Source organism: Manis pentadactyla, chromosome 13 (genome assembly GCF_030020395.1).
Source record: "Manis pentadactyla isolate mManPen7 chromosome 13, mManPen7.hap1, whole genome shotgun sequence".
NCBI classification, from domain to species: domain Eukaryota; kingdom Metazoa; phylum Chordata; class Mammalia; order Pholidota; family Manidae; genus Manis; species Manis pentadactyla.
Window position 1 is genome coordinate 97,461,975 of NC_080031.1, and position 54,675 is coordinate 97,516,649.

The window sequence follows — 54,675 nt, forward strand, 5'->3', positions numbered from 1 at the left end:
GGGAAGTCTTGATAAGTGAGATGCCTGTCCTGGCTCCCGCCTGTTTGAGATGGGGGGAAAAGGTCTTTCCTTGCTGGGAGTCTGTGGGTTCCCTAGAACAGATAAGCTGAGGGCCTGGCCCTGCTTCCAACTGTATCAGGGGTGCCTGATGTCTGGGGTGTGGGCAGCAGAAGGGGCAGGGTGCCTGCCACAGAAGGACTAGGCAGGGCATCAGGATTCAGGTTTGACTGTACCTGGTGGTACAGCCGATGGCCCAGGCGACCTGTGACCCCACCCATGGCTGAAGGCAACACCAGCTGGAAAGACTGTGTCTGGGTCAGCAAGAAGCTCTGGGATTAGGGACCTACAGGAAGGGGTGCCACCAACTCCTGCCATCAGGACCTCCTTCTCTTGGCAGCCTTCAGGAAGATGCGCCAGGCTGGGACCTGCAGCAGATTGGAGCTGAGGTCCTGGGTGGGCAGCTGGAAGCCTGGCTTCCACCGCAGGGCATTAGTCCTGGCCCCGCATGGACAGGCACCCTCTTCACCTCCCTCCCCAGAGACCAGGCCAAGCCTGCAAATCCCGTCTTCTAGACAAAACTCTAGCCCTTGACTGGGCCCCTTGCAGCTGGGTCAGGCCTCCACAGACCCGGTTTCCACGGGCACAAATCCGGAAGTCACTTCTGGAGTTAACGGGAAGGTGGGGCGGGAGAGACGTCCTTCTGATAGCATTCGCTCTCATGGTCCCTCCCCCCACCCGTACTAAGGTGTTGGCAAGGGTTTCCACCCTTGATTAGAAGGAGGAAGGAAAACCCAAGTTTACAAAATAAGGGAGCGTATTCTTCCAGGGTTTGAAATTGTTTTTTTTCCTCTCCCAGGACTTTGAAAGACAAAACAGAACGACTGGATTTCTCTCCTATAAAACTCCTAGGGACCCCACTGATCTTAATTTTGGATAAATCCCTCCTTACAGTCAGTCACCTCTGCTCCCAACCTTCCCCTCGACCAGTGTCTGGGGAACAGCTCCCATTCCTTTCCTGTCCTTCCTGCACCTCTGCTACCGGCTGGTGCCATCTTCACCCCCAGGGCAGTGGGTGGGGGCAGAGCTGCTGAGGTCCTGGGCAGAGCGAATGTGGATGTGGGGTTGGGGCAGAGAAAGGCCGCCACCCAAAGCAGGGGCACACTGGTCATGAAGAAATGTGAGAGAATATCCTCTTTGCCCTGTCAGTTCCCGACAGGGAGGGAGGCACAAATATGCCCACGGTCTGATTCACGAGAATATGCGATTATTTAAAAAAAGGTTTAAGTGAGAGAACTGAAGCTGTCCTTTAAGTGGCATTTTAAAACCTAAACTGGAAACTACATTAGCACTGGCATTTGTGTGCTGAGGCAACAGAAATTTAACCTGCTCCTCCCCTCGGGTTGGGTCTCCAGGTCAGAAATTAGGGTGTCTCCCTCCTGGAAGGTCTCCTTGGGGGTGGCACGTGAGGTCCTGCACCCCATTGCTGCTGGAGAAGGGGCTTCTCCCGCCACTGCTTAAGGAGGCTGCCCGATGCTCTGTGGACGGAAGACGTGGGCTGGATAACTTGGAATCATCTGGTTCTTCTTTGAGAGAGCCTTTAAGATGACACTCCCCCAGAAATGGTATTGAGTGGATATTCTCAACATCTCAACTGGAGCCACATATGGAAAGTAAGAAGATGCTTGGGGGTGTCAAGGGCATTTCAGGTATGACCACCCATCACCCAGCCCCGCCAGGCCTGAATCTGCCCACCTAGGCAACAACAGGGAGCTGGGGGCTGTGGGGCCTCCTCTTCCCCAACCCCTTCGGAGTCGCCTGGGGTGTTTGCAAATTCAGATTCTGGCCCGAGCTCCGAAGACTGGAGTGCGTGGGTGTGGGTGTGGGTGTGTGTGACCTGGCCAGGCCTCTCCTGACATCTGTGATTCTTCTTGGCAGGCCAACGGCAGTCAGACTGCCCTACATTAACCACCTCAGGGAAGGGATGACAGGGTAGGACTCAAGGAACAGAGGAGTCAAATTGTTGGCTTTTCAGTTTCAAAAGTCTAGGTCTGGGTCTAAAGTTTGGAACCAGACATGATGAAAAGGACGGGCTGTGGCTGCCATACGTAGCATCCTTGGGTGAATTATATAAGGGTGTCTTTCACTTCGGCAGGGTCCGGGTAGACTTGAGCCTCCTGTTGTAGCCTCCCCCCTTAGCAGGGCACCTTTGTGCAGTGCACACACCACCCAAACTTACAGGGTCGCCCTGTGTAAGGGTAAATTTTGCCATTCCTCAAATGAGAAGAGATCTCCCTGGTCTCAGGCAGGGTAAATGGGCGGTGAGGAGAGGAAAGTTGGTGAAGAGACAAGGAAACCGTAGATGTTGGTGCATCTGTGAGAAGGCACAGAGGGGCTCTCTCTACCCTGGGAGGCATGGCAGACCCTGGATAGTTTTGGGGGACCAGGGTACAGAGGCAGATAATACTTTTCTTGGGTAGAGCCCCAGGGAGACAGAAGCCCTTACAGGATGGCTGGCTCCCCCAGGCTCCTCGATGTGAGGTGGTGTAGTCATTCCTGCAGGCCTACCGAAGCATGCGTGGGGTGCTGCGGTGCCACAGACGCAGCTAGCTTCCCCCAGCTTCAAACCGGTTTGGGACAGAAGGAGGGCCTCTGGGCCAGCGCCTCAAGAAGGACATGCAAGCAGTAAGGAGGGGTCTGGGGACATCTGCTGGGTGAGAATGAGGGCCCATGTAGCAGCGCCTTTCAGGACTGACCTTTAGGAAGCAGACAGGACAGCAGGAGCTTGGCTGATGCTGCGAGGATCACTGGGACGAGAGCCCACCCACCTGCAGCCCGCAGGAGTTAGCACCGTGCCAGGAGGGTGGGTGTGGGCGCTTGCAGAGACTGCAACCACGTCAGGGGGCAGTGGGGAGGGCTCCTCCCAGAGAGTAACTCGTGGAGAAATAGCGTGACATTCCTTGTCCACTTGAGTTTGAGGATTAAGGTGGATATAAATATGCAGAGGAAACCACAGATAAATAGCTTCTAATAATGATCTCTGTGCAGTGGGATTAAGGGCAATTTTCATTTTCTTCCTTTTGAGTGCTGAGGTGTTTGAAACTGTCCCCAGTGACCATGGCTTACTTTTGTAATAAGAATAATAATTTCTTAAAACAGTATAAAACAAAATAGCAGAAGTCATTTGCTGTTTTATTTTTCTCCACTCTCTGGGGCGCTGGTTGCTTCCGCGCCTCATCCATCATGCTCCCTGCAGCTCCTCCAGGGCGCCTTCCTGCCCGGGCCTGCCAGGCATCGGCTCAAGGTAGGAGTGGGCCCATCTGGAGTCCCAGAGCCACAGGCCCCCATTCCCGGTGACGCCGACAGTAATGTCACCAAGGACACATTTCCTCTCCTAGGGCACCCACCTGAGAGGACAGCCCTGGTGGAAGACTCATTCGTCATTTTTGGCTTTGGGGAGGTGGTCCCTCTGCCTGCCAGGTGGGAGAGCCTGGCTGGGCCCTGCTGAGCCAGAGGGTGAGTAGGCTGGGCCTTTCCACTGACCGAGCTCCCAAAATAGTGTCGTTTCTCAGAATCCACTCTTCTGGCCCCTCAGGGCCTCGCTCTGAATCACAAGGAGGAAAACGGCCACCCTTGGGGACTGTTAGGGACATTTGGAAGAAACCGAAACGCTGACAAATCAGCTGGGCCCCTTTAAGGAATCCCCACCTGGGAGGGGAGAGGCTGAAAAAAGAACAGAGGCAGGAGGGGAAGGCTTAGTGAGCTGGAAGGAGAAACATGCTCATCATTAAAGAGCGAGTTACCTGGGTTCAATTAGGAGCGCACTTAAACAGCACATTTCCTGCGGATACAGATCAGAAGTGGCTCGGATTCCATCACACAGAGTAGAAAAGAGTGACAGAGATTAAAGGTGGGTCCCAAATGTGAGAAGGCAGCCTGTGTCTCTTCCCCTTCTCCTTGCACCCCCTGTTAGTTGTGGTGGGAAGAGGAGAGGATGCCCCCACTCCCAACTTGCTCAGCCTGGAGGGAGTTTGCTCCCGGCCAGATGGGCTCACCTGCGCCTATGGGGGGATGAGTGGCCCCACCCCCACAGGTGCTCTAATGCCAGAATGCCCAGGAAGCATGCTGTCCCCCCAGGGGCAGGTTGTCCTCTCAGGGCTTTGCTTTCTGACTTCAGATGAGCCCCAAGATCTCAGGACGGAGCAGGCGGTGCCCCTGCTCAGGCCCCAGTGCAAGAATGACATTTCCTCACCTCTGGGAAACTGGAGACAAAATCCAAATCAGGTCAGCCCTGGAGAATGTTATCCCAAACCTTTGTTTTTGCTTTGCTGGGTTGTTCTTTTAATTAAATAAGATAAGGGATATGGAAAAGCTCTACCAGCTATAACGCTGGAAATCTTAGGGAGTATTAGCATTGTCCATTTGGCAGCGATTCACTGATTGCCTTGTGACATCCTCTATGTTGTCCACCACTCTGATTAAAATCTTTTAAATTGACCTAACTATTCCCAGTTTTGCCTCTTTTCTCTACAGTGAGCCTGTAGACTCCTCAGAACTGGGAGTCCTTAGCATCCTTTCAATCCTTTGCACACTGCAGCGGAGGAGCCGGGGGGATGGCTGTATTGACTTGCTGCATTCAGCCTGCTCACCAAAGTGTGCATCCTTCTGCCAGATGGCCAGAGCTGTTTTGGGGGTGATCTATTAGTGGTCAGAAAGAGGGTCTCTTTCTAGGTGGGGCAAAGCTGGCCTCGGTAGCTGGGAGCCCTGACTATGGCTTCAGTGATGCCAGCTGACCTGCATTCCCAGGGACTGGTGATTGACGCACTAGGAGTCCATCATTCTCTTGGGGTAAATGGGCGAGAGTCCCCTCCTGTAACTAGGCTGAGTATGGTGTGAAAAGTTCCTGGACCTTCCATCCCTAGGTCCCTTGGTTTGAGTCATCTATTGCTTGGGTAACTGGTCACCTCAACAGTTAAGTGGCTTAAAACAGCCCTTGATTATTTCATTATCTCCCAGGATTCTGTAATTGACAGACCTCAGTTGGAGGTTCGCCTCCCTGACTCACTCAGGGCTGCCCTCAGCGGGGAGCGTGGCTAGACTGGAAAGGACAAAGGACAGGAGGCCTTTGGGCTTCCAAGGTTTCCCTCCACGTGGCCTCTCCACGTCCAGGGGTCTAGCCGAGTGTCCCCGCACCACAGCGGCCGGCCTGTGATGCAGGGAACAAGCTATCCATGCCCCACTCACTCACGCGACGCAGCGTGGAGGTGGGAGAGGACCGAGCAAGGGCAGGAGGAGTCGGGCGCGTTCCCTGGGGCCCCTGAGGACAATCCACCACACCACGGCTGTATTTTCCTTCCTGTCTTGGGAAGTCATCCAAACACCCGATAGACCGGGGCTGCGACCACGCCCGGGTCTGCGTTCACCTGCTGCCCTCCCACCGGCTCCTGTGCTGCGCACCTGCCGCCTCCCGGGCGTGCAGGGGGCCTGTGGCGGCGGGACTGGGGCAGGTCCCTCGGGCCCAGGCTGCTCTGCTCCACGACAAAGCTGGCGTCTCTCTTGGGGTGACCCCGGACTGTAGGAAGGGACTCAGAGTCATGGCCGGTAAGCAGTGTAGCGCGGCTTCACACAGGGCCTGCCTCAGGGGCGCTGGTTCTGGCCCTCTCTTTCTGGGGTGGCCTCCGGCTCCTAGAAGCCGTGAACGTCGCCCTCCATACCTGCTCGGGTTGCCTCCGGTCTCTGCCGCCAGGGGGATACATGAGGAAGCCTGTGCGGGGCGCCCCCTCTCCCCTCTTGCCGGGTCTCTGGGCGCTTGGGCCCAGATGTCATTCTTACCTCTACATCTCCCCCTAGTCTCCGACCACGCTGTGGGTGCTGGGGGTGGCCAGCATGACCCTGGGGCTTGGCGGCCTTGGGTCTCTTCAGAGTTGCGCAGGCACCTGCCGCGTGACCCTGCGGGGCACACACACCTGGGCTGTGTGTGGGCTGAGTCCCTGTGGTTTCTGCACACGTCTGTGCTCGTGTCACAAAGTGCCGGCTCCCTTCCCCAGGAAAGGTCCCTTATGTTTCGCCTCAGGCTGCACCTTTCATGTCGTAGGTTTGCAGGGGGAAGACAGACTGGAAGATCTGAAAACTGTGAGTCAGTGACACAGACTCACAGGGAAGTGGTATTTCTACCCTTGGGGAGAAAAGTGGAAAACCTGTGCAAAGTACAAGAATATTGTCTGTACTCTCCCCTGGCTGCAGCCTCAGCATACTGGCGGTCCTTCCCCTCTGAGCCATTGCTGCTCAGAAGGGCCAGGACGCAGCAAATATGCCCGCATGTCTTTGCAACGCCACGAAAACCACCCTGGCCCCACCCACCTGGGGGTGCAGGAACCCAGAATACTCATTCTGTTCATGCTCTGGGTGACAGACAGCACTGATGCTGTGAGCATCTTTACCTGAAGATGTGTCTAAAAGAACAGGTCAGCTCTTGGAGAGGATGTTCCCCTTCCGTGGGGCTCTGCCAGCCTTGGGGGGCTTCTAGTTAGTCTGCAGGTCAGGAAGGCACCAGAGGCTCTGTTTGGCTGGACTGTCTGTCCTGTGATTGATTTGAATGGAGCACGAGGCCCCAGGCTCTGTTCCATTCTGTCACTGACATGATCCGAGGAGTTGCTTCCTCTCTCTCGGAGAGCGAGGCGGCTCAGGCCTGGGCAGCCGGTGTTCCTTCCCCCTGAGTCAGTGGTGCAGCTGCCGGGCTTCGTGCTGGGATTCAATCACCTATGCTCACGGAAAGCAGCAGGAGCGCCCAGACCCAATATGGAGTTGTATTTCTGTAACTTGAGTAGTTCACTTCATCAGCCTATACCTACAACATAAAGCTGTGTATTTCCTATTTATATCAGGAACCTCACCAGCCAGAAACTGGTCGTCCTCAAGGTGTCTGTGGTGGCTTCTGGAATCTCTGAGTGGTGACTCCCACAAAGCAAGGGAGCTTGCAGTTGTCGCCCTGTTGGATTCCCTGTCCCTCCTCTCTGCTTTGTCTCCCCGGGCCTCCCCATTACTTGCTGTGGGCACAGCTGTTGAGGTGTACCTCACTAGGGCCACTGCCCATCACTGAAGTGCCCAGGGTGCCAATTCTGGATCCTTCCAGAGCTGGAGCCTGGCAGAGCAGGGAGAAGGCTCTCACTGGGCCTGAGGTCCTCATCACTTGGGACCCAGGGCGGCCCTTATGCCCAGCATCTTGTAGATTCGCTCTTGAACAGATTAACCAGATTGAGGCCATTATGCATAATCCAGAAACTCACCAAGTCTTAAGAAAAACAGTCCTGGAAATGTCTGGCTTTGCTCCTATGATCCCAGAAATGCGAAGCAGCCTTGGGGAGCAGGACGCGGGTCAAAGAAGTCCTGGCATCCCTTCTGTGTTCATGAGGACTCTGCCGATGTAAACGACACCCAGAAACCCAGTGCCAACTAGCTTTGACAGCAATGGGATTTCACCAGCAGCAAAGCTGAGAAGTCGGGAAGAGACCCCCTGTAGGGAAGGGCTTCAGGAGGACAGACATCCGGTGAGACGTCAGGGCTTCCACCTCCCCTCCCCGTATTTCCTCACTCCCTTCTCCCTCTTTTCCCCTCTCCTGTCCTCCCCCTGCCTTCACTTCCCCCTCTCATTTATTTCTCATCTCCCACTTCTTGTGCAGAAGTCCCTCTCCATGTGGCAGGGAAGAGGGAGGGTCCCAGATGCACATTTCAGTGACCCTGGACAGATTCCTGTTCAGCCACCCTACTGGAGAAGGAACCTCTTTCCCAGTGTCCACGTGCATACGGATTCCAAGGCAGGAATGTGATTGCCCTGCTTGGGGTGGCACTGATTCCAGGGGCGCTGGGTGCTCCGGTCAGTTGGGCTGGGGTCAGGTGCCAGCCCATGCTCGGGGTTGGGGGGAGCTCTGTTTCCAGCCAAAGCAGGAGTCCCAGCCAGAACAAAGCCTACAAGAGCCCTGTGGCCTCTGGTAACCTGTTATTTGGATGTAAGTTGCCTTCTTTTGCCTTCCATTTCCCAGCACCCTGTTGGGGCGGGTGGGCCCGAGAGGGTGTGGGGTCAGGACTCTTGTCAGCCAGCATGTCAGTCATTTGTTTGATGCTGTGCCCCTGTCCGGACTCTGGCTCTGTTTGACCCAGTTATTTCTGACATAAAGAGTCTGAGGACCTGGAATCTGCCCTTTTTAAGGGACTGTAATGAGGGTGCGCTTCTGCCCCTGCCCCAGCCGGCGGAGCCCGCCCTCCCTCCTCCTCGGGCCTCCGTGGGGGCCCCTGGGAGGGGCAGGGAGGGGCTGCAGCCCTCCAGCTGCGATCCCCACTTCTGCATCTGAGCACTTCTCCCCCACAGCCGGGGCCAGGCTGCCTCCACCTTCCGCTCTCAGGACGCTGCCTCCTGTCCTCTTCTCTCCAGCCAGAGGGGTAAGGGAGCCCCGTGCTCCTCGGGCATCATTTCTTTCAAACTTTTGGATTCTTCCCTGAATATTCTCCCTTCTTTAAAGACCCAGACCTTGGAAACCCAGGGCCAGTGCACCTGCCTTTCCTGCGCCTGTGCCAGTCCTCCACCCAAGCAAAGGGCAAGGATAGCCCAGCGGCTGGACCGCGGCGGGAAGCGAAGGGAGAAATCCCAGGCGGAGATCAGGGGATTTCTCCCGGCAGGGCCAGCCCAGGCGGCTTCGCTCTCAAGCTCTGGGGGGAGGCTGGGTCGACCTCAGGAGCTGTGGGTGTCTGCAGGTCGGGGGTGGAAGGCTTTTTGCTGCCTGATTAACACCTGAGTTGACTTACATCCATGCGTCTCTCCCAGAATCCGTCCTGTCTAGTGCACTCGCCCTTCAAGGGGTGAGGGGAAGAGACGTGCTAAGCACAGAATGGGGGTGTCGCTTCCTGCCTTAGCGGATCACAACTCATTAATTCCTGTCAGCCTCCAGAGGTCTCAAACCCTACACTCTACTTAAGCGTTAATGAACATGAGGAGTGAGGGGCTATGAGGCTGCTTATTTTTAACCAGGCACCGAGGGCTCCTGAGCAGGGCAGGGTGTCTTGGGCTCCTGGGGACAAGCAAGCAGACGTGAAGGAGTCTTGTCAGGCCTTCCCAGGCCTGCAGCCCCTTGGAGAAGTTTTGAGAATTGCAACGGAGTGAAGGAATCTCACCCAGCCTGGGCTATGTTGACCAACTTTTTGTCTTCCTGGCCTTGTTGGGAGGGAGGGAGGGGCTCGGTGACGGGCAGAGGAGGTGTGTGCTTTCTCGTGTGTGAGCACACGGCCTTTAGGAATAGCTCTGAGACTAAGGAAGTGTCACTAGGATTTGCAGAGACCTATTAGGAGCCATCAGAAGGTGACAAGTTGCTGGAGAACTCACTGCCTAACCAATGGTTACCCGGAGACTTGGACAGGCTGCCACTCCCAGGTTCCACAAGCACCCCAGCCGGGTCTGCACTGCGCGTGTGAGGCCCCGGCACAGCGTCTGAAGGAGCTTAGTAGTCATGGAGGCTCCTGCAGCTGGGGGCTCCTTCCGTGCTGTGGCCAGCAGGGACCCAGCCGTGGTGCTGCTGAGCCTGCCCTGCGCAGCAGTAGGGGATGGCTTCTGATTCCTGTACTCGCCAGATTTTCTGAGCTCGACGATGCCATCTGAAGGAATTGTAGAAAACGGGGGCCCAGCAGGGATGCCCTGAATGACGACTCTTTGACCCTGTGCCAGTGCACAGTGGAAATAAACAGAGCCAGCTCCCTTCATGGAGCTGTCTCGCCAGCACTGGAGGCAGGTGTCCTATGCGTGCCTTCAAGTTACAGACCAAGTAGTGACAGATGTGCAGAGGGCTGTGGGGGGTGGACAGGCTGCTTTGGGTAGGATGCAAGCCTTGGCTGGTGTCTGGGAGGGCCTGGGGCCTCTCCCTTCCCCGTCTGTCCTTGAGCCCCTCCCAGACTCCCTTTCTCCTGTTTTTCTTTTCTCCAAGAACCACTTCCTCTGCCTGGCTGATTCAACAGGAGCTGAGTTGGTGGGGGAAAGGTGGGGAGGGAGGTTGTCAGAGCCCCGAAAATCACTAAGCGCTTGCCTCCTGGCTCCAGGCTGATCACTTTACCAGCCCTCAGTTCCAAGGCCGCTCCATCAGCGTTCCATGAAAGTGGGGTGCCCCTCTCCACCTCCCCATCCATCTGGCTGCCATGAATCCGTTTCTGGACTACCTTCACCTCTCAGATGTGTCATCCAGAGCCCAACGGATGGGGCTTTCCAGGTTTTAATTACTCGGTGGGACTTGTTTTCCTTTATCTCCCAAACGGGCAAATTTGAGACTTAAGTTTGATAGGAAGAGGGTGCCCAGGATTTGAAAATGGGGTTGCTAGCTGCCTCTGGTTGGAGGCAGATAGGAAATTGAGTAATGCATCATAGAAGTGTTTATTAGCATTCTGATGAAGGTAAGTGAGGAATCTGAAAGGACATCTTCCAGAAGTGCTGGTAATTTGTCCCTTACATGGATCAATTCCTCTTCCTAGAAGACATGTCATCCTCCCTTTTCAGAATCCTGGCTTAAAAAAAGGAGCCGCACTGGATGCTTACGTGTCTCATGCCCAGGACTGGACAAGGGGTCAGCAACACCTGCTGAGTGAGTGCAGTCAGCACCAGCGGGCTTGGGGGGCCACGGCTGAGCCGTTGAGGAAAGCTGCAGGTATTCTCCCCAGAACAACATGCCATCACAGAGACCCCCTCACCATCCGATGGGCACTTGAGGATTTGCAGGTTCTGTGAAATTCATCCACGTACCCTTGAATGGACCCCAGGTGAAAAACTCCTGGACAAGAGTTCACGTCTCTAAAGCTCCCTGCATATACCGTGTGCCCCCGGTACCACTGGGTACCTCTTCCCTTCTTGTTTGAGCACTGGAAGGTGGTGGCAGGAAGGCCCAGGGATGGAGCCACATTTCAGAACATCTTCTCCAGTCACCCATCTTAGCTGCCAGGGGCCCTACGAATGTGGGCTTTCCCCTCCAGAAACTGGGAAAATTTGGCAAAACTGGGCCTGTCTTCCTTACAGTGACAATTGGCTGGGCTGCGTGTGTGGCTTGCTTTAGGTAAGACACGGCTGTCTGGTTTGTCAGAGCTCCTCCCCTCCTTCCAACTGCAGTTCTGTTTATCACTCCATTTGATCTGCTCTTTTCTTAGAGCAGAATTACATTAAAAAATTTTCTCTGCAGATATACTATGTATCATGAAACAAAACCCCTGCAGACATGCACATAATATAAAACGCACACACATGCACGCAAATACTTTGCCCTTCCCGAGGGTCTGCAAGGCGTCTGAATTTGGCCCTGAGCTGCCTCCTCTTCACGGGGCTGCTGTGATGGTTCAGCGGACTGACGCAGGCAGGGGCCTCAGCGCAGTGCTGGGTGCACGGCAAGTGCTCTCAGGACGTCTGACCCGTGTAACTAGAGAGGGTTGCTTTCGGGGCTGTGAGCGCTCCTGGAATTCGGCGGTATAGTAGGCCTGCCCGGAATGGGCGTTGTTGGGGCCGGGGCGCCCTCTGGTGGTCGCTCTCCCCATTCACACCCAGGTCCCTCCGTTTCACCAGGCACCCCCGCCCTTCCCATTCTCACTGAGACGGTGGAGGTGGGTGGGCAGGAGAAAATGTTCCGCTTCCCTCACGATTTCCTTTGCCTCCTTCCTGACCTTGGCAGTGTTGGGGTCCCTGGGTCTGGGGTGGGAGGAGGTCCAGGGAGGTGGGGGTCCCTGGGGCATGACTCTCAGCCAGGGGGTGGTCTCGTCCCCGCTCACACGTGCCCCATTGTGTCCCTGGGGACGCGCTGGTCCGAGGCCCCTGCGGCCACCCCCGGACGGCGCAGGGCAGCAGGAGGGCAGCGCATCCACAGGGCCTTCCCGGGCTATGACGAGGTAATTTTATTTCCATTTTAGGTAAAAATAGTAAATACAAGATAATCTTAATAAAGGTAAAAATACATCATTTAGATTTTGTTGTTCTCTAAACAGTGTTACCTACAGTACAATTTTTGATTTAAGATTTTTAAATTTTTTTTTTTTATAAACAAATAGAACTATTTTGCTAGTAGGCTATCTGTGTTCTCAGCTGGCACTTAAGAATAGATCACAGGTCACCTCCCGGTTCTGTTGGGATGTGTGTGGGTGGCAGGGAGGGAGCGAGGAAGGGCACATGGGATGAGGTGGTTTGTGGTCTCAGGACGCAGACGGAGCTGTGGTCCGTGTGCAGCAGGAGGGCACGTGTGTGCATCCAAGAAGGCCTTTTCCTGTGCTGGCCACAGGGACACACGTCACTGTGACTGGACCAAAGGGCCCACACGTGTCTGGAGCACTTCCTCCCCTCTTCCTAAGGTCGCCGTTCTTCCCCATTGGCCTAGATTCACAACAGTTCTGTGTCCAGGAAGGCCACCAGGCTGCAGATGTCAGCAAGGCTGCTCAGGACGGAGCCAGTGGGTCCCCGCAGTGTCCTAGACGAGTGGGCCTGGGACCCCTCCCCACCAGGGCTGGCGGCCAGGGCACCCCACCTGGCCTGAGAATGCTGGTAGAAGTCACAGATGCCGGTGCAGGCTGCTAAATGTCTTTGCCCTTGTTGACCCTCAGGTGATCTTTGGTTAAATTCTTCCCGAATTTCTCACTGAGCTGTTGGATCAGGTCAGCCAGCTCGCCGGTAGCTTGAGATTTCTCTTCAAGGAGCTCATAGCGCAGGCTGGAGATATCTTGCTTGATTTCCTTCAGTTCGCCTGCAAAGACAGATGAGATTTTGGTGAGCAGGAGCGGGCAGACGGGGCTCGCCCCACGTATGTTTGGGGCCTGCGTCTTCCCAGCAGGACGTCAGGTTGCCGGCCCAGCCTTCCAGGGGTGGAGGGGAGGGAATGGGAGCTCTGTTTTGACCTGAGTACCCCCCCAGCTCCTACCACTGAAGGGCATTTGAAACTCTTCTCCCATTTCTGGTCAAGCTCTCTGTTAAGGGTCTGAGGTGGACGGAGGAGTCAAGATCAGGGTTGTGAATTGCTAGCACCTACATTCTAAAAACCATGATAGATTTTGTTGTTCTCTAAACAGTGTTACCTATCATAGTTTTTAGAATGTAGGTCTCGGAGCCAATAAAGACAGATTTCAAGACTGAGGGCAACACCCTCATTAAATGGAACATTTTTTTTCATTTGTTCTGTTGTTATTTACAGAAAGAAGAAACTCCCAAGTGTGAAGGGAACCGCTCAGCCCAGCGGACATCACCACAGAGCCACGCAGCCTCACGGAAGCCGGGTCCGGCCACACCAGGCCAGCGGCTCTGCCACCTCCTCTTCCCAGTCGGCAGGCGACCAGCAGGTGGGACGTTCTCTTACTTCCCCAATGAACCTCATCCTTAGGAATCCACATGGGCCTGGGCTGTTGGATTCTTTTTACTTGAAAGGTTCCTTTCTGATGTTATAGACAGTAGACTTAAGTGGGAGTCCGCTGCCTGGGAACATATTATTCATATCTATTTTCTAGGTATACCTTACATAAGAAAATGCAGAGATCTTAAAGGTACAGTCTGGCCAATTTGGACAAATGCGTACTATTTTATTTTCATCAGGGGCCTCAGTGAGCCTCTGTTTCCTGGTGTGAGTCTAGTGGCATGAGAGCTGGGCTGGCCCACCTTCTAGAATCAGGTACATTCCTGTCAGTCACAGTCACACACTGCTCAAGCCTGGCCGGCATGACACCTGCAGTTTTATGTTTGAAGTAGGGGTAGGTGGATGGGCTGTGCTCAGCCCCTAGAAATTGTCAGCTAAGGGGTGAGTTCAGTCCTTGTTGACCTTCAGGCTGCACTCTGGATGCCCCAGATGAGTCTGAGGGTCACTGAAGACCAGGTTCAGAGGGCCCCTGAGGCCCAAGAAAGGAGGACACTTAGTGCCTTTGTTCATGGCTGAGGCTGTTTCTAGGTAGCAAATATTTGTCCTCGGTGTCTCACGAAGATTAATTACTTGGTATCAGGTAATGTGCTTTTCATTTAAGAGTACCTGCTTAAATAGACTGGAAAATAACCTGAACAGTGAAAATAATGTAGTTGGCAAACTTCACTGTGCACGGGACTGACCTGGTGTTCTTATCAAAATGCAGACTCCCAGGCAGCACCCCAGAGATACAGATCCATTAGGTGTGGGTGGGGTCTGGGATCTGTTTTTGGTTAGAGCCAAAGCCAGCCAGGGAGCACAGACCCCAGTGCCAGGACTGCGTGGACCTGCATTCTACCGATGCCTGACGGAGCGAGGAAACCGGGCCTCCTTGGGGCCTCCAGAACGTAGCCCTGCTGACCCCACCTGGCTGGTGGCCTGGTCGGAGCGTGTCTGACTTCTGACCCTCAGGAAGCTAATCCAATCACCCACCTTCATTGACTTCATCATTTTCTCTATCCACCTGGGCCTTCAGGACATATCTTTTTATGAGCCGTTTCATGATTTTCTGAAATGTGAACACAAGGGAGGGATCAAACAAGCCTGGCTGAGCACAGAGGCAGCTGGCACAGTGTAGGCACAACTGCTCCCGCCTGCAGGGTACCTGCGCAGCTGCTGGGGATCCTCCCGCCCCTGGTGCCTCACTTCTGAGGAGTACCCTGCTTGATGGGGAACCTGGGCCAGTCTCAGTTTAACTTCTTGCCCCAAGAATTCAGTACCTCCTGGTCTCAGGATGTAAAGACAGGACACTCCGTGGCAGAAGGCGCAGCCCCAGGAGGGAGAAGCATCTAAGATCCCAGGCACTGCATCGGGGTCTTAGGCCTGACTTGACCCTGACCTTCTTGGTGAACCTTAGCCAGTCATCCTCTTCTTGGGCTTCAGCTCTGAAACCCTTTCTTCTATTTCAACAACTACTGTGAACAGGAGGGAGTCTTGCAGTCTCAGCAGGCCAGCTCAGGTGGAGCTGCGTCCCTCTGAGGTGCTGGGCTTAAGAGGGGATTCACTTAGCCCAGCCAGGACCAGGTTTAGGGCACCAGTCCACCTCACCTTGGAAAATTCCTGCCAGAGGCAGAAATAGACAGAGCCGGGCCTTGGGAGGTTTTGCCAAGATCCTGCTGCCCTGAAGTCCCACAGGCCTGGCACCGCACCGCCAGTCATGCCGGGTGGGGGCTGGGTCTGGCCTGCAGCTTCCGTTTATTACACAGACACTGGCTCTGTAAGCTAATGAGGTGTGAATAAACACCGAAGAGACGCCATGAATAGAGCCGAGTGTAAGGAGACTGCAGGAGGTGAACTTTAGGATTTTGCCAACTAGTCTTTCCAGGGTTTCTGTGAAATCACAGGATTTAAAAATATTCTGGTAGCTCAGACTCCGGACTCTTTCAAGAGCTGAGCAGCCAGCAAAGAAGGTGGGGTGGGGGGAGTCCCTGTTTCTTGGTCATCCTTCTGTGTGAGCTGTCCCTGCTCACCCTGAGGGCTGAGGGGACAGAGATTCTAGATTGGAGGGGCCTGAATTCTGTTCCCAGCTTCACTGTGTGACATCAGCAGATTGTCTCCGGCCACATGGGCTCAGGAAGAGCTGCTTACAGTGCAAGAGAAGTGAGCTGCCGGGAGGCAAAGCGCTGGACGATGGCTCATTACCACCAGCAGCCAGTGGTTCTCTCAGCGCCTCTGCTGGTGAGGACCTGGCCTAGGAGGCGTCTGCAGTCCCCAGGTTCCAAGACTTCAGGCGAACGTGGAAGGGCTCTCCAGGGTGAGTGTAGACGCCGCTCCTGTGGGCCAGGGTCCTCTTGGCCTGTGGCTGGAGTCATGATCTGATTTCAGGCTGAGCAGTTACTCAGCAAGGTGCCCTCTCGGGGAGGCCCGGGTCTGTCATGTCAGTGGTTACACCTCGGCGCTAGACTTCTCACTGACATGCTTCTAGTCAATAAGGCAGGCTGCCCGAGTCACAAGAATATATGCCTTTCCATGGGGCTCAATGATTTTCTTGACATTCCATTGGAAAAACAGGATAAAACAAAACAAAAACTGTTCTGAACCAGTTCTCACGGGGAAAAAAAGCCCCCAAACCCAAGTATCTAACGTTCTTATTGAATAAGGAGTTGAGAAGGATTCTTCTCCTACAAACCTTCAGGCTGATGGAAGTCAAGGGGATCTAGTTCAAGTTGGTTGTCTTTTTAAGGAAAACCTCCAGAATGAAGGGTTCTGCAGTTTCTGGATCCATCAGTCAGAGAGCCTTTAGATTTATGAGGTAAAATTATAAGTCAGAGGTTGGAAGGGAAGGTTCTCTCTCCTGTGACGGTGTTGGGCAGAATGTCCTCACAGCCGTGGAGGCAGGCGTCGCCCTCCCAGCCCACTGTGCACACTGGGTTTTAGTGTAACGTGATGGAGCCGGTTATTTAAAAAGATTCCACAGTATGTGTTTATTCTTCATAGAAGACATGCCCCTCCCTGTCCATTTGTCTTGAATAGGTAAGACCCCCCCTCACAAGCCCCCTTCCATGCGGAGCAGCCCTCCGGGAAGAGGGGAGAAAGGCTAAAGAGCCAGCAAAGAAACAAGTGGATTGATGGCTTCCTCCAGGCAGGAGTCGTGTTTGCCTCCTTGGCAAAATGACCTGTTGACCCCCCCATAAACAAATGAGGACCCTGAGGCCCAGAGAGTGAGGGGACTTCCCCATGGCCACACAGGACGTGCTGGATCTGCGATATTAACCAACATGGAAGCTTCACGCCAGCTTCAGAAAGAGGTCAAGTACAGGCTGCTTTAGGGCATGAGAGGCAGGAAACTGGCTCCCATTGGTCATGGAGGTTTGGGCCGCTTTGGGGTAACTGTTTGTCCTTTCAAAGAGTAGTCTTTTCTATAGCAGGATGCCTCAACTAGATTTCAAAGGATGGATGGCCTCATTCAATTGTTACCCCTGGGGTATTTCAATAAGAACAAATCGTTACCCTTGGGGAGGAGGATCGCAGGTATGTCACTGTCACGAATGCTTGTGGCCTGCTCTTGAACACGTACTTGACCTGAGCTAGGGTTGCTGCAGGCTTGCAGCTCTAAGGGGAGAGAAGCAAAGGTTTAGTTTTAAGCCTCGTGTTGTGCGTTGGGATTGTAGAGGTTTAATAAGGAAGCGGAATCTCATGAGCACTGCAGCCGAGCAGGGAGCCTGTACCCTTCCTCTTCACCCCAGTTCACTCCCAGGAGTGACAAGTACCTTGGGAGGGAACAGCGTGAACTGCCTGCCAGTTGCTGAGAGACTTGGTGTCCTGCCTGAGCCCTAGCTTCCCCCTGGCGTGTGCATGTTAGACAGCTTGGGATCTGCAGGAGCAAGACGCTAGTCTTGTCCACAGAAAGTCTGACATGGTTGGAACATGCCAAAAGTTCTCTTTAAAGTGGATGATATGAGGATATGGACATTAAAGATCTCTCATCCTTCAGTATGTGGGGGAAAGGTTTGTTTCCTTTGTGATGGGGTTGAGACATCTCTGTGCTGTCTCCATGTAGTTCTCACTCCATGATGATAATAAACTTCCCCAGTTAACATGGCCCTGCTGGCAGCAATCAACAGCTGAGCAGCCAGCAAAGAAGGGGGGAGTCCCTGTTTCTTGGTCATCCTTCTGTGTGAGCTGTACCTGCTCCCCTGAGGGCTGAGGGGACAGAGACTGAGTCCCCTCTGGGGAAGGGACTGCATCGTAAAGGCGGGGCTGGCTGTGCCCAGACTTTGTGGCCCATTCGGGCTGCGGCCTGCTTGCTTTGCCCATGAAGGAAACATGCCTCTGGAAGTGGACGTGCGGAGTCTGTGTGCACCCCAACAAACTGGGTTTTGGAAGAGGTCTCAGAATAGCTTTGGCAGGAGGCTTCGGCCATCTCACCAACATTATGGTTTTGTTCAATTGTTTAGTCTCATGCCACAGAGTCCAGATTGGAAAAAACTCTGCCCACCCAGCACTCATGTTTTTAGCAAGTGCTGGAGGTGAGTATCTTTGGTGGCATGACTCAGGCAGGAGATGGTACTTGAGGGGAAGAGAAGGAGATGCACAGTGGGTCAGGATGGTCGTGACCGTGAGACCCCCTCCAGGGACGAAGGCATGTGGGTCCCCTCCTGACTCTGAGGGCTAGATGGCTTCTGGAAACTGCTGTGATGGGGAAAATAGAATGTCTTTCTATGGGAGAGATGACTGTGCAACCAGGGCAGCTAAAGACACAAAGAAGAGAACACATATGGTGCACTGGAGATGCTAAATGCAGTAGAATAAAAAGAAAGCAATGTTGCTGCCTAGGAAAACAGGAATTGAGGAACATTTGGAAGAGAGTAGACAAAATGGATCCCAGGACAAGTCATTCGCTAGACTGAGGTTTGTCAGACATCAAAACAGAAGAAATCAGCACCAGCAAGTTGTCTATCCTATTGGCTTTGATCTCTACAGAAAAGGCCCTCCCGGAGGTGAAAAAGAGGACCCCCAGGGCCTTTGGGGAAGGGACTGCATCATAAAGGCGGGGCTGGCTATGCCCAGACTCTGTGGCCCATTCGGGCTGCGGCCTGCTTGCTTTGCCCGTGAAGGAAACGTGCCTCTGGAAGTGAACATGTGGAGTCTGTGTGCACCCCAACAAACCGGGTCTTGGAAGAGGTCACAGAATAGCTTTGGTAGGAGGCTTTGGCCATCTCACCAAGATTATGGTTTTGTTCGATTGTTTAGTCTCATGCCACAGAGTCCAGATTGGAAAAAACACTGTGCAAGCAAGGAACCAGTTCTGTGAAAACTAACAGTAGAGATGCCCAGAAGCCTATAAGAAAAAGCAAAGCAAGGAGAGCCTTGGGTCTGAGGGAACTGCCTTCCCTGACAATGGAGAACCCCAGAAGTTGAAGGATTGATGAGCTTAAAATAAACATGGCAAGCACTAAGCTTGAAAAATCAAGCCCATCTTCTGAGGAGACACAAAGGAAACAAGCTGAAAACTACATGGGCAAGAAGGACGGGGCTGCAGCGTTCCTCAGAACACGAGCATGTGAGAGGCTGACAGCCTAAGTACTCGGGAAACTGAGGCCCTGGGTGCTGCCTGGAGAGCAGGGACGAGGTGGTGAACTGGGCTCCTGTCTCTGCACCTTTGGAAACTGCTTTGGGAAGAAAGCAACCTTCACTCCGCTTCGCTAGTTGCTGCCTGGTAAGAGCAAATGTAACTCCTGCCCTTGCCTCCCCCACTCAGGCTCCAAAGCTCAGGGAGATCTCTTAGTGTTGGTCGAAAGCAGGCGGGGCAGGTTCTAAGGCTGGTTCTGGTCCAGCACTGTGCGGATGAGTAACGGGCCAGTGCCCGGGCAGCGTGATGCAGTACAGACCGATCTCAGTTCACCTGGCTCTGTGATCTTCACCACCCAGCCTACATGGGGTGAAGGATGCTGCCTCTCATAGGGGCATGGTGAGATTGCCCCTGGGCTAGTGTCTAGCCTGCTCCCAACTGTCCTTTTGTCCATCTCACGGTGTCCTCCTATTTGAGCAGATGACGGATGCTTCAGGAAGCTGCCTGGACCACACCAGGCTGGGCCCAGCAGAGTGCGAGGGCCTGGAACCCCCTGCCCCCGCTGCTGTCCTCCCAAGCCCCTCCCTCTGATGCCTGCTGGCCCAGTTTTCCTTTCTTCTTCTCTGCAGTAACTATTTGAATGAGTAGCCCCAGGCGTTTCTTGGTGGATTCACAGAACACAAGGTGAGCAAGCTGTCCAAGGTCACCGGTAGCCCGAAGCTGCCAACCAGCCATCCTCTGTCAGCACAGCCGGAAGCACTCCCGCAGGCTGAGGGCCTCAGCGGCCCAACCGGGATGAGGGGAGGTAAAAATGGGATTGCTCAGAGATGGCTTTTGCAAGCAGTCTCACTCATAAAGGATTCATTCTGGGTACAGGGCACTCACCACATCATCAGTCTTCCTTTGTCTCAGCAGTGATTCTTCTCCAAACCCATGAGAGATTTGGCCCTAACCCATTAGGGCTTTCTATCTTTTCTGTGACACACACAATCTATACTTCTCTCTGAGAAGCCGAGAAATAAAAATCCTTCCAGTGACCAAGGGATTTGTCCTGTAAAATCACTCAAAATGGATCAAACTGGCCAGGCCCAATTTTGCACACAATTAAATACAAGATTTGCCTGTTGCCCATTTTTCACTCATGTCATCTGATAAAACTATAAGTACTTTGAGGGATGAGCCATTTCTTAATTGTGCATTTACATCCTCTTAGCTGCACAGCTGGCTTCTGAAATCTGGATGGAGATTCAATTAGAGACCTGTGTCGGGACGATACGAAGTCTGTGATTGCTCCCCCTGGGATGGTAGGGCCAGGGACACATCACCTCGCCCAAAGGAAGGCTGAGGACAGCTTCACATTTACATCTATAAGGAATGATCAGCGTGGGTAACACTGCTGATCGCAGAGCAGCAGAAGGGAGAAAAAGAATGGCCTGCACTTTTATAACCGATGACCCGTAAGTTACCAGGTAGCACCGGCTCACGGCTAACTCAGACTGATAACAGAGGTTTGGTATTAATTGCCAAAAGCAATGCAAGGACTACAAGCAGGAAAGATCTGACTTTTATAACAGCAGACTTCGCCAGGCTGGCAGTCTGGGGTCAGGCGCTCTCACTGAAAACACGGATACCCACCTGGTTGCTTACGACAGATGCCTGGGAGTCCCTGCGTCTCCTTACCCCACCCCTGTTGGTGTGTGTCAGGTCCCGCTGGCTGTGCGTGAATCTGCCTGCTTTCCTCCATCATCCTACTCACCCTCGTGTCCAGGCCACCACCCCTTGCACTTGGGTGCCTGTCACATCCTCCTAACTTGTCTTCCTGCCTCCATGCTTGGCCCGTGAGTCTTCTCCCATGGTAGCAGTTAGGTGGTCTTCATTCAGCATGAATAAAATGCTGTCATCTTCTCCCTCCCCAGAGCTAAATTCTTCCCACTGCCTTCCACATCCTCACCTTGGTCTGGTGCCCTGCTTTCTCCTCTGACCTCAGTGCCCTCCCCTCTTCCCTGCTGAGCCCCAGCTGTGCTGGAACTGCCAGACCTCTCCCCTCTGGCTTTTGCTGCTGCTTTTCCTCTGCCAGAGGGCCTCACATCTCTGCCTCCTCCTCATCTGAGGTCTCAGCTAATTGTTCTCTCCCTGACGAGGCCTCCTCTGATAACCATATCTAAGCAGGGCCCCGCGATTGTTTTTTATTATTATTATTTTTTAAATGAAGGTATCATTGATATACACTCTGATGAAGGTTTCACAAGAAAAACAATCTGGTTGCTACATTCCCCCATATTATCGAGTCTCCCCCCCAAGCCCCATTGCAGTCACTGCCCGTTAGTGTTAGGGGCCCTCGATTTTTCTCCGTTTTTGCAAGCTGTTTCTTTCTGGCACTTTCACTGACTTAAAGTTATGTATTTATTTGTGTGTTTACTTGTCCATTTCTCTATCCCTTACTGGACTGGGAGTGTCACTAGGATGGACCCATGTCTGCAGCCCCAGTAACTAGTGCAGCACCTGGCGTATAGTAGGGACTCCATACTTTCTGAGTGAAGGAAGGGAAGAAGTGGTCTTCGGAGGGCATGAGAGAGCCATGTGCCTAAGTCCATGTCTGAATGGGGTCCACTTCTGCCCAGACCTGGGAAAGGGGGGCTTACCTGGTATCTGGTGGGCTTGCTGAAACTGTTATTTGCTGTCAGGTTTTCAGAATTCCTTATGCCAGCCTGGTAGCGAGCCTTCTGGGGAAGAGAAAACCCCAATACATAATACATACATACAGGGTAGAACTTGAACAGCACCCACATATGGGGCTGTCTCTAAAAAGAGGACCCTTGGGAGGCTGATACAGCCACTGCTGCTTGGCTTACTACAACACTGTTCCTGGGGAGTTTAGTTCTGTAGGATGTCAGTGGTTACAGGATATTGTTTGGTCCACGTTGTCTGGGAAACACCGAGTTAAAGTTGTATGGGTGTCTTTCCTCTAGGACTCCTCAGAGATTTTAATATGCTAATGAATATTGTGACTTTCACGAGGAGGAAATAATGGTCAGAGAACTTTCTTCTCTGAGACCATTCTCCAGGTCTTTTCTGGAAAGAGCTATTTTGCTTCCGAGTCCGCTAAGAGGTTCCCTCAGGGGGGTCACTTATTGGCCGGGTGGCTTGCTAAGCCCCCAGCAATGTGCACCTTTCAGGGACAGCGCACAGAAGGGGAGCCCCCACAGGCCGCCCCACCCATGCTGGTGCTGCAGCTTTGCGGAGGTGCCGCAGATTCAGAAAAGCAGTGGCCCCACCCAGCTCCTGAGTCCCCCTTGCATCGGGGACACCATCTGAATCAAGTGCACACAACTCCCTTCTCGCCATCCTGCTGCCTTCTCTAGCCCCGTCATACCCCATGCCACCTACCTTGAATTTGGAGTTCAGCATGCCCATTTCAAGGTCATTTTCACAGCTTTTGGCCTTAGATTTGCAGAGTTTTATGAGGCACATCTTGATTCTCATTATGAGATAATAAAATGATTTAGGACTTGGCACTAGGTTAAAAGGAGCAGGTAGAGTTCTTCCTTCATCAAAATAGGACAGCCAGAGCTTTGCTCGGGCAAATTTCCACTCCACGTCTGCATCCTCCTGTGGGACGAGGGAGACCGCACACTGTCAAAGGCCGCAATCTGACACGCGAGGTCCATCTGGAGTGGGGATGTGGTCTGCAGATCCTGACGGGGGATTTCCGAACAGGAGCTCTGATACATTGTGGATACTCTTCCTCCTTTCAGAGGCACGCGCTGCGGCCTCTGCACTCACTAAAACCCGACAAGGAGTCATACCTAATCTCTGCCTAATTCCTCAGGATTCATGGCTGAAATCCTCAGCCCGCTCATCGGCCCTGATTCTCCACTGGGTATTTTCACCAACATCCTCCGCTTACCCTTTACTAAAGAGCTTTTCCACTGCCACTTGCTCTCGTCATCCGTTGGCATTTACAGCTCTGCTCACTGCGCCCCCAGCCACCGCAGCACCCGCTATTCACCTTTCAGAGCAGCAGCGCCCGGCAGAATAGGATGTGGGCCACAAAGTGAGCCACCCAAGTACATTTAAATTCTCTAGTAACCACATTATAAAAAGTAAACATGGAATAGGTGAAATGAATTTCAGTGATATGTTTCAGTCCATTTTTAATGGGCAATCCATTAGTTAGTGATTTGAAATATTTCAACATGTAATCCTTATAAAAATTATTGAGATAGCTCACTTTTTTTTAATACTGAGTCTTTGAAATTGGTGTGTATTGTATACTAATAGCACATCTCAATTGGGACCGGCCACATTTCAAGTCCTCAACAGGTACATAGAGTCTACGTACTGGACACCACAGTGCATTTCACTACAAAGTGTATTTCTTAATGGTCTGGGTGCTGCTGGGAGGATGTTAAGAGATTCTGCATATGCAGCTCAAGGGAAATAGACCTGACTAGTTAGTAAGCAGGACATAGTCTGGCCATGTTGCTTTCCCTGGCAAGAGTGGTGGATTTAAGCCTCCAGTCTGTTACTTCTGACTCGGTGCTCACGCCAGAAAGTGAGGTGGGGCCCCTGACGTCTGAGGCCGGGGAAGAGGCATGGGATTTGGCATCAGACAGACCTGGGTTTGCAATCCCTCGCAGGCTGTACGGCTTCAGGTGAGGGCCTTGGGCTTCCTCATCCGCACATGGAGACAATGCTGCCGCCTTCACATGGCCCTGCGGTCCGTGAGCCTGGCTTCCTCTCTGCACAGGCATGAGCTACGCTTCAAGGGGCTGTGAACCCAGCAAGGACGTCCTGTGAGATACAGGGCCATCGCCCGCAGGCGTCACTAGCTTGTTTGCGTTTGCTGAGACCCCGTCAGCACCTGGCCTGGGCTACGGGGACAACCCAAAGAGTTCTTTTAGACTGGAAGCTTTGTGAGGGCAAGGGCTGCTCTGGGCCTCTGCTCGACAGCAGACAGCTGTGACAGGGACACCCCATCTGAGATAGAGGGTGGTACAACGGTGAGAGCACAGGCTCTGGAGGCTGCCAGGGCTCAAGTCACGGCTCTGTCCCTTTCTAGCTGTGTAGCCGTGGCAGGTGACTTAGCCGCTTCTCAGTTTCCTCGTCTGAAAAATGAGGATGACAATACCTACCTCATAGGTTGTTGTGAAAATTAAAGGACTTATTGCATGAAAAACACTTCATGTCAGACACTTAGTAAACCTAGCTACTTTAGTAGCTAGTAAATTTCAGCTACTAAACATATCACTGAAATTAATTTCACCTATTCCATGTTTACTTTTTGTAATGTGGTTACTAGAGAATTTAAATGTACCTAGTTTTCAGTGCCTAGCTTTCAGCAAACATCTGTTGAACACCTACAGTGCACCCGGCCTGTGCAAGGTAGGTCCTGGCACAGCCAATCTGTTCCTTGCCGAACAGTCTGGCTATGGGCGCAGGGGCCCCTGACCTGGCCTGGGGGTCAGGGAGGCTGCCCCAGTGGCTGGCATTTGAGCTGCCATCCAAGAGGTGAGGAGCTCTCAACCGGGTCAGTGTGGGTGAAGTAGGGAGTAGAGAAGAATAGGAGTGAGTTAGTGGGAGAGGCAGTGAGAAGTGTAAACAGCTCTTTGAGAAAGTGGGTAGTAAAGTACAGGAGAGAAAGAGGTCAAGAGCTGGAAAGTGAGATTTTTTTTGTAGGTTTTATTTTTTTAAGATCAAGAGATTTATTTAAAAGCTGACAGGAAGGATTAGATGGAGGTGGGGTGCAGGTGCGGCAGGGATAACTGCAGTGGCTCCCGGGAGGAGGGAACACAGGCAGCAGGCGCGGGCAGGGCTGCCGGTCTGGGTGGGGGCAGGCCTCTCTCCCACCCGTGGGCCAGCAGTGCAGGGATGGCAGGAGCACAGGCAGGCGGTCCACGGATTCAGAGAGCAGCTGCTCAGGATGCACTGACTGAGTAAATAAGTGTTCTTATGCAAGGATGTCTAGACGTGCGCTTCATCAAAGTGCACTGTGACCGGGAGTACCAGCCACTGCCCCCAGGCCTCACTCTGCTTCTCAGGGTCCTTGCACTCCAAGTGCTAGTTAGGATGGGGAAGGACACATGCTGTCACCTGACAAGGAGCAGCTCAGAGCCCAGCAGGGAGGTGTGGGATGCTGTGCTCTCTCCAGCTCATGGCACCATGCTGTGGTGGGGCGCTTGCCCACTCCTGCCTCAAACTAGTGGGCCTCTCTCTTGCCAATCACTCGGCTTTACATACCACGTTCATTTGGAGCAAAGTGGGATGTGTTTGCTAAGATGGTGCAGACTGCCTGGGATGAGTGGTACAGAGACCCACAAATTGTCCAGGCCCCATCTGGTTTCTCTTACACATGGGGAAACTGAGGCCCAGAAGGGCAGGGAGGGCTAGTTGGCAACAGCTCATCCACACAGGTGACCACACACATAAAGCAGTTTGAAAAAAATATGTTTGTCCATCAGCAGTGCTGCATTTCCTGTGGGTGGTGGCGTCTGGGGAGGCTAAGACTTCCTGCCGGCTCACCTCTTCCTCTCACCTCTCACCTCTCACCTCTCACCTTGCGCAGTCTACCCTCTTGCAGGCAAATAAACCAGACTGTTTCACCCCCTCTGCCTTATACATGTTGTTCCTCCTATTTAGAATACTCTTTTTTTTGGTGGGGGGTGTGTGTATGGACCAAACATTCCCTCCTAAAATTTGTATGTTGAAGCCTTAATCCCTAGTATTTTAGAATGTGACTGTATTTGGAGATAAGGCCTTTCAAAATCTAATGAAGGCTAAGTGAGGTTATAAGGTGGGACCCTCCTCCAATATGACTAGTGCCGTCATAGAACAAGAGAGACAGGGATGCATGTGCACAGAGGAAAGGCCACGTGAGGACCCAGCAGGAAGGCGGCCGTCTGCAAGCCAAGGAGAGGGCCCTCCTGAGAAACCACCCTGTGGTCTCGAATGTCTAGCCTACAAAACAGTGAGGAAATGACTTTCAGATGCTAAGCCACCCGGTCTGTGGGATTTTGTTATGACAGCCATAGCAAACTAATACATGAGGTCTTAATTTTTTTCTATGGGAGAAATACACAAATAATTGTTTCTTATAAAAGACTTAAGTACAGTACACAAGAAAATGTGACAGTTGCCTTTCAAATCTCCTCTCTCCTCTTACTCCCTTCCCCAGGGGATGTCCAGGGTCAAGGGTGTGGTACTTTTTCCTCTACCTTTTCTACTTTTCCTTTCTGTAGATGCATGTCTTATTATGTAAATAAGATGTTACCTATATGTGTATTTCTACAACTTGCATTTTTCCACCTAACGATATCATAGGGATTTTGCTGTGTTAAGACAAAAATTTTTTCTCATTGTATATACACTGTCTGTCCTAAGATCTATACTATATCTTAGTTTATTTAAACTTTCTGATATTGATGGGTTATTTCCAAGGTTTTCCTTTAATGAACATCTATGTAAAATTGTATTTCTGCATGGATTTGGTCCTAGAATTGGAATTGTTGAGTCAAAGGGTTAATGATTTTACTTTAATTTTTAGTTTGTTTACTTAACTTTATAATAAGTAAAACAACAATACAACTTATAAAACATAAAAAAGTATAAAGAGAAAAGCCTTCCACCCACCATGTCCCCAACCCTCCCCTCTCAACCCCTCCCCTGTTCTGCAGTTTCTTGAGTACCCTTTCAGAGGCTTTTTTCTTTTTCAAATGCTTATACAATAAAAAATGAGTATGTGGTCCCTTTTCTTCCTCTCTTACGTGAGAAAGAGCACATGGTATACATTGTTCTGCAACTTGATTTTTTTTTTCACTCTAACTGGAGGTCTTTCCACGTCAGTATATAGAGAACATCTTCCTCTCAAAACTGCAAGTATCTCACTGCTCAGATGCACCCTAATCTATTTAACTAGAAGCCTATTAATACTCATTTAGTTTGTTTTCATTTTCTGGCTGTTCCAAACAAGGCTGCAATCAATACCTTATGGTTTGTGCATTTTAGATTTTGATAAATTGCCTCTCAACTACCTTATCTGTTCAGCAAGATTGTATTAGTCTTTGACTGGCCTTCAATCATCACTTCTGGACGCTCCCTGCCCCCGTGGTCAATCACAGCTTGCTTAGTGCCTCCTGCACCTGGTTGGTCTCCTCTGGGTGAGTTGGCCCCAGGACACAGCAATTTGCTGATCGAAGCCTCTGTTCTCCTCCAAGGACTGAGTTCTTTCAGGGCAGGGGCTCTGTCTTAGTCATCTCTATATTGCTGGTGCTTAGCAATATACTTAATAAATATATTTTATGAAATAAATAAATAATCGGTACTTAATAAATAATGTGTGCATGGCTTCAGAAGGGAATGTGGCCTGAAAATACAGTCATTCCAATTTGCCATAGGTCACCTGCATGCTGTTCTGAGGAGACACATGTAAAAGAGGAAAGATTTGTGACCCCGATTCTTTCTGCCACTTGGACCATTTTACGTGTGGTGCCTGCTGTGTCAACATGGACACAAAAGGCTTTTTGGAGGAATCCAGGAAGAATGCTGGTTGTTTGCTGTTCTGGCCTCACATTTAATAACACAAAGGCTTTTAAGATCATTATCCTCATTTCTGAAAACAGCAATGTAAATTAAACCAAGGGGGAGAGAGCATTTTCAATGAACTGGTCTTACCTCAATTTCCTGATAGGAGTTGTTGATCATGGCTATCAGCATATTGAGCAGCACTACCACCATAGTGACGTTATAAACGCCGTAGAGAACGTAGCCGATGTTCTCAATGAACTTGTGGTCGTATTTCAGCACCACCGAGATCACTTCAGACAAGCCAAAGATGGACCAAAATAAGGTTTTAAAACTTTCTTCAACCCTGCAAGGAAACAGACAGTCCTTTCAGGCAGTTAGCATCAGCTAACACTTCTCATAAGAAAATTGCCATTACCCAGACTTCAGCGGTTACCTCGCAGTGGGGCTGGTGCCTGCATTATGAAATAATGAGATATCCAGATTTCCAAGAATATTACAAAGCACAGGCTCTTTCTTTTCCATTCAGTCCATTTATTGGGACTCCCAGCTGTGGTATCGTTTTTATCTTGTAATTAAACATTTAAAATTAAACACCAAGGGCAAATGTTTGCTCTTGTTTTAGCCTTTTAGCCTTAGAAAGAACACTCTTCAATAGTCTCTTGAGTGTCTCTTCTCAGACTTGCAGCCCTGTGTGAAGGGGTAGAGGGTGGTGCCCACGGAGGAGTTAGCATCAGGGTGCCCGGCCCTTGCTGGGCACTTGCCAGAGCAGCTCTTAAGCCTCATGACCATCTGTGCGGTGGCTCACTCATTACTTCCTTTTTACAGATAGAAGCACTGACAGGGCCTTACATGCCTTTCCCAATGGCACCCAGCAGAAAAGTGGGGTGCAAACCCAGGCATGTCCAAGGGTTTCAAAAGCACGTACTTCTAACCACTATCTTTTACTACCCGCTGGCTCTGGGTAGTGAGGCCGTCCACATGTATCAAGTCCCCTAAACTGGAGTTGAATTATGAGAGTGGTGAGTTTGGTGTTGCTCATATTTCCCAGGCAACTGTCCAGACCTCACCCTGCAGCTTACTCAAGGTAGACGCTGCCTGTGTTCTGAGGGCAGTTCAGAGAAGATGTGGCTTTTAGAACAGTGCTCTTTGACCCTTTTGAGCCTACAAAGTTGTCAAAATACACTAGCTTTAAGAATACACTCAAGACACTCCAAGCACATTTCATAGTCTATACCTTGTGGCTATAATCCTACATCAGGCTTATGATATCAAACTTAATCAGAGAGCTGGCATTCGCCTGAATGGTTTAGAACATGCATGTCTATCTGATTAACATCTAAATGGTTAAGTGCAGGTCTTTTAGTTTGTATCCACGTTTTGGGTACCATTATGAGAAAGCACTTTCTTTTTTCTCTTAAACATTTCACATTTTCAACACACCCCAAAATAGCCAGACTTAGCTAAATCTCAAAAAAAAAAAAAAATCCCAGCATTTCTTAAGGATTGGTATTTATTTCACAAGATGTACAAAAATACTAGTTACTAGGCACTTTGGCTAAAAATCCAACTCTGACTTGCATGAATTTTCAGCTTTCGTATGTGTGTGTGCGTGTGTCTAGGTCTAGCCAGTGGTTTGACTCATTCCCTATGCATCCTAGAGTCTGAAACCTGAAAATTGAAGTGCTTTTTGTTATCATTATTTGATTTTGATTTCTTTTAAAATTGTGAGTTTGGAATTTTGAATTTATTTTGGTTTTAGTAAGAGGGAATTTAGTTGGGAGTTATAAGTAACGACTGGGTATTAAGCTATTATTTTGGAGGTCCAGCTCCTGATGCTATTCTGAGACCAGGAGGCAACTGTTTCCTCGTGCAAGGCACAGCATCCATTTTGTGTCAAAAAAATGCAGTTCAACATGTGGGCAGGATTCACTGCAGGTATTGTCTTCCGTGAAGAAGTAATCTTTCAGTTACCACCCTGGTGGAAGGGAACAGTGGCAGAGGGCAGCCAAAACCACTGGCTGAGCCCCAGGTCCAGCACTGGAAGGAGACAGCAGATGCGATCTCTCTGACATTGTTCTCTTCCTAGCAGGCTCAGCAGGGGAGCTGGTGGACACGCTGTGTGAGGGAGGGGCTGGGCAGCCGGGTACTGGTTCAGGATGACGCATTTACCATGAACAACCTAAGAGATGGACAATACATGCAACTGAGAGATGTTTTACAGAAATTCATCTTCCCTTTCTTACCTTGGAAAACCCCTGACACAAACGAAGCAATTTATGGAACTCATTCAGGGAAAGCCTTCTGAATTTTGATCAGGGAAAATGGCCTAGATTCCAGCTTGTATTTTTTTCTCATTTGCTTCTTGCTATGGATTTTGCCACTAAGCTCTGATTTATCCTTGCTGTCTTCACTTAGGCATTCTGTGTCAATAATCTGCAGGAAGTGGAGCTGGCCCATTAAGCAGTATGCGTTCTAGTAAAAGGATATTTACAGATACCTCCGCCAACGGTGCCTTAGATCCTCCCCTCCCAGCACCCCCAACCCCAGGCTTGCAGTGCCGGTCTGCTTGATCTGTTGTCTGGCTTCCAGACAATCTTCACACCTTTTTCATTTATATTCTATAGTTTAAGGATTAGCCTCTGGACTTGAATTTGGCCATGACCTCCACGAGAATCTAATTACAAGAAGCCCAGATTCACTGGGATTGCCCGAGTCCATGGCACCTGAATGGGCAGGAAGGGGGGGGTCTTAGCCCAACGACACATTTTTAACAATCTTTTCCAAGCTCTTTAGGGAGTGTCTATAACCCTTACTTCCTTTTATTATGAGGCAAAATGGGTTGCAGTAGCAAGAACCCCTTTAAAGAAAAGCTGGGTCCATTGGCTCAAATCATCCAAAATGGCTAGATTCACCATGAGGATCTCTTGGGTATTTCATTTGTACTCGGCGCTCTTGACATGAACTGGACTAACTGAACAAACTGATTTTGTTGTTTCTCAGAGAGGATCTTATGGGCTGAGCTATACTTAATTTGCTGGGCTAAAATGGTAAGCAAAACTAAATATTTTATCCATAGCTCAAATCAAATAACTAAACAAGTTCTGAATGGAATTGAAGAGTTCAATGCTAAAAACTACATGATCAAAAAACTAGAATAAAGTATTGGTATTTATATAAAATTGGGTTGGGAGAGGTTTCAGAAACAGAAAGGGAAAGGAGAGAGATGATCACATGAAACTATACTTGCATATCAAAAACATAGTAAGTAAAAATATAAGAGAAAAGAATTCATATTTGTAACACATGACAGACAATGAATAATGTCTTTCTTATATAAAGAGCTCTTATAAATCAATATGAATATGACAGCCTAGCAGAAAGAAAAAGGGAGGGAAAAAATCCCATGAAATCTAGATGTTTTTTTATGGCGACAAGAGCTCCACAATTAACTTGATATGCCATGGTAGTGGCATCTTCTGGTTAAATATGTGCCAAGAATTAAACGAAACTTGTTTTTACTGCCCTGAGTGGGCAAAGACCTGTGTTACCTTGACCTTGGAAACTACAATGATACGTTCTTAGAGAGAAGGCTGGCCTTGCAAAGGAGTCAAAGGCACCTTACTAATCCCAAGAGCTTGGGCACTGGTGCCGACCCCAATGTTTCATGAGTTTGTGATGCTCTCTGAGTCATGCATTAACCATCACCCACAATTTTCAGGACTGTGAGACCCAGGGCATGGGGCAGAAGGCAGTCACTGTGGAGGCTGGAGGTGAGGGGCTGTCTTTCAGGAAGAAAATATCTTGGAATAGGCTTGATACTCACCAAGCAACTTATCTCAAAAGCCCCTTCAATCAACTAGCTGGTCTCAAGGCTAAACATGAGGTTCTGTACTGAAGGGATGGTGGTCACTGGCTCCACATCCTCCTCCTACTCACTCTGGCTACCTACAGAGTTTGTGACAGATTCCTTCAAGTGTGTCAATCACAGGAAGCTTCACAAGATAGCAGGAGGAGTAAGAAGAACAAAGGTGCATGCCTGGGTGCAAATCCTAGCTCCGCCATGCACTGACTGTGGGAGTTGAGGCATGTTACAGAACCTGTTCGAGCCTCCATTTACTCATCTGTGAAAGGGTTAGTGGTGCCTTATTATTAAGTTGCTGTGAATTAAATGAACAACCCATGTAAAGTATATAGTAAAAGCCCAGTAAGGGTCACTATTATATTTATTCATCTGTTTGCCAATACTAAATGAGCTATGGACGATGTGCCAGGCACTGCACCAGGTGGTGAGGATACACGGGTGCCCAGACTTGTTTCTGACCTTGTGGAGGTCCCAGACAGGGTGAGAGAAGGCTGTACGGCTGCAGGCAAGGATGCCGTTTGTCTTGCCTTACTGGGGAACACACACGCGCCCACCAGCCCCTCAGGTGCTTCCTCACAGGGCTGAATGGTGTTAATAATTCAAATGTTTGTTGACTATTCTGACAAGCCACATTTTCCTTCTTGTCTGCCAAGATCATCCCAAACCCTGGGTTTCATGCAAATCCTCTTTCTGATTTCTCCAGCCCATGCTGTCTTTTAATATTTGACTCTCGGCTTGCAGTGGAAGGGACTGGAAAGTGTAGTCAATAGGCCATCCTAGCATAAGAAGTGCTCCCAGGGGACTGTCTGTGAGTGACGCTGAATAGACCGTGATTCACCCCTCTTACTGCGCGGGTGTGTGTGTGGGGGGATGGTTGGGGCTGGTCTGTCATGCAGGAGGCAGGGCGAGGTAATCAGTTCTCTTCCAGGTCTGTCTCGCCTGGATAATGGGACTTTAATAACAGGTTGCCTGAAGAGGCAGTTGTGTATGGATCTCAGAGAACAAACTGATCAACAAGGCGAGGCTTTGGGGCAATTGTTATGAAAATTGCTGCTTCAGAAATGCCAGGAAGCCCTCCCTCCGGTGTCACGGAACTCGGGCCCCACCCCAAACAGCTAAGTTCACTTACCTACCCACATGTGCACAGAGCAGGCTAACATTAAGCAGGAGGATCAGCTCCTGAAAGGCTGTTCTCAAGTTTGGGAGACAATAGCTACTGCTGTGCTGGAGTTCTGCGGAAGCAGAAACGATGCTCCCCTGCCATCGGAGCTGGAGTGATGGAGGAAGGTGGTTGGAGTATAGAAAGACCCTGCCAGGGTGGCTGTTTCTCTGATGCCCAGACCTGGAGACCAAGAGCCGCTGGACCAGTCTTGCGGAAGGTCAGAAGAGGGAGTCAAATGCCTGAGGACGGCTGAACCCGCCCCTGCCCTGCCCTGCCCTGCGAGCCTGTGTCCTCTGAGTCACCGCCAGGTTTATCTCGGGTCCTAAACAAGGAGTTTGGCTTAGTCCAGAAGTAGGGGAGGCCAGCCCCAGGGTCAGTGCCAGGGAACGGGAAGTACAAAGCCTGTGGAGCACAGATGTGTTCATCCTGAGGGTCAAACCCTACGCCTGGTAGCTTGGCTGCCCCTTGAGGGCAGAGCTGTGTTTTCTTCACTCTTGAAACACCGAACCTAGTACGGAACCTGGCACACTGAATGAACTCAGTAAACTCAATGTCCATTGAATGAATACATGAATCCCTGCTGGAACGTGACCTTAGTGTTGAGGCAGGGCCCTGGTGAGGTGAAGGGCAGGTCCTAAGGTCAGGCAATCGTGGGTTTGGCTGTGAGCTTTTGGCCAAATAACTTAGTCTCTCTGGGCCTCTTTTTTCTCTAGCTGTAAAATGGGAAAGCTGCAATCACTACTTGGTAGGTTGTTGTGAGGATTAAATGAGTTAATAGAATGTGAAGTGCATAAAATACTGCTTGGCATGTAACACATATGCAATACATGTTACTACTTTTATTATTAGTGCTATTTTTTCTTTCTTTCTTAACTGCAGTAGGCTTCAGCATCAGACCAAAGAACACATACACCCTACGATCAGTTCTCAGAACAACCCTTTAAAAATACAGATCAGATCCTGTCCTTCCTCTTTGGTGGTTTTCCCGAGGCTGATGACCTGAACCCAGTCACCCGACCAAGGCCTCCAAGCCTGTCCTCGTCTGACTCTTGACCACCTCCTGGAGCTCCGCTGGCTGCCCCTCACTCAGGGCACTGCGCTCCTGGCCCGGTGCATCCACTGTTCCCTCTGCCTGGAATGCCCTTCCCTGTCCTTTCCAGTTGGCCATCCTCCTCATTCTTCTCAGCCCCTGGGCTTTAAACTTAATTTCCACGTGCTCAGCTGGGCTCTCTGACCACCCCGACGGAAGGAGGCCTCCCCTAACTACCCTTTTGTACAGCATTTTACTTTCTTCCCTAGCTTCCAGCTCTTAATCAGGAATGATCTTAGTGGTCTGTTTATTCTTTTATTCTTCTCCCTCTTTCCCCTTCATGGAGGAATGTGACCTCCACGGGGCAGGTCCCTCCTGCTGACTTGCCGGCTGCCCCGTCACCAGTGTGCAGACAGCGCCTGGCCCATGGTAGGGATCTAGTAAATGTCTTTTGTCAATGAAGGATTGAATGCTGGGAAATCGAGGCACAAGGCGATTTGTTGTTTGCCAGCTTGCTGCAGATAACCCTAAGCACTGTCCCTTCTGATCACATCTTTAGAGCTGACCCTGGAGAGTTCAGATTCCTGACACTCTGTCACTTTGAGGACCAACAGCTTAAGCCTTATTCCCATCCTAGAATTGAATGTTAATGTGGATAAATAGGTAGGGTGGCTTGGAGAGCAGGCTGGGGGACTTGGGGGAGCACCTGAAGATATGCTGTGAAGGTATCATCAAAAAAAGCATATTTTCTATGTATCGTCAAGGCTTTCTCAAAAGTTTGTGGGCTTGCAGCCTGTTCCAGACACTCCAAGTTACTGGGTCTTTAAAATTTCATGTCATGAATAAACATGAGGGAAAAGTATAAATGATCATCATATGATAGTAGAATGCCCACTATGATAGGCATAATCATTGTAATGCAGTCCAGGAAAACATTTTTATTTTTCTCACTTACTGGGGAGTTATGCAAAGATAAGAACTCACCTTAGACCTAAGCTGATTTTTGATACATGAAGGCTATTTCCAGATGCCCAGCCTCTCTGACCCTGACCCGGGCCCTCGGGGCCCATTGCTGTCTCCTCCATCAAGTCTCAGAGTCTCTCTGTACTGGTTTCTTCACACAAAAATGGTCAGAATAAGCTCTTGCATTCCCCCAAACCCTTATGCCTCACTAGAATTTAACAAATGAAAGGTAAGATTAGAACTATCGAAATATAAGAAAATATGATAAAGCACTTCTGTATCAAAGATGCCTGTATGTCAACACTGACCCAGGAGCCTGGGAGAATCTGCTCTCCGTACACACAGCAGGCCGGCTCCCTCCCACGCTCCCACCTACAAACACGTTCAGCGGCTCCCCTCAAAGCACATGGTGGTGCGCCACGGTCCTACGATGCCACCCCGCGGCCTTTCCCTGCTTTCTCTTGACGAACCCTTGGTTCTGGTGAGTCTCATGAGGGCAGGCAATGTGATCCAGCCTCACGCGGCTCCAGAGGGCCTCCCCTGCGCCGCTGGACCTTCCCAGGGGTATCGCCCTTTGCCATCAGGGTCCCCCTCTGACGCATCATTCTCTCTGGAGGTGTCTGGGCCTGTAAGGCCCACTGACTGTCTCCCTTCCTTTCCTTCTTTGGCGAGTCTCAGGCTCTGGTCTTCTGTTTGCAAAGCACGTATGGCATTTGTAGCTAATGAGCCCACTGTCCCCTCAGCAAGTCTCTGCTTGGCCCTTGGTGCAGAGCACGGGTCCTCCTCGAGGCCCCGCGGTTTCTCCGGTCCTCTAGGACACAGACTTCACCAAGGCTCGGCGCCTTCCCCCAGCTCTGAGTGGCTGCCTCCAGCAGTGCTGGCCGTGGACCCTGGGGAAGGTCACAGCCCCTGTCCCTTCCACGGAGCACCAGGGACCTGCCCTCCTCCGCATCATACTCTCCTTGACCCTTTCCCCCAAGTCCTTCTAGAGCCTCCCCAATGTCAAACCCGAGAACATGTTCCTGCCCTCATGCAGCCCCACGTCCAGTCTCCGCGCCTCATCCCCTCCGACCTCCTCCGTCCCCGCGGCCACTCCCTTCCCTCAGGACCGCATCCTCTCTCACAGGGCTTCCTGCCCCAGCTTCCTATGGATCTAGTTTGGCTTCCTTTGGAGCTGCCTCTCTTTCAAGTTCCTTTCTTTCAGAACATGCTCTCAGCTTGCAAACAGACCCTCATTCTGTGACTCTGATTAACATCTCCTCCCAAATAGTCTGCAAATTCCATGAGGGGAGCTTTTGCTTATCATAAAATCCCACCACCAAGCTCAGGCCCAGCTCGGCCTTCCCTCGCCCCTTCCCCCAGCCCTCGCACAGTGGCCACAGCGCTCTTCCTGAGGGCAGATCTGATCATGTCTTGCTCCTTTTAAAAAGGCCTCAGCGGAGACGGGATTTACCAGGACTTACAAAGTCCTGGGTTGTCTTATTTAGTCCTCTGCCATTTCCCCAACCTCTTGCCTACTTGCAGTTCTCAAAGAGCATCCTGTCCTTTACACGTTGAGCAGGCTGGCATGCCCTCCTAGTCACCCAAGACGCTTGGTTTAGTGTCACTCCCTCCATGAAGCCTTCCCGGGCCCTGCCAGGCAGAGTTCAGTGCCTCTTTCTCACTGCGCTGCCAAGTACCCGGTGGTGATGATCACGTGGTGTAAGAGCTGATGCTTTTCTTCCCTTATGCCCCACTTGTTTAACAGTTCCTTGGGGACAGGAGGAGGATTATATTAGTTTGTATGATCCCAGGGCCCAACACAGAACTTGGCAGGGAGCAGTGCATAGTGTTTGTCAAGTGCATGCACACACTCCGGAGTAGGAACCTGCCTTGCCCAGAGAACAACCCCAGGCTGCATGTTCGGGGACGAGGTGTGCAAAATCATCAGGTTTTTAATGATCATAAAAATCCAAATTTAATATGCTAGTCTTTAGAATTTACTACCACAGCAAAGTGACCCAACTTTTAAAGAGACTCAGCCTCCACTTCAGAGCATAGGTCCTGGTGTGGGAGTAGGGGTCCCACTCTTGGGAATTGCAGGTCAAAAGTTGCAAGATGGGCTTGGAGTCATGCAGGTCTGTGCTCAGATCCTCTTCGTGGCTCTGATCTTGGGCGAGGCGAGAATCTCTTTGAGCCTTAGTTTTCTGGTCGTAGAATCTATGTCATTCCACTGTTGCGTGGATTAAATGAGAGCGGGTCACGTGTCTGTCACCCCTTATTCCACAGCGGCTGGTGCAGTAGCCCTGGGTGGGGTGTGTGTGGGAGTCCTAGGGAGCCTTGTCCTCAGCCCCAGTGCCCGCCTGGCAGGGAGGAGCTGCTTTTCTGTGGCCTTGCTGAGTCGGGTGAGCTGAATCAGGGCCTCCTGCCCCTAGTGGGCATATGACTCCCTCCCTTTATAGAATGGGGAAATTTTCCATCACTGTCAAGGGAAAATGGAAGCTTCTAATTTTGTCTAGCACTGCTGAAGCTCCTTCCATTAAAATGACTCCTGGGGAGACAGAAAAACCTTAGAAGAGGTATTGTTTTTGATTAGAAAAGTCTTAACCCAGCTATGATATGAAGCTGGTTCCACAACAGTCTGCAGAAAAGATCAGCCGGGATCATCTTTTCAGGGGCAGGGCCCACGTTTAATCTCCAATCAGAATAAAGTAGGGGAGTCCAAGTTCGCCCAAAGGGGGAATCAGGAGCCCATCCGGAGTGTGTCGGAGAGCCCTTCACTTCCCTGCTGGGGGTCACCTCGTCGCCCCCAGCCCCCCATTCTTCTCTCAGTACACGGAAGGCTATTGTTTTTCTGTGCATTCTCGCCCACTTGTATGTCATCAGCGAGCCGAGGACTTGTTGTCTCTCTTTCTCTGACATTGTGACCTGAGTGGGGGGAGCCCAGGGTTCCCATGCAGTTTCTAAGCAGAAAGTGGTTGATTTATGGAATGTGTACATTCCAGCAAAGCTGGCTACCAAACGAACCTCCAAAAAGCAAATTCTATCTGTCTACTGACTTCCAGTATAAAATCAAAGGTAAGTTCCCATTAAGAACAAAATTACTAATAGTCCGAATGGAGAATTTAGACTTTCTTGAAGAAGGAGTGTTCACGGGTGATTTTCTCTCCACTTCCTCACCCCTGTCCCCGTCTTGGGATACTTTGATTTTGTCCTCTGAGGGCATGAAGTGTGCCTGACCACCTTCTCTTCCTCCTTTCCGTCACTGGAAGTCTCTAACGAAGTCCCTTGCAGATAATGTGCTCCCAGCAGGTGTATAATCTGTCCTGTGCAGACAGGCATAGCTCACCAATCCAGACCCCCGTACACACGCCCCTGCTCCTAGCTTCAGGCCAGCCCCAGACACAGGAGCAACTGTGAAAAATAACCCAGACCTTTGAGAGAACCCTGGTTCTGAAGGGCAGGGAGGCTGACAAATTGGGATCTGCTCATAGAATCTGACTCCGGAGCTTGCTCCCTGCAGGGTCTGGCTACCTATTCTGACTAGTGCTTGCCAAAAACCCCCCATACTCCCCCCTGCACAGGGCCGAGATTCTACCAATCAGACCCTCACTTCGGCTAGCAAGCTTTCCCTTTTGAAATGCACATAGCAGAGTGACCTCTGTCTTCCCATCTGAGTAATGGTGAGGTTGTATTAGTTCAGTATTTCTTAACATGTGGTCCTGGGCCCGCCTGTCAGATTCCCCCAGTGGCTTGTTAAGGCAGATTTCTGGGCCCTATCCTGGAACAAGTGCAATTAGACTCTCTCTGGGGGTGGGGGTGGGGGTGGTAAGTCCCAAGTTTAGACATCTCCCCAGATAATCCCCAGGACACTCTGGGGCTTAGGGAAGGACTTTGGGGATTGGGGTGTCTGTGGTTGGTAGAGAAACCTTCTCTTTTGTCCCAGAATATCCCTATCCTCCCCTTTTGGGACAGTACTATAACTCAAGGGATTTGGGTAGGACTGGCTTTCATGACCTAGTGTGGGGCCACACCCCGAAGGGGAGCAGGGCTCTTCTGAGCAGCTGTGTCTTGGTTCCTAACAGCTGACTTTCAAAGTGGACTTCTGAACAGCCTTAAGGAGTGAACGCCATCCATGAACACGTAGGGGTGGGGTTGGGGGGGTCAAAGATAGGATAGGATCCCTGCAGTGTGCTCCGGTCCAAATTTCTCTTCTGTAGGATTGAGTCTTCCAACTTCACAGGAACAGACTAGGCGGCCCGTTTTACCCTGCAAGCCCGGAGTCCGCAGGAGGGAAGGCCTCTTGTGGGTGGGCCTGAGGGAAGCTTCCTAGCAGGGCGGCGTGCCTGGGGCCACTCGAAGCAAGCATTCCCCCAAGAGTGGTCAATCCACTTCAGTCCCGGAACCATTCTGAGCCCCCTCGAGTTCCGGTCTCATTTATCCTGACATGGCTTTTTGTTTATCAAAGATCTCTTTGGGTGATGCACTCCAGAGAGCAGTCAAAAGGTCAAAGGTGGCATTTACAAAAATCCATTCTTTCCTCTCCACTCCACTGCTCTACTGACCGTTTTCCTGTTCAATCAAATTCTGTTCACAGCTGCACCTCCCATTTTAGGAACCGGCAAGGTGATAAATATCCTGTCCTCTCTTTACTGCACTTGGCGTTGCCACACCTTTTCTTCCCTCCCCCTTCCAGGGGGACCCTTTGGTTGGGTGGCTTGGGTCTGCAGAGTCTCCGTTTGGTTCATGGCTCATGGGACAAGCCAGGTGCTGGGCCCCTTTCTCCAGATTTCACCTTTTGTGGACCTTGTCCTGAGCTTAGAGGCTCCCTCTGCGGATGAGCTCTGCTGCACCTCGCTGAGAGCTGTGGCCAGGTCGGTCCTGCTGTACAGGACGGTCAGTCCTGCCAGTACCGGTTCCCTGTAAAGAGAAGGAAGGGGGCTTGCACAGAAACCCCGGGGCGGCAGAAACGGGCAGAAGTCCATGTGGTCAGATTTGCAGCCTGTCGCTTGAATCTGACTTCGTTTCTCCTGTTCCTTTTCTCATTCTCATTCATGAAGCATAACTGTGTGCAAGGCCCGGGGCTAGACTGGAAACACAGGAGGGACGTGAGGGTCTGACCACAGAGGGTTAAGAGCCTTTGTTTATTGACGGACATCTTGACTGTTGTTTAACAACAGTACATCCCGTGCTGAGAGGATATTTTCCACTTTGCTTCTAGTAGATTTAGGGCAAATTTGCTTTTGGGTGATTCAAGTTTACTTCATTCCTCCAATAGTTAGAAACTGAGTTTTGACATGATATGAAATAGTCCAACTGGTTCAATAATGCACTTGGTCTGGCCTGGTGGACAGTTTGCAAACTAGGCCACTGCCCAGAAAGGGTCCTTTAGAGCCAAATCAGTACCTAGGCATCTTTTCTTGCAATGTATCTTTCCCCCTCTTCCTTCCTCACCATCTCCATTATCATCACTGCCGTCCATGGAAACATTATGTATGCTAAGCCCTGTATCTGATCCTGTTTCTTCTTATTCTATCTTTACAAACAATCCTGGGAAGTTTGCCATCTTAGTTTTCTCACTTTAGGGCTGGGGAAATTGAGGCCCAGGGGATTTCAGCACTTGCCCATGGCCACCCAACCAGTAAGAGAAGCGCTCAACTGAAACCCCAGTCTGTCTGAGCTGTGGGGTGCTGGGGGCTGAGGGGCAGAGCCAGGCACCCTTCAGGGGCATTTCTCAGCACTGCGCAGGGCACCAGCTCTCTGTGAATACAAACTGCCTCAGAGAAGGGCTTCTGTGGCTCAGTAGCACGAGGATCCCACCCTTCTGGGTAGTTGCACTTGGGCAGGGCGGTCTGTGATTCTGAGCCAAGGGGCACAGGGTTCACTGCCCTTGGTCTGGGTTCTAGAGACAAGGAGCTTCCCTTGAAGGAAGGCTTCTCCGGAGGAAGAGCACAGTAAGGTCCTGCTGCCAGGCAGGGATTGCTCTGGGACTTGTGTGGCTGCAAAACAAATCCCGGGCCACTCAGGGTGTCTGGGGACAGGTGTCAGGAAGTGCTTAGCCCCGCTGGTCCCAGGGCTTTGCTGGTGGCTAGAGACCTCACTGCCCTTCCCTCCAGATTCGGGGCAACAGCTTGGTGAAGGCAAGAAGCTCCGGGCCTGGGCAGGCCTGGGGGAAGGACCTAGGTTGGAATCCCTTCTGGGCTTCAGGCACTTTGTGTGACTTCCTCATTTATTCACAAAGGTTGTTATGATCAAGGTGGAAAGTTATTTCCATTTTATAGGTGAGGACACAGAGGCTCAGATAAATCAAGTGACCTGGCATAAGGTCATCAGCCAGTAAGTATCTGTGCCAGGATGTAAGCTCAGGCGTGCCTGCCTCCTCCACTAGGCCGCTGCTCAGAGCTGCTGATGGCCCTCCAGGAGACCACCCGGCATCCTCTCCAGAGGGGAGGAGCTCTGGGTCTTTGCAGACGCAGGCTCAGCAAGCTCCCACACCACCTCCATGGTATTGTCTTGCTCTGCCTGCAGCAGCTGCTTCTGAACCCCGAGGTCAGTCAGCTGACAGGGCTTTGCCTCATGTCCCTGCACAGGCCTTTGGCTCTCTTGTCTGGGCCTTGCCTGCTGCTGCCAAGCCCCATGATGCTGTGGGACTTGCTGGGTGTCCATGCACAGGTGCTGGCTTGCCCAGCCAGGTACAGGGAGCTGCTTCCTGCACCCGCTTGCAGACCGGCTCTCGTGCTGTGCAGCCAGGGCTTCCCCAGGGGCCGCCCTGCAAGTGCAGGTGAGTTCGTGTCCTACAGTGAATTTGACTAATGAGAGACAGCAGATGGGAAGGATCTGGCTGGTCCATTCTCTGTTTCTCATGCTGCTGGGGTCTTCTGAGACGTAGTGTTTCCCTGTGACTTCCCCAGGGAAGTCAATCATGACCCAGTTGCACAGTCTGGTGGGTGGTGGCCTGGTCAGCAACCTGTATTTGCTTTCCCTCCTTCCACACCTCACCTTCTTTTTTCTATCCATCTTATTTTATTTGGATTGTAACCCCCTTGCTCCAATAAAGTGTTGGCATACCATATTTGCCCAGGGCTCTGCTTTCTAGGTAACACAGCCTAAGACAATAATAATGGATATAATAATAATTCCTCGTATTCTTTGAGTTTATTGTGCGGCAGCTGTGTCATCTCACTGAATCTTCATATCCCTATGAAGCAGGTACTACTATTGTCCTCATTTTAAAGATGAGGAAGCTAAGGATCAGAGACGTTAAGGAACATGCTCATGGCCACACAGCATGCAATTTGTGTGGGAAAGTGAGGATTTAATGAGCTCTTCTGTTCTTCCAGCTCCAGAACCTCAACTCTAAGCCACCCTTGAATAAAGTTGCCTTTAACCTTTAGAAATACCAAGGAAACCTGAGTCTCATCAAGGAGACACTTGCAAGAGACTCCCAAGGATTCCTGGGAAGCCCAAAGTAACCCTCAGGGAGAGCCCTGGGATACTCACGTTGTAAATGCTGGGTTGTACTTTGCACCTCGATAGTAGGAATACAGATTGAACATCCCAATCATGAAGGCCACAAATACCATGATGAAAATGACCATGAACTTGAAGATATCTTTCACAGTCCTCCCCAGTGAGATCTGCAGGGGCCCAAAGCTCTCATTGGCTGGCAGGATGTACGCGATCCGAGAGAAGCTCAGCACAACAGCTATTGCATACAGCCCTTCTGATATGATCTGAGGGTCTGAAGGCCACCACTTGTCCCGGGCTAAAAGAAAACAATCTGGGTTACTGGGGGACAGGATCTGCTCTGGAAGAGAACCCAGTTAGGCATATTTAGAGGTCTGTAAACCTATCGCTTGCCATACCTGCCCTTGTCGTTAAATTATATCCCTTCTCACATTAATCCCAATACTCTGAAGGCGCCGCCTTCCCTCTTGAAACACGCTGGCCCGTCTGCCTGAGACGCCCCTCCATCACTTCAGGGTCTGCTTCGTGCTCAGTCATCCTTCAAGGCTCTGCTCAGATGCCATCTTGTTCAGGAAGCCTTCTGTGACCCCGATGGCTGGGACAGGTTCCCTACTCCTTTCTGCTCCCACAGTATCCTTTGCACCCCTCTGTCGGTGCTGCTTGCTGTTCTGTCCTCCTTACTGGTGTTTGAGCTCCACAAGCAGGGACTGTCCCATTTTCTGGGCAAGTACCACGAGGAGGTAGTGGCGAGGAGCATGGACTTGGAATCTAGGCAGACCCGAGGTTGAAAGTAGCCTTTCTACTCACTGGCTGTGTGACTCTGAGCAAATCAGTTAATCTTTTTGAGCCTCATTGTCCCCATCTGTAAATTGGGGATATCAACCTCACACACTAACTGTAAAAAGGATGAAATGAAATCATATATGTAAAGTGCTTAGCATAGGATTTGACACACAGCAGGTACTGATAAATGTTAAGTGATGGAATAAAATCCTAACCGCAAATATCCACTAGCTACAAATCAGAATAAATGTGCCCACAAGTGGGCCAGGAACTGGAGGATATTGCCTGAGAAAATGCTCTTGAGTTTTATTTCATAGGCAGCGTGTGTCTGGGAGAACTGCTCCTTGCTTGAGGTAAGGCCTCCATCCCGGGTGGCAAGAGTCCTGAGACCCGTCCTGAGCTGGAGAGATTCTGCGTGTGGTGAGGGTCTGAGCTGCCTGGGTGTATTCCTACCGCAGAACAAGCCTGTAAAGTGTTCCTGTTGCAGTTCTAATGATACAAGGAGCAGCGTCTACCGCTAAAAAGCCGGATGTACAGTGACTCTCTTGTGCAGGCAGCACCTTTCTCCTGGGGAAGTGTTTGTAGGCATCTGCTGTTTGTTGTCAGAATGACGGGGTAGGAATATTACTGGGGTGCTAACATGCTGCAATGCTCCAGACAGACCGATCCATGAAAATTGCTCTGCTGAATATGCCAGTGGGGTCCCTGTTGGGAAATGCTAAGTGAAACTTCAATTGAGAAACATCAAGAAACCTAAATTAGCCCTTCCACTTACATTAGCTGTAATTTTCACAACAACCCTGTAGAGTAGATATTACTGTTGCCATTTTTAAGATTAGATTTGGGGTATGGGGTCCTTTTCAGAGCCAGATAAATGCAGATAGCAAGGATATTATGTAGCAATTCTTGGCACCCCAAGGGAGCTGGAAGAGGAGAAATTTTGTTCTTTGTTTTCAAAGCTAGACTCTGTTAAACAATTATAATAAGGAGCAGTAAGAAACCTTTACAAAGGGAATCAAGGCCTCTATTTGCCATAGTTTCACAAAGTGCATTCTCAATTACATTTAGAAATATAATAAAATTATAGACTCTATGTTCTCATCAAGGTCATAACACAGAAGACCAGGAAAGACAAGTAGGAAGACCAAATTATGTTTTTCCACTCTATCTGTCGCTCACTTTGAATAAATAACACATTTGGATAACATGAAATAAGACTTGGCTTCTTCAAACAGACACCAATAAGGAATTTCTTTTTTCTGCCCCCTATAATTTACCATCTTAAACCTAAGCTGTAATGATAAAAGCCACTCCTAAAATCTGTTAAAATAGATTTAGCTGTTGTCAGACCCTGGTGACCAGGTCAGGAATTTTAGTGAAAAATAGCCTATTTGGGCCGGCTTTTAAAAGTTGTGATGCGTGTAAAAGCAAACAGCATTGTGATATTCAGACAAAGGGATTTTCTTGTTGGAGCTCTATCCTTGAGAAAAACTGCCCTATTGGGACCTGAAAAATTGGTATCTGCCTACTTGGTACTGTGGAGGTTGGAAGGGACCACTACCTAGCTGGCCACAAGAGGGCTCTCTTTCCCCACAACTGGAACAACAGTGAACCTTCGGAGATCCAGAGATCTCTAAAGGCATAGGGTGAACCACAAAACAAGGACAATAATGTGCAATACTCTGGGTGGGGTGAGACCCTAATACAGTCCATAAAAGGAATAGAATTCACAAGTGGACAATACTGCAGCCTGAACATGGCATTAAGAAAAGCACCTAAGGCTGTATCAAGGTTCTCTCATCTTTCATTAATGAATCCTGAGCAGCAAAGGGGAAAGTAAACCATTTTGTTTTGAAAAGTCTGAATTTGTCAAACCGAGAAATGAATAGTGGATGATTTGTAATACTACAAGACTCATTTCTCAGTGGGTGTTTCCCTATCATATTTACATGCAACGTAATCTGCATAACACAACCTACATTGAATTTGTGCAGTAAGTAAAGTTTTGCGTTAAGTGGCCAACCTGCAGGGTTGCTATACCTGACCATGAAGGTTCTGAGGTCACAGGAGCTGTGTGGCTTCAATCTCACACTGTATGGCCTTTTCTGAAAGAATTAAGGCATCTCCTAAGAACGTATTTTGCCACAAGAAAAGAACTTTCAGTCTGAGAAAGCAGGACTTATCTTTGCACAGGGATCAAATATAGAAAGAAAATCCTCCCAAATGTACATTTCCCCTTTGTGCTCTGGATCCACATCAGAAACAAGATCTTTCTTTAAAAAGTAATAGAAAAAAAAACCCCCACAAAGATCTAAAGAGTCTTTCTAAAATCATCCTTAACACAAAGATTTGAGTTCTTATGTTAATTCAGCTGGTCATACTGCGGGGAGTGGACCTTTTTCAGGGGAGAGTGTCTGCACTGGGAGTCCAGATGACCACGTCGTCCGCAGTACAAATCCTCAGCTCTGGGGCCAGCCAGGCCGAGGGCCCATCACGCCAAGGGCCCATCACGCCAAGGGCCCCAGCCACGCCCCACGGGCGCACCGGTTCCCAGTCCCCTCCGGCTCACCGTAGGTGAAGTACGCCACTTCCGGCGGAAGTGAGACGTTGCGCAGCGTGTCGTCCTGCACGTGTTGGTCCACGTACAGCTGGGCCTCACTGGCCTTTAAGAAGGCCATGAACCTGGCGGTGAAGGAAGCCACGAAGATGGACAGCATCCCGAAATCCAGCAGGTTCCACAGGTGCAGCACGTACTCCCGAGGCCCCTCCTCCCAGATTTCCTTGCATTCGGACCAAATCATTCCTGCGGAAGAGAAAGTCAGGTTCGTTTTTCAGTTTGTGACCATGGGGGATGATTCGGAAGGAACCGGGATACAAACGTAAATGTAGGCCCTTTGGAGCTTGAGGGTGTTGATAGCCAGCAGCAAACAAAACGTGTCTCCAAAGGCAGAGGTAGGACACCTTCAGATGATGAGAAGATGTGTCACCTGGCCATTTGCTTACAGATAAACCATCTCCCGGGGTGAGTGTTCTCAGCCATTGATAGATTCTTGGAGGCAATACAGAAGTGTAGGGCTGACATTTATACCTTTTAAGAAGTGGGAACTCTTAAGGAATCATACAGTTCTAAACGAAATATAAGGAAACAGGCCTAGGAATGAGAAAGAGCTTCCTGAAGGTCCTACATGTGACCTAGAACCTGGTTCTAACTCCCATATTAGAATACTTCACTCTGTTTCTATGATTGTTGCAGTGAGCATTGATTTTGGGTTATTAGTTTTTTCCCTTGCTCTTTTACAGCTTAATAGATTTTATAAATGTATGTCCTCCTTACATAGTAAATAATGCACAAGTGTGTAAATAAAATGTAACTAGTTCCCCCACCCTCCGGAAAGCCAGCCTGTGAGGTAGCCTAGACTAACGGTTTGGTGTGTATCCTTCTATACCTGCACTCTAATCACATGTGGATATTGAGCACTTGAAATGTGGCCAGTTGAATGGAGAGGTGCTGTGTAAGTGTAAAATACACATCAGATTTCGAAGACTTGATACAAAAAGAGTAAAAATTTCAGGAATTTTTTATTCAGTCACTTTTTGGAATGATAGTGTTTTGGTATATTGGGTTAAATTAAATATTAATTTCACCTTTTTTTTTCATGATGTGGCTACTAGAAAATTTAAAATTAAATGTGTGACTTGCACTATGTTCTTTCGAATAGTGCTATCCTCTACCTTCATCTTCACTGATTGTTAAAACTAAATTAGATGATTAAAACTTAACTACTATTTGAGAACCGTTTGAGCACCAACAGTGTGCTGGGCACTGTTCTGTCTATATTAATTCCCTTAAATCTTTGCAACAATCCCATGAAGTACATTCTGTTATTTCCCCGATTTTATAGTTAATGTTTCGTTAGGCACAGAGAGTTGTACTGTGCCCCAGCTAGGAAGCAGAAGATCTGGAATTTGAATCCATAAGGTCTGACCCTGGAGTGTCCCTGCTCTTGACCACTATGACTTTCTGCCCCTCCACGAAATAAAATTGGGTTCAAAGTAGGAAATATGTGAAAGACTTTTGAACATTTTGAAAATGATATCAGAGTCTTACAGCTATTCAGACCTGGGAAAGATTTGATGCAGAACCAGCCTATTCTATGTTACACCATGCCTCCCTTAACCTGTACACTTCAGAGGGATTACCACATCAATGGTAACAGAATCGCTAACTGGTGGGTTAGCGAAACAATTCCAGCTCACGGACCACACCCTAGCAAAGGCTTAACACTGCCAGCCTCTCTTGGCACTACCCTGGCTCCTGCGCCCCGGACGTGCCGGCCAGCCTTCCCAGGTGCCTCCTGCACTTGCCACTGCTTCTCCTCAGCTTCCTTTGTTGCTCCTCATCTTCCCCCCATCCCTTAAAGGCTGCTGCTTTTTAAGGTTTCAGCCATTCTTTTCCTTCCCTCTGTCCTTGCATAAGTGCATCCACTCCTAAGCTTTGTCCTTCATTTTCTTGTAAATGCCCCACAGGTAAATATGTTACTGTTTTTCTGGAGTTTCAAAGCTGAATTTCCACACTGCAGGAAAAGGCTATAAGTGACGTCCTGGTGGCACTAGAGATAGCATATGTCCCAAACTGGCCCCCCAGCCTCCCATCTCACCATTGCCCAGTGCTCCCTCTCTTGCAGCCCTGACTCCTTGGACTGTCACCGTGGACCACCACAGTTCTGCAGATCCTCCTCCGGTGACGTCAGATCCATCCTGCCTCTCAGTTAGAAGTTCCATTTTGTTACCTCCTAGGCTACAGGTCAGATCACGGTCACTTTCCCCTGCTGTGCATTCTTCATGACCCCCAAGATAAAAGTCCTGACTGCAAAGCTAGGCTGTCAGACCTTCTACTCTTTATACATCCTGTATTCTCCCACGGCAGGTCTACCCAGAAGTTCCCTAACAGTTCCACCTCAACCATTTGCTTCTGTTCCCTCCTCTGCCTCCTCCAGACCTCAATCTCAAGCACAAAGGCAGATGACCACGCTGTAGCATAGTGGCCTTAGGGGAACCAGCAGCCTGGAAAGCTGGAGTCAAGGATGATACCAGGGACAGACAAACGGTCATGGGGCTGAAGCATAGCCCACTTGGTCACAGGCCCACATCTGGCCACATTTGAGTGATGAGCTGATCATCTTTTCTCTCGTCAGGGACTCTTTTATTCAGAATCTTACCTTTTTCTCGTGAAAATGGTCCATTAAACAAAAGGAATTGAAACAGTGTTTTTCTGAGGAGGAAAATAACTTGAAAGCAGCTGTGCAGAGAAGTCGTGGCTTTGTTTGGTGAAACAGATTTTAAGATCTGTGTGTCTGTGTCAAATTGGAGTCCCCACAATAGGAAACATTACAGGTCTGTTCACAGTGTACCTGACACCATCTGTCCCCACCTTGCCTTTCTGTCTGTAACAAAGCCACACTTCTTAAGCTAGCCTTTTCAAAATGTGTGCTAGTTCAGTGAAGCAATGATTTTCTTAACACTGAAATGTACTTTTCATCTGTGCCCGTTGAAATAGATGTTTTAAAAATGTTATTAGAAAAACCATTACAGGTTGGAAAAAATAATGTTTGTTGCTTTCTTCCCCCACCATTAAAATTCCTCATATCTTAATGGAATTGCTTTTAGTTGGGCACTAGGAGAATCACAGGCAGTCAGTCACTCAGGGTGAGCACCTTAGTTTAGGAAGCCCTGAGTTCAAGTTCTAGCTTGGTGACTTACTGGATCTGTCATTTTAGATAAATCCCTTGATTTCCTTGGGGTTTTGGGGTAATTTTAAACACTAAAAGCTCTACAAATCTGAAATGCAAATTATTTATAGAAAACTGACTTCCCTCGTTAATAGAGTAGCTCCTCATTGGGCATTGCAGATCACTTCCTCCGTGGTCAGATGCCCACATCAGTCTTCCTAAATTTAAATATTAACTCACACAGACTAATGAAAATTATTCCAAGGCCATGAGTAAAAGTAGAATGGGCCCAAAGGTTTGAGCAGCAGGAATGCTTAATGAAAAAAGAGATGTGTGAAATTAAGTTTTTTAGTGAGTGAAATTAGGCCCTCTGCTCCCAAGGTGCTGAGGCTAGTTCAGCATTTTATATCCAAGCTGAGCCTCTTGGTCTCTTGTTCCCAGCAAATCAATCAGAGTAGTATTTAGAGCCCGGGGGCTCTGGGGAGAAGGATGAGCCCCTTGGACCCTCCTTGAGGCAGAATCCCTTTTACTCAGGGATGCCTGGAGCCCAGAGAACAGGGTCACTCATCCTCAGTCGGAGTGGCTGGCAGAGGAACAGGCAGGGAAATGGTGGGAAGCCTTGGGGAAGGTGGGTAGCCTCATTTGGGCAGGTTCTGAGGCCCGCAGGCTGCTGAGATAGAGCCTGACAATTCAAAAGGTGGTTCACTCCCATCCCTGCGTCACATTCTATTCAGAAGGTCTAACCCTTCAAAATCCCCTGAGACTTAAATATGCACATTTCTTAAATGGCCGTGGCTTCCGCTACAGAGCCCCAGAGCCCCTAGCAGAAGAGACTTCTTCCCAAACCACCTCCTGGGAGGCCTGGCTGTTCTTTCAGGTCAACTTTTCAGCCATTAGGCCAGGTGTTCTGTGAACTCACAGATGGGAGAATATGTCCTCAAGCCCTAACACCCGACTACTATCCCAGTGGCAGGTCCTTTACAACAGATCGGGGCCTTAGATACATTCAGGATTCATCCATTCTCCAGGCAGGAAGATGATATTAATAGATTTAAAAATTTCTCAACAAAGTTCTACCTCCTCTTCTCTAATTTTAGTAGCTAACAATTATTGCACACCTGATAGGTGCCAGACCCTGCAGTAAGCACTTTGTCAACACTAAATCTTCTTAATAGCTTGAAAGGTAGTTGCTGTAATTATCCCTCTTTACAGATGAAAAAAAACTCATGTTTGAAGATGGCAAGTGAGTTGTCCACAGCTATGCAGGCAGTCCAGAGCCCTTGCTGTCCACTGTGCTGTTGTCCACTGTGCATTCTGTGAGGCACAAGCTTGCTCTAACTGGTCAGGAACTCATTCACCCACTTAACAGACACTGTTGAGTGTTGACTGTGTGCCAGCCACCATTCTGGGGATACAACGACCAAGAAGATGCCATCCTTGCCAAAGCAAGCTCAGTCTTGTGCTGGAGACCAATGTGCCCTCAAGCATTAGGGCTACAGGGTGACAGATGCTGTAGTAAAGAATGTCTGGGGGACTGTTCGTGGAGACACAGGGGTAAGAGCAGTCAGCATTATAATCACGAGACCCAGTAGAGTGCCTGGAACAACTTGTCTCTGTTGACGAATGGAGTGAATTCATGGGGGAGGTGACACCTGGCATGCGGAATCAGGAAGTAACTAGGTGAAGGAGGAGGGGCTGACAGGGTGTTCCAGATGGTGGCCTTGGCAGTGAGAGAGAACAGGCTCTTCTAGGGAAAGGTCAGGAGGCCCACTGTGGCTCAAGGGTCAGGGAGTGGGTTTGGAGCTTGGTAGCACGGAAGGTCAGCGAGGGCCCACTAGACCGTGAGAGGCCCCCCTTCAGGCCTTCAGTCTTCTGGATTGATGATCTAGAGTTTTCCCCCATTCTGCTGGTAATCAAGTAAAGCATTGAGAGTAAAGGAACAATGTATTTCTAGCTGGGTTTGATCTTTCTGTAGAAGTATGCAGCATAAGGAATGACCTGCATGCCCAGGAGGAGTGGGGGTTGGGAAAATAAGGGTATTGTCACACTGCGTGGCCATTGAAAGAGGTCATTGGGAAAATCAGCTGGCCACATGGGGAGAGGGCTGACAGAAGATGAAGAGAGGCAACTGCACATCTGTGTGATTACAGAAATAGTAATATTAATAGAGGCAGGCAGGAAACAAAGGAAAGCATGTAGTATTGTCGGAAGGGTTGACTGGTATGATACATGCAAAAAAGAATGGAGAATAGGGAGACAGGTTGGAGGAACTTGCAGTTTTAAATAGGTTCGTTTAAAAAGGCCTCATTTTGAGGAAACTTTTGAGCAGAGACTTGAAGCAGCTCTGGAGCGAACCAGGCTATCTGTGGGAAGAACTTGGAGGCAGAGGGGACAGTGCAAGCAAAGGTTCTGAGGCAGAAACTGAAGCCAGGAAGCCAGCCGGGCTGAAACAGTGAGTGAGGTGGAAGGTGGTGGGATATGAGGCCATAGGGATGGAGAGGTGAGGGCTCTGTAAGCTATTATAACAACATTGGCTGTCACTGTGAGGGAGACGGGAAGCCAGTGAAGAGTTTTGAGGCCGAGTGACAAAATCTGATTGCATTTTAAGTGGGTCACTTTAGCTCCTGTGCTGAGAACATACCGAGGCATGGGGGTGGGAAGGGCAGAGGCAGGGACACGTGGGCAAGTCATTCGCCTCTCTGTGGTCAGCCTCTCCATCCCCGAAAAGAGCAGGTTGGACTCGTTAGGGTCCTAGACTTCTCTTCAACCCCAGGGCTGCTTCTGGCAGAGAGGGAGTTACGGTTTGGGTGTTCTTATAACCAGTCGGTTTTAAGAGTTCTGCATTTGTGAGTATGATGCATTATGGGCGTAGAGGAGTAAAGGACTGTGCTGCTGTGTTTCTGGCTGGTCCAAGGCCTTCCCAGCAGTGCCTGGGAGTAGAGTTCAAAGACTTCATTGTTAGGGGCCTGCTGCCATTTCAGGCCTCTTGATGAGCAGAGAGTGATGAGATTGTGGACTTCAGGGGGGGCAGCACAAAGAGCACAGTGACCACAGCACTCAGAATATTTCTCTCAAGGGCTATTATTATTGTTATTATTATTTTATAATAATTATAGAGCTCCAGAAGGCAGACATAAGATAATGTTAATCTTACATAGCTGCTTCCCCATTATCTGTTATAGTACCTGAAACATAATGTAATGCTTAGTGACTAGAAAATATTTATTGAGGAAAAAAAATTGAGAAAAATAGAAGAAATATCAGAAAACGTCCCCATTGCTCCCACCACTGCATCTCTCAAGCCACCTGCTCTCTGCCTCCACCTCCGTCTTCCCTCCTGTTGCAGTAAATGAAGGGTCCATGTGCCTGCTGAGGTCAGGTCCTCCCTCCACCTGCATGCTGGACTCCGTTCCCTCTTGCTGCTCAGGAAGTTGGCTTCCAAATTCAACGGTCACGTCTCAGGCCTCCCATTACTCCATCTGTCCGCAGCATCTGGCAGGAGTGATCACGCCCTCGTTCTTGACACAGTCCCTGTGGCTCCTGGGATGCCACTGTCTCGGCTCTCCTCTTTCCCAGTCTCCTTTGCTGGGGGCTTCTCAACTTCCCATCCTTTTAACGTTGGTGTGCCTTACGACTTGGTCCTCAGCTCATCCGTCCACATTTGCAGTCGGGGTGATAGCATATAATTTACTGTAAATATGCTGATATGCCTACATTTATGTCTCCTGCCCCACCCTCTCCTCTGAGCTTCAGGTACGTGTATCCAGTTGCTACTTGACATTCCCACTTAGATACCTGAAGGATATCTCAAACTGAGCTCTTGGTTTCCCTCTCTACTCCCTCGCCAAACTGCTGCTCCCCTGGGCTTTCCTGTCTTAGTGAATGGTTTTCTATTATACCATTGCTCAAGCTAAAAACATATGGAATTTTCCTTGATTGCTCTCTTTTCTTTCACACCTCACAGAAAATCCAATAATAAGTAATACTGACTGACTTTTACAATGTAACCACCACCTACCACCTCCTCAAAACCACCCGTTTCCTGCGTGAACTGCTGTAGTGGCCTCCTAACTGACCTCCCTGCTGCTGCTCATGTCCCAGAGTCAGCTGTTCTCTAGACACCAATCAGCGATCCATTAGAAACTTACGTCATGTGATGTCACTTCCGTGCGCAGAACTCTCCAGTGGTTTCCCACTAGGCTCAGAATAAAGTCTAAGCTCTGTTTCATGGCCTACAAGGCCTTCACGTGATTTGACTCTGCTTATGCCTGAGACCTTATCTCTGCTCTCTTCCCCTTGTTTATTATGCTCCAGCCACCCTACGGTTTTTTTTTTTTTGCTGTGAAGCAGGTCCAGCCTGCTCCTGAATCTAAACCTTTAACATAAACTGATCCTTTGGTCTGGAGCGCTTTTCACCCAGAAGTCTGCAAAGCTTGCTTCCTCTGTTCCTTCAGGTGTCTGTTCACACTTCACCTTGGCAGAAAAGGGAGGTGAGGGGGCGTGTTCTTACCTACTCACCTACCCTAATACGGTAAAACCTGAACAGAGGCCTGAAGGAGGAGAGGAAGCAAGCTTTGCAGATATTTATTCATCTGCCTTCTCAAAGAAATTTGAATACTGACTGTATCTGAAGATACGAAGACATTATTATTAATTTTTATAATTGATCTTCTTTTACATTTGTGGTTCTGTTTTAGAAAAGAATCCTGACTTCCATTGTCAGCCGTGATGGAGAAACAAACAGAAAAAGAAAAAAGAAACTATCTTCAGACGTCGGAAACTGCACAGGACTATGGTCCTTTAAGTAAAGGGAAACACGCAAGGTAGGTCACATGATCACCTCTATCACATTTTGCCATGTACAGTTTTAACCTTTTTTAGTTTTATTTTATCTTGTTGCTTCGTATTATTAAAAGTTCTTATGAGATGGGCAAAAGAGACATGGCCCTCCTTAGCTAGACAATGAGGAAACTGGGACCAGTGTCCTTGGCAATTAGTGGCAGACCTGGGCGGCACCAGATACCACCACGAAGAGGAATTCATAGCTTCCTTATGTTCATTGACACAAATAATGAGAAAATGTTATCCTATAACTTTTTAGATTTATATTTATCATCATGATTCTACTATATATCAGTGTTCAATGAAAAAATGAAAACAAAAGTACCACTTAAGCCGTGCAATTTTATACTCATTTTCAGAAGCAGAACGTTTTCCTAAAGGCTTCCAGTAGGCTATATTTAAATGGTCAAAATAATGTTTTCCCATGCGAAGCCATTTTATAATCACTTTCATTACATGTATAATGAAAAGTATGTAATGAATTTCCCCCAAACATCTCCTTTCAAAATTAGCGTTTGTATCACAGATCTGTGCACCTTGCACACCAGCACATACAGACATTGGCCTTGACCTCCGTTTTGTCCGTCACTCCCCAGTGTGTGCCTAGAGTGCGCTCAAGGGGAGAGGAAGAGGTTCGGAAGTCAGAGTTTGATAATGTGTGTTATAATCAGGGGAGGGGAGGATAAAAGAGAGTGACTTGCTTACCTAAGACCCACTTCATGATGAGCATTTCTGTCCAGGAGAATTGTGTCGTTTTCACTCTGAAGACCTGTTTTGGGTAGTCCGTGAAGGTCTCGTTGGGCAGGGTTTTAACCCCTTCGAAGCGGTCTGACGCATTCACAACTAACAATCCCAAGAAGATTGTGAAAGAAACTGCATGAGCTACAAATTTCATGAAAGGGCTCCTCAGGGTTCTTCCTAGCTGGAAACAATACATACAAGACATGTTAAACTGGCAGCTCTGGGTGAGGGCCCGTCTCTCTCTGTAAAACACTTCTGCCGCTAGCTTAACCAGCGTCTCCTCCATCTTAGACAGAAACCACTCACCGAATCTAGACATTGTCCTTTGCACTTTTCTGTGAGATGCTGCTTGACCAAATCTATTTTCTACTGATTTCAGTTTTTCCCTATTTAGAAGATTAGCGGGAGTGATGGGAGAAATGAATAACATAGCATCATATTACCAGCCAACTACACAGCCATCCCCAGCTGCATGGATATGAGTCTTAGTCCTTCCAGATCTGGGGAAAAAACAATCTGTCTTACAGAGTTCAGAATTTTCACACTATAGTATGGTTATGCTCTGTTGCTCTTTTGTCCATTTTCCTGAGTTTTATACTTAGATGATCTGTTTTCATTCTTTTTTATATCTTGGTAAATT

The 54,675-nt window shown here is 49.7% G+C and overlaps 1 protein-coding gene across 1 annotated transcript; it reads right to left on the reverse strand.

The window, feature by feature from the left end:
- Positions 1-11,918: 11,918 nt before the first annotated feature.
- Positions 11,919-54,201, reverse strand: LOC118918706 (short transient receptor potential channel 7). The gene is made up of 8 exons (XM_036897760.2): positions 54,000-54,201; positions 45,293-45,526; positions 41,974-42,238; positions 27,625-27,820; positions 22,342-22,563; positions 21,597-21,677; positions 14,376-14,451; positions 11,919-12,743 (listed from the first exon to the last, which is right to left on the reverse strand). The coding sequence occupies exons 1-8, from the start codon at positions 54,187-54,189 to the stop codon at positions 12,574-12,576; spliced, it is 1,434 nt and encodes a 477-aa protein (XP_036753655.1). The 5' UTR covers positions 54,190-54,201; the 3' UTR covers positions 11,919-12,573.
- Between the last annotated feature and the right edge of the window lie 474 nt (positions 54,202-54,675).

Coding starts and splice junctions, on each gene's coding strand:
- LOC118918706 (XM_036897760.2), bottom strand. CDS start 54,189: ATGAAATTTGTAGCTCATGCAGTTTCTTTCACAATCTTCTTGGGATTG. Junction 21,678..22,341: donor TGCTGAACTCCAAATTCAAG/GTAGGTGGCATG, acceptor TCTCTTCCCCAG/AAGGCTCGCTACCAGGCTGG. Junction 12,744..14,375: donor AAATGATGAAGTCAATGAAG/GTGGGTGATTGG, acceptor CTGTCTTTGCAG/GCGAACTGAAGGAAATCAAG.